The sequence below is a fragment of the Mobula birostris genome, chromosome 8 (assembly GCF_030028105.1).
Source record: "Mobula birostris isolate sMobBir1 chromosome 8, sMobBir1.hap1, whole genome shotgun sequence".
Classification (NCBI taxonomy): Eukaryota; Metazoa; Chordata; class Chondrichthyes; order Myliobatiformes; family Myliobatidae; genus Mobula; species Mobula birostris.
This window is the reverse complement of record NC_092377.1, coordinates 101,040,201-101,112,289: the sequence shown is the minus strand read 5'-3', so window position 1 is coordinate 101,112,289 and position 72,089 is coordinate 101,040,201. Positions and strand designations below refer to the sequence as shown.

Genomic DNA, 72,089 nt, shown 5'->3' with positions numbered 1-72,089 from the left:
TCTGACTCTCAATACAGGTGCCCCTCAGGACTGCATACTGAGTCCTCTCCTTTACTCCCTGTATACCCATGACTAGTGTCGCCACCCACAGCTCCAATTTTCTAATTAAATTTGCTGACGACACTACATTGATTGGCCTTATCTCAAACAATAACGGTGTGGTCTACAGGGAAGAAGTCACCTCTCTGACACAGTGGTGTCAAGAAAACAACCTTCCCTCAATATTGCGAAAACAAAGGAGCTGGTTGTGGATTACAGGAGGAATGGAGACTGGCTAACCCACACATCCCACCTCTCCCGGAACTTCCGGGAGTCTCCCGCATATTAATAGTGGCTCCCTGATGCCCGCAAATTATATACAATATCACGGAAATCAATTTTTTTGAGAGTGAGCGAGAGAAAAGCAAGAGAGAGCGTGAGAGCGACCATAAGAGAGAGCGTGCGCGAGGGAGCGAAGGCAAGTGAGCGAGAGAGCGAGCGAGACAGAAAGCAAGCGAGAATGCTTGAGAGCACGCCATGGCAGAGTGTTCCAAAAAAATATAAAACATATGTCACCCCAGACTACACTAAAGTGCACCCCTGCCTAATAGGGGTCAAAATAATGACAGTGTTGCTCACGGCACTGTTTGCAACAGTGACTTTTCTATTGCCCATGGTGGGTTAGGACTGTAAAAGACATTTTAAGGTAAGTTTAACAGGTGTCATTCGTTCATTAGCATAGCTAATGTTATTTAAACTAGCTGTCCAGCTGCTAAGGAGCTACTCTATTGCAGACATCCCACCTCTCCCGGAAGTCTCCTGCAAATTGATGGTGCTACCTCCCTGAAATGAGTTTTTGCAGGGTGGGGTGTTTGCTAACCCATACTGACATCAATGGATCTGGGGTTGAGAGGGTAAACAGCTTTAAGTTCCTCGGCATCCACATCACTCAGGATCTCATGTGGTCTGTACACACCAGCTGTGTGGTGAAAAAGGCACAACTCTTTCACCTCAGGTGATTGAGAAAGTTTGGTATAGATTCTCAAATCCAAAGAACTTTCTACAGGAGCACAATTGAGAGCATCCTGACTGGCTGCATCACTGCCTGGTAATGGGAACTGTACTTCCCTCAATCGCAGGACTCTGCAGAGAGTGGTGCGGACAGCCCAGTGCATCTGTAGTTGTGAACTTCCCATGATTCAGGACATTTACAAAGACCGTTGTGTAAAAAGGGCCTGTAAGATCATTGGGGACTTGAGTTACCCCAACCACAATCTATTCCAGCTGCTACCATCCAGGAAACGGTACCGCAGCATAAAAGCCAGGACCAACGGGCTCCGGGACAGCTTCTTCCACCAGGCCATCAGACTGATTAACTCACGCTGATTCGAGTGTATTTCTATGTTACATTGACTGTTCTATTTTTATAAACTACTTTGCTTGCACATTGCACATTTAGACGGAGACGTAACGCACAGATTTTTACTCCTCATGCATGTGAAGGATGTAAGAAATAAAGTCAATTCAATTTGATAAGAATCCTGCTATAAACTCTGTATTCTGCCTTCATGCTTGAACTTCCAAAGTGAAACTTTAGTTTTCCAAGTTGAACTTCACCTTCTCTTCCCGTCAATGACCCACTATAACACACTATCCACAATTCCACCATTGTTCATGTCATCTCAAAACATACTAACCTACTCTTCCATTTCTTCATCCAACTCATTTATAAAAATCACAAAAAGCGGGCGACCTAGAACAGATCTCTGCAGGACAACTCTAGTCACCGACTTCCAGGCAGGACACGCTCCATCTACAGGCACGCTCTGCCTTCTGTGGGCAAGACAATCCTGAATCTACGTAACCGAGTTTCCATGGATCCCATGTCTTCCATCTTTCTGAATGAGTCTACCATGGGAATCTTATCAAATGCCTTATTAAAATCCATATTATCACCACATCCACTGCTCTACCTTCATCAATATGACTGCAACATTAATTGTATGTCTCTCTACGAATGCCACTTGACCTGCTAAGCATTTCCAACATTTCCTCCTTAATTTTGGATGTGCAACTAAAATTATAACAAACCTCTAATGGAACTAAGCAGCTGTAACCATGCATCATCATCATTATGTGCTCTGTCGCATGACGTGGGTGATCAGTCTTTTCAATGACCACGACTGTTCTTGGCAAATCTTTTCTACAGAAGTGGTTTGCCATTGCCATCTTCTGGGCAGTCACCACTATGTTAGTCAAATTCCATTCTTTTTAGTTTAACCGTCACACTAAAACAACATCACTTTCATCTTCATACCGAATATCTTCTCCAGGTCTTTGCATCTGTATGTAAGACATGCAAAACGAAACCTTTCACTGTGAAATAAACAGTGCCGATAAAAAGTACTCCCCCTACTTGGAAGTTTTCATGTTTTATTGTTTTACAACATTGAATCACAGTGGATTTATTTTGGCTTTTTTGATACTGCAACACAAAAAGTCTCTTTCGTGTCAAAGTGAAAACTACAGATCTCTACAAAATGATTTAAATTAATTAAAAATATAAAACACAAAATAATCAATTGCATAAGTATTCACCTTTAATATGACACAACAAATCATCACTGGTGCAGCCAATTCGTTTTAGAAGTCACATAATTAGTTAAATGGAGATCACCTGTGTACAGTTGAGGTATTTCAATTGATTGTAGTGAAAATACACCTGTATCTAGAAGGTCCAGCTGGGGAGTCCAGTGGATGCATGCGTGAATGTGGTTGCAGAACTTGTTGAGGGAAAGAGAGTGGGGAAAGAGAGGGAATTGCTGGGAGGGGGTTGTGTGGTTCCGGTAATGGTGGACCAGGCGAGGGGGGGGTTGAGGGAAAGAGAGTGGAGAAGGAGTGGGATAGGTATTCAGGATCAGAGGTAGGCAGCTGGGGAGAAATGGATTATTGTGAAGGGAGAAATAAAGGGAATGAGGAGATAGTGAGGGGACGGATGAATGAAAACCGAGACAAAGGGAATAAAAGAATAAGAAATGACAGTGGAGAGAGCTCTGAAAGTGAGTAAGATGAACAAGTTCAGAGAGAAGGTTAGATTAGATTAGATTATGAAGACATGTAGTCCTCTTTTATTGTCATTTAGTAATGCATGCATTAAGAAATGATACAATATTTCCTCCAGTGTGATATCACAAAACACAGGACAGACCAAGACTGAAAAAAACTGACAAAACCACATAGTTATAACATACAGTTACAACAGTGCAACAATACCATAACTTGATGAAGAAGTCCATGAGCACAGTAAAAGTTCAAAGTCTCTCAAATGTCCCACATCTCATGCAGACGGGAGAAGGAAGAACTCTCCCTGCCATGCCGACCACAGTCCAACTCTGAGTCATCCGAAAACTTCGAGCTCTGATCAGCTCTCCGACACCGAGTACTGAGCGCCATCTCTGTCCGAACAATTTGACCTCAACCTCGGTCGCCAACAGCAGGCAAAGCCGGGGATTTTGAGGCCTACCCTCCGAAAGATTCCCGACCACGCAGTAACGACAGCAGCGATCAAGCGTTTCAGAAATTTCTCCAGATGTTCCTCTGTGCTTTCACGTCCATTCTCCATCAAATCAGAATTGTTCACGGCCTCTATTTAACCGATACAATATCATTTTTCACCGGAGGGCTGTTGTCATAATTAGGAGAAGGCTCAAGGAAACATGAAGAAAATTAACCCGTTTGTGCTAACAACAACTCTGGCAAATAAGATAGGGGAAATAGTATCTGCAGAAGCCCTTAGTGATGGCAACCTATTGGTAAGATGTGCGAATGAGGAACAACTTGAGAAAGCGCTCAAGCTAAAAGAGATAGTGAAATACAAGGTGGAATACACAGTGAGGGTGGGAGCATGAAACGGCGGTGGATGTAAAGGAGTGATCACGGGGGTACCAATGAGTATAGGTATGGAGGAGTTAAAGAGGAATATCAAAGGAGGAAAAGTAAGGAATGTTCAAAGACTGAAAACAACAAAGGAGGGAATGAAAAAGAAAAGCGAAACAGTATTGATTGAATTTGAAGAAAGAGTGCCGAGGAAGGTGTTCCTGGGTTTCATGCGTTACCCAGTAAGGGTGTATGTGCCAAAGCCACTGAGGTGCTATAATTGTCAAAGTTTTGGACACATAGCTAAAAACTGTAAAAGGCAGAGGAGAGGTGCTAGATGTGGGGGTGATCATGAATATGGAAAGTGCGGAACAGGAGTTCAACCAAAATGCTGCAATTGTGGAGGAGCTCATAATGTGGCATATAGTGGGTGTGAGGTTACGAGACAGGAGAATAAAATTCAAGAAATAAGAGTGAAAAGAAAGATCACTTATGCAGAAGCTGTAAGAAAGTCAAGAGAATAGAATAATGCTCCTAATGAACAGGGAGCAATAGGGATGCGAGAGATGCAACAAAGAACAAATGACAGGATTTATGTATACAAAAAGGCTCTAGTAACATTGATTGCAGGAGTGATTAATAGTACGGCTGGGGTAAGGTCAAAAAGTGACAAAATTCAGCTGGTGGTCAAAGCAGCAGTAAACCATTTAGGGTTAGCAGGACTGACATGGGAGGAAGTGAGGGAGAACCTCACTAATCAGTCAAGCCAGGAAGTGTCATGGGTTGGTTAATATTAATTATGGTGATTCTTTTGCAATGGAATGCAAGGAGCTTACAGGCCAATAGCCAGGAATTCAAGCACATTATTAAAGAAATGGTTGTAAAACCGGATGTAGTGTGTATTCAGGAAACTTGGTTGAAACCAACTTTAGACTTTGTGGTATATGGGTATACAATGAAAAGGAAAAATAGAAATCTAGGGGGAGGAGGGGGTTGTGCTATGTTAGTCAACCAAGGTATACCATATAGGGTACTGGAAAAAGGAGATGATCAGGAATACATCATGGTGGAATGTGGGAGAGAGGGGAGGGAGATTTATAATTAGCTACTACAATCCATGTAAAAGGTTAGATTTGGACAGCCTATTAAGGATACAAGGACAAAATAGACATAAAGTAGTGTGGTGTGCAGATTTCAATGCTCACAGCACAATATGGGGGGATCCGATTACAGATTCAAATGGAAAGGTAACTGAAGATTTGGTGGAAGAAAGGGATTTGGTGTGTATGAATGATGGTGGAGGAACAAGAATAAACATAATAACAGGAACTGAGTCAGTATTAAATATTACGTTAGTGTCTAATAACTTGGCTGGAGTTAGTAACTGGGGAGTTTGGACTGCTTCAGCAGTGATCACTACCCAGTTTTATGTTCAGTGGGTGAAAGAGTTGAAGTAAGACCAGGTGGTGGAATCCCACAGTGGGTGTTTGGAAAAGCAGACTGGGGTAAGTTCCAGAAGTTGAGTGAAGAAACATTGACAAAGGTTGACAGTTCTGGAAATATACATGAATATCAGGTGACTTCAGCAATTATTATGGCAGCAGAAGGATCTATACTCAGGAGTAAAAATAGGATGAATAGAAAACTGGTACCATGGTGGACAGAGGAATGTTGTCAGGCTGTAAAAAACAGAAATAGAGCATTCAGATTAGTTAAAAGAACCCATAATATGCAGTATTTGATTCAATATAAGAAGGCACAGGCAGTGGTGAGAACTATACGTCAAGCTAAAAGGGCAAGTTGGAGGAGTTTTTGCAACAAAATAGGAAGAACAACACCTGTGGGAGAGATATGGGGAATGATTAAGAGGATGGGAGGAGATAGAAGGGAATGGGAATATCCAGTAATGATATCTGAGGAGGAAACTGCAGTTTCCAGTAGGGATAAGGCTGACATTATGGCCAAGTCGTTTGTACAGATACACAGTTCAGAAAATTTGTCTGAAGAAGGGAGAAAGAGAAGGGAAAGAACAATGAGTCAACACCCAGGTGTGTTAAACAGGAGGGAAGAAACAGATGATATAATTGATGACCCATTTATGTTGGCAGAAATAGTGAGAGCAATAAAGAGATTGAGACCAACCTCTCCAGGGAAAGCGCAAACACGAGGAAATCTGCAGATGCTGGAAATTCGTGCAACACACACAAAATGCTGGTGGAACTAAGTAACCCTCTAACTATCTCTTCTTTCAGTTAGTCCTGACAATGGGTCTCGGCCTGAAACGTCAACTGTACCTCTTCCCATAGATGCTGCCTGGCCTGCTGCATTCCACCAGCATTTTGTGTATGTTCCCCAGGGAAAGATCTGATATGCTCTGTGATGCTAAAAAATCTAGAAGAAGGAGCGCTCTTGAAGTTGCTGCATTTTTATAACAGAGTGTGGGAGGAGGGCAGATTACCAAGTGCATGGAAAGAAGCAGTAGTAATTCCAATAAGGAAACCCGGCAAGGATCCATCAAAACTCACTAGCTACAGACCAATAGCACTAACATCAAATATATGTAAGATAATGGAAAGGATGATAACAGAAAGGTTATCGTATGAGCTTGAGAAGAGGGGAATGCTGGCAAGTTATCAGAGTGGTTTTAGGAAGGGAAGGAATTCCATGGACTCAGTGATGAGGTTAGAGACTGAAATAAAAAAGGCCCAGGCAAATAAACAGTCAGTAGTTGCAGTGTTTTTGAAAATAGAAAAAGGCTATGATATGATGTGGAAAGAAGGATTGTTAATTAAACTGCACAAGATGGGGGTTGGTGGGAGAGTTTTTAATTGGATTAAAGATTTTCTGTTTGATAGAAAAATTCAAGTTCAGATTGGATCAGAATTATCAAAACAGTACATAGTGGGAAATGGCACACCTCAAGGTAGTGTGATTAGCCCGTTACTTTTCTTCATTATGATCAATGATGTCTTCACAAAGGTACCAGTGGATATAGGTAGGTCACTGTTTGCGGATGATGGGGCCTTGTGGAAAAGAGGCAGGAACATGGAGCATATAATCAGGGAACTACAAGAAGCAATTGATGAACTGGTGGGGTGGGGTTATGATTGGGGATGTAGATTTTCAGTAGAAAAAACTCAAAATGTATTTTTCACCAGGAAAAGAACTGAGGTTGGGAAGAAGTTAAGGATGTAAGGGATTGAATTAGAAAGGGTTGGATCATTTAAGTTTCTGGGAGTTATATTTGACTCACAATTAACATGGACAGACCATATCAGGAAAGTTGAGGAGAAATGTAAAAAAGTAATAAACGTGATTCGATGTCTGACTGGTAGGGAATAGGGAGCAAGTTGTTCAGCTTTGAAGAGAATGTACGTGGCTTTAGTAAGATCTATGTTGGACTATGGAAATATAGAATATGGATCAGCAGCTAGGTCTCTTATAAGGAAACTGGATGTGATTCAGGCTCAGGTTTTGATAGTGTGCAGTGGGGCTTTTAAAAAATAACCAGTGTCAGCCCTACAGGTAGAAATGGGAGTAATGCCTTTGTAACTAAGAAGGATGTAATTGATGGCAAACTACTGGGCTAATTTGCAGGGGCACATTGATTCTCACCCTGCAAAAGGAGTGTTGCAGGAGTGCTGGGAAAATGGGAGGTTTCAGAAGGATAACTTTAGTCGTGTAGGGAATGATATTGCTAAAGAACGTAGAGTGTTTGATCTAAGGATAAGTCCTTCAGTAATTTATCCGGTTGTAGCTCCATGGAAGCTTGTATGGCCTGACATAGACTGGCATTTGTCAGAGGTAAAAAGGAAAGGAAAATATAAAACTGATTTGGTAAGTACATTTAACTGTCATGTGATGGAAAAATATAGTGATTATACTCAGATTTATACGGATGGTGCGAAGGAACCTGAAACAGGAGTGACAGGGTTTGGGGTGGTAATACCAGCAAAAGAAATTGGAATCAGCAGAAGAACATCTAATAAGTTAGGGATGTATACAGTGGAGAAGCTAGCAGTGTTGGTTGCGTTGTAATGGGTGCAGAAAGCCAGACAAGCCAAAGCATTGATATGTTCAGATTCATCCTCAGTTCTAGCAAGCTTAAGGTCTTTTCACTCAAACAGTCAGCAAGATGTACCTTATGAAGTCCTTCAGTCAGTCACAAGAATTGCAAATCAGGGAGGACAGGTAAAATTTCTATGGGTTCCAGCACATGTAGGGGTGAAGGGGAATGAGAGGGTGGATGAGTTGGCAAAGAGGGCGTTAAAGAAAGAAAGTATAGAAATGCACACACGAGGAAATCTGCAGATGCTGGGATTTCAAGCAACACACATAAAAGTTGCTGGTGAACGCAGCAGGCCAGGCAGCATCTCTAGGAAGAGGTACAGTCGAAGTTTCGGGCCGAGACCCTTTGTCAGGACTAACTGAAAGAAGAGCCAGTAAGAGATTTGAAAGTGGGAGGGGGAGATCCGAAATGATAGGAGAAGACAGGAGGGGGAGGGATGAAGCCAACAGCTGGACAGGTGATTGGCAAAAGGGATATGAGAGGATCATGGGACAGGAGGCCTAGGGAGAAAGAAAAGGGGGAGGGAGGGAAACCCAGAGATGCACATTAGTATCAGTAAAGCAGAGGTTAAATGTGTAATCTGGGAAAAAATCAATCGAATGTGGCAAGAAAGATGGGACAGGGAGGGGAAAGGGAGGCACTTATATCAAATACAAAAAAGTGTTTCAGGTACCAGGGTAGGTAGTGGATATAGAAGAGAGGAGACTGTGGGGACTAGGTTAAGGCTGGGACACTGTACGTTAAACAAAACATTGAAAATGATAGGGAAACACCAGACAGGATTGTGTGAGGAATTTCAGGAAGAGGAGTCAGTAGAACATGTAGTTCTGAGTTGCAGGAAGTATGGGTTACAGAGAGAGATGATGAGAATTAATCTAAGGGAATTGGGGGTGCAGGAATTCACATTAAAAGGGTTGCTGGGCATGGGTGAGAGAGAACAGGTCAGGGTATTTTTAGCTTTCTTAAGGGGTATACGGGTTTTTTATAGGATATGACAGATAAACAGGAATAGGGTACTAGGATGGTCAACAATGGGAGGATAAAGTGTAGGTGAGGGCAGTGGTCCCCAACCTCCGGGCCGCAGACCGATACATTGCTGCAAAGCATGCAGCGGTGGCCGAAATGCACCCAGCACATCTTTAAGAAAAAAGCCAAAATAAACGAGCTAATTGATTAGGTACCGGATGTGTGTGTGTGTGTGTGTGTGTGTGTGAGAGAGAGAGAGAGAGAGAGAGAGAGAGAGAGAGATATTGAGTGAAGGGATATAGAATGCAAGTCTATTGCACACTCCGGAGCAGAAGGTGGCGGTAATGCACCATTAAGCTGGGTGCCAACCGCTGTAAAACAAGACGGAGAAGAAGTAGAAGGTCCAACTGCTGGTGAGTCAGTATCCTGGCAAAAACTGCACCGTGAAGATAAAAGAACACTCCAAGCAACTCCACAAAAAGGTTATTGAAAAGCACAAGTCACGAGATGGATACAAGAAAATTTCCAAGTTACTGAATATCCCTTGGAGTACAGTTAAGTCAATTATCAGGAAATGGAAAGAAGATGACACAGCTGTAAATCTGCCTAGAGCAGGCCATCCTCAAAAACTGAGTGACTGTGCAAGAAGGGGACGAGTGAGGGAGGCTACCAGGAGATCTATGACAACTCTGGAGAAATTACACAAGCTTCTGTGACTGAGATGGAAGAGACTGCGCATACAACAACTGTTGCCTGGATGCTTCACCAGTTGCAGCTTTATGGGAGAGTGGCAAAGAGAAAGCCACTGTTGAAAGAAATCATGATATTCTGGCTAGAGTTTGCTGGAAGGCATGTGAGAGACTCTATAGTTATCTGGAAGAAGGTTCTATGGACTGATGAAACCAAAATTGAGCTTTTTGGCCATCAGACTAAATGCTATGTTTGACGTAAGCTAAACATCACACATCATCAAAAACACCATCCCTACTGTTGAGCATGGTGGTGACTGCATCATGCTGTAGGGATGCTTCACTGCAGCAGGCCCTGGAAAGCTTCTGAAGGTAGAAGGTAAAATGAATGCAGCAAAATGCACGGAAATCCTGGAGGAAAACCCGATGCAGCCCGCAAGAGAACTGCGATTTGGGAGAAGATTTGTTTTCCAGCAAGACAATGACCACAAGCATAAAGCCCAAGTTACACAGGGTGGCTTAAAAACAACAAAATTAATGTCCTGGACTGGCCAAGTCAGAGTCCAGACCCCAATCCAAATGAGAATTGGTGGCCAGGCTTGAAAAGGGCTGTTCCCTCACGATCAGAATCAGGTTCATTATCACTGGCTTGTGATGTGAAATTTGTTAACTTAGCAATTCAATGCAATACATAACATAGAAGGAAAAATAATAATGATCAATCACAAGATCACAAGACAAAGGAGCAGAAGTAGGCCATTCGGGCCATCGAGTCTGCTCCGCCACTCCACCATGAGCTAAACTATTCTCCCATCTAGTTCCAATTTCCGGCTTTTTCCCCATATCCCTTGATACCCTGACTAATTAGATACCTATCAATCTCCTCCTTAAACACCCTCAATGACTGGGCCTCCACAGCTGTATGTGGCAACGAATTCCATAGATCCACGACCCTCTGGCTAAAAAAATCTCTCCTCATCTCTGTATTAACTGGGTACCCTCTAATTCTAAGACTATGGCCTCTTGTCCTGGACTCACCCACCAAGGGAAACAGCCTTTCCACATTTACTCTGTCCAGCCCTTTCAACATTCGAAATGTTTCTATGAGATCCCCTCTCATTCTTCTATACTCTAATGAATAGAGTCCAACAGCCAACAAACGCTCCTCATATGTTAGCCCCTGCATTCCAGGAATCATCCTTGTAAACCTTCTCTGAACTCTCTCCAACATCAGTACACCCCTTCTAAGATACGGGGCCCAAAACTGCACACAGCATTCCAAATGAGGTCTCACCAGTGCCCCATAGAGCCTCATCAACACCTCCTTACTCTTATACACTATTCCTCTTGAAATGAATGCCAACATAGCATTCGCTTTCCTTACTGCCGATCCAACCTGGTGGTTAACCTTTAGGGTATCCTGCATGAGGACCCCCAAGTCCCTTTGCACTTCCAATTTTTGAATTTTCTCCCCATCTAAATAATAATCCACCCGATTATTTCTTCCTCTAAAATGTACAACTGTACATTTCTCAACATTGTATCTCATCTGCCATTTCTTTGCCTACTCTCCTAAACTGACCAAGTCTCTCTGCAACCTTTCCGTTTCTTCAACACTTCTTGCTCCTCCACCTATCTTGGTGTCATCCGCAAACTTAGCCACAAAACCATTTAATCCATAATCCAAATCATCGATATACACCGTAAAAAGAAGCGGCCCCAACACCGACCCCTGCGGAACACCACTGGTAACCGGCAACCAATCAGAATAGGATCCCTTTATTCCCGCCCTTTGCTTTCAGCCTATCAGCTAATGCTCCACCCATTCCAATATCTTTCCTGTAATTCCATGGGCTCTCATCTTATTAAGCAGCCTCATATGCGGCACCTTATCGAAGGCCTTTTGAAAATCCAAATACACAACATCCACAGCCTCTCCCTTGTCAATCTTATACGAGATTACCTCAAAAAATTCCAATAGGTTGGTGAGGCAGGATCTTCCCTTCATGAAACTATGCTGGCTTCGGCCTATCTTGTCATGCACCTCAAGGTAAATACATAAGTAAATCTTATTCCGTATACTTCATACAGTATATGTATATTGAATAGATTAGAAATCATGCAAAAAACAGAAATACTGTATATTAAAAAAGTGAGGTAGTGTCCAAGGATTTAATGTCCATTTAGGAATCGGATGGCAGAGGGGAAGAATTGCTAACTGTGTGCCTTCAGGCTTCTGTACCTCCTACCTGATGGTAACAGTGAGAAAAGGGCCTGTCCTGGGTGCTGGGTGTCCTTAATAATGGATAGTGCCTTTCTAAGACATAGCTCCTTGAAGATGTCCTGGGTACTTTATAGAAGGAGTTGACTAGATTTACAACCCTCTGCAGCTTCTTTTGGTCCTGTGCAGTAGCCCCCACCCCACCATACCAGACAGTGATGCAGCCTGTCAGAATGCTTTCTATGGTACATCTATAGAAGTTCTTGAGTGTATTTGTTGACTTACCAAATCTCTTCAAACTCCTACTAAAATATAGCTGCTGTCTTGCCTTCTTTATAACTGCATCGATATCCCCATGCAATTTGAGAGTTTAAGCACTTTTGTAAAGAATGGAGAAAAGTTGCAGTGCCCAGATGTGCAAAGCTGATAGAGACCTATCCACACAGACTGTAATTGCTGCCAAAGGTGACTCTGCTAAATATTGACTTGTAGGGGGTGAATAGTTATGCAATCAATTATTTTTTATTTATATTTGTAATGAATTTAGATCACTTTGTAGAGATCTGCTTTCACTTTTATACTAAAATCTTTTTCTGTTAATTAAATCCACTGTGATTCAATGTTGTAAAACAATCAAATATGAAAACTTCCAAGAGGAATGAATACTTTTCATAGGCACTGTATACACACACAGAATGTATAATTATATATGGAAGCGTAGTGGTTAGCACTACACTAATTACATCCTGGAGAGTCAGAGTTTATCTTCTGTACCGTCTGTATGTCCTTTCCGTGACCGTGTGGATTTTCTCCCACATTGTAAAAATGAACTGGTTATTTCGTCCAGTGATTAGTCTAGGATTCAGCAGGTGGGTTCTTGGGCGGCGTGGCTCGTTGGGCCCGTTCCGTGCTGGATCTTTAGATAAATAAATGACTTTCCATCCATCTATCAGACATCAAACTGCTTTTAATGTTCTCTATTACTTTAGTTTAGTTTCTCGAACGACATTATGAGCAAATTCTCCAAACTTTTCTTCCTGTGGAGCAACTCTTCCTGATAAATCAATTGAAGTGTATTTTTAATCTTCGCAAATTTTCACTGTTCCTATTTACTGCCATTTGTAATCGATGCAAAAATATATACATATTTTTAAACTGCTTGATGCAGATTTACTTTGTAGCAGAACTCCACCAGCTTCGGGATTCCCGCAATCCCGCGCTTTGTAAAAACTCACTTCCGGAATCGGGGGTAGGGAACGGCAGCGATCCCCGGATGTGACGCACGAATCTTGTTGCCGTCCCGAAAGCGCTCACGTGACCGCTTTTTTTTATATAAAAACGCCTCTGACACCCTGCGGTTTATTTATTTTCTGAAAACGGCTATAAAAATTATTCCCTTTTTAAGCTCTCGAAACACGACGACAACAACTGTAAGAGTGAAAGAGGGGGTGGGGTGTATGTGCGGCTGTTAGTGCGAGCGATCCCTTGCCTTCAGGGTGCGGGAGCATCGGGGCCCGGCGAGATCGACCCGCCCCGTGTCTTTGTTCGGGAGATTCCGGTGAGACTACTTCACTCTTCCCCTTCCCTTTCGCCTTCTCCCCGACCGGTTGAATGAGGCGGGGGAGCGAGTGGTAGCGGTCGGGCTGCGGCCGCGGGCGGCGGGCCTGCCGGTTGCCTGGGTAACCGGCTCCCCTCCCCCCGCGTGCGTGCTGGTCCCGGCGCGCCTGTCAATCAAGCCGCTGGGTCGAGCGCTTCCTCCTCTCTCTGTGCCGGGGGGTGGAGGGGGGAAGCGGTCTGAACGAGCTCGTCTGCGGCGACAGGAGGTGTACGAGGACGCCGGCGGGCACAGGAAGCATGGGCGCTTATCTCTCTCAACCTAACACGGTGAAGAGCTCCTGCGAGCGATCCACCGACAAATTCGGCTTCGGCGTCTCGGCCATGCAAGGCTGGAGGGTTTCCATGGAGGTGAGTGGCGACTGTGTGAATAAATGCACAAATGCACACGTTATCTACAAGGGGCCTTGCATTTGGGCTTTGCCTAGCCCTGACCATCTTGTATCCAATCGCTCCCTGTTTAATGGTGCCGGTTGACAGATGGGAACAATCAAAATCACTTGTTCATTCCACTCCCGTAACAATGAACGATAGTGTGAACAAAGCGATAAAATACCGTTTTTGAGATCGGTCTAATTTGAAAATGGGAAACTAAAAGAGAAAACTTTCAGTGTTAGTTCAACGAATTAGAGTAATCTCGGGAAGATCGCATTTTCCACCTCGTGGTTTGAAAAGAAAACAGCGCGCCAACATTGGAGGTCTATTCGGTTATCCAGGTGTACTAAGTGCAAATGCATGGCTCTTTGTAATTTTTACACTTGTAAATGTTGTTAAGCCTGATGTGTTTTTTCATGCTTGTAGTTTTTAAGCAAATGTCGGCTTTTGCAAACGAACACCTCACCCAGATTCGGTAACTATTGTTTTTCTTAAGGATTATGACTTCACTGCATGTTATTGGTACATTTAATTGTATTAGAATTCATTTTGTCTTTGGTATTACCAGCAGATTACCAGTGGCAGTTTAATTAAACTTCTGACAGCCTTGGCTTCAGAATCCCTGCAGAAGGGGTATGGTGATAGCAGGCATAGTACAAAATTTAGCTGATTTAAAACACAGAAGAAGTGAACATTTTGAATTAATGCATACAGGTTATGGAATGCACTTTTAGGGGTGGTGGTAGAGCCAGATGCATTAGGGACATTTAAAAGACTCTTAGATAGGCCCAAGTAATTGAGATTGTGTTTCTGAAGATAATGAGACCATGGAGATTGTCAGTCAAGACCCTCATGCCTGTTCTGTTGGTCGTTGAGCTTAATGCTGATGTGTATGTCAATTCTATTTAATCACCTTGGCTTCATTTCCCTTTAAGGCCCTGATAGCTTCTGTCACCTTTAGCATTGCCCTCAAAGCTCTAGGAAGTTTCTCATCTCTAAATAAATATAAATGTCCTCTTCCAAAATTATTCCCTCCTTTTCAACATTAAACACTTCTTCAGGAAAATGGGCACCTCCTTATCTGCTTCATTTTGATTCCTTGGGGAAATTTTCTGTCGTCGAGGCACCTGCACTTGCTGCTTCCTTGAATCAGGTGGTGATGAGGAGGCGTACAGAAGTTAGATGTGTCGTCTGGTTAAGTGCAATTGCAATAACAACCTTGCACTCAATGTCACTCAGAGAAAGGAGCTCGCTGTAGGCTTGCAGAAGGCAAAGTAAGGAGAATGCACACCAGTCCTCATTGAGGGGGGAGTCAGTGGTGGAAAGGACGCGCAGCTACAAGTTCCTGGGTGGTAACAGCACCGAAAGGATCTACCCTGAGCAGAACACATTTGTTGCAATAACAAAGAAGATATGCCTGCAGTCAAGAGTCTGTGGAGATTTGAAATATCACCAAATTCTCTTGCAAATTTCTATAGATGCATGGTGAAGGGTACTTGGACTGGTTGCACCACAGCCTAGTATGGAGCCTCCAGTGTACAGCATTGCAAGAACGTGAAGAGATTTATGAGAATGGTACCTGGAGTTACAGGGAAAGGTTGCTCTTTCATCCAGGGAGAGGTTTGGACAATATCAAAGTGATTAGTCAAAAGCTTTTTCCAAGTATGTAAAAATAAATAAGAGAGATGAGAGTGGATATAGGACCACTAGAAAATGAGGCCGGAGAAATAATTACAACGGACAAGGAGATGGCAGATGAACTAAATGAATATTTTGCATCAGTCTTCACTGAGGAGGACATGAGCAGTATGCCAGATGTTGAAGGGTGTGAAGGAAGAGAAGTGGGTGCAGTTGCTGTTATAAGAGGGAAGGTGACCTAAAGGTACATAACTCACCTGGACCAGATGAACTGCACCCTAAGGATCTGAAAGAGGTAGTGATAGAGATTGTGGTGGCATTAGAAATGATCTTTCAAAAATCATTGAAGACTCTGACTTGTGCAGAACACCCTGAAGGTTAACTTGTAGGTAGAGTCGGTGGTGAGGAAGGTAAATACAATGTTAGCATTCATTTCAAGAGCTCTAGAATACAAGAGCAAGGTTGTGATGCTGAGGCTTTATTAAGCACTGGTGAGGCTTCACCTTGAGTATTGTAAACAGTTTTGGTCTCTTCATCTAAGATGCTGGCATCGGAGAGGGTTCAGAGATGGTTTGCAAGGATGATCCCGGGAATGAAAGTTATACGAGGAACATTTGATAGCTCTGGGTCTGTACTCGCTGGAATTTAGAAGGGTTGGGGGGGGGGTGGAATCTCATAGAAACCTTTTGAATGTTGAAAGGCCTAGACAGAGTAGATGTAGAAAGGGTGTTTCCCATGGTGGGGGAGTCTAGGAGAAGAGGGCACAGCCTCATGAAAGAGGGGCGTCCATTTAAAATAGAGATGCAGAGAAATTTCTTCAGCCAGAGAGTGGTGAATTCGTGGAATTTATTACAACAGGCAGTGGTGGGGGCCAGGTCCTTGGGTATAATTAAGGCAGAGCTTGATAGGTTCTTGATTGGATACAGCATTAAAAGTTACAGGAAGAAGGCTGGGGAGTGGAGCTGAGGAGGGGAAAAAAGGCTCAGCCATGATTGAATAGTGGCACAGACTCAATGGGCCAAATGGCCTAACTCCTGTCTTGTGGTCTTGTGTTGGATCTTCCTTAGACCAGAGGAGAATGAAGGTGCTGTCATCAAAGCTTATATAATGAGGGATAGAAATAAGGTGAATAGTCAGTCTTTTCTGTAGCATTGGGGAATCCAAAACTAAAGGGCACAGATACAAGATATGGGGGGGGGGGGGGGGTGGGAGGAGAGAGAATTAAGAGACCTGAGGGGGTGACTGCTTTACATGGAGAATAGTGAGTACCTTGAATGAGCTGACGAGAGAATGGTTGAGACAGGTTCAATTGCAACACTTAAGGATAATTTGGATTGGTACATGGAGGAATGGGGCTTGGGTGGTTCTGGGCTAAAATGCAGGTAACTTGGACTAGTAGGTAGGAAGTGGTGGTCATCATGGACAATTTGGGATTAATGGTCTGTTTCTGTGCTCTATTACTCTGACTCTCAGGTGGCATACAAAGCCATCTCTGTTCTAGGCGCAACCCTCCCACCACATAGGACATCCTCAAAAGGAGGTGATTCAAGAAGGCCACCATCTGGGACTTGCCCTGCGCTCATTCCTCCCAATTGGGAGAAGGTACAAAAGCTGGAAGACCCCTACTCAACAATTTAGGAACAGCTTCTTCCCCTCTGAACTCGGATTTCTATATGGTTTATATGCACTACCTCATTTTTTAAAAAAATCTCTTACGAATTTGTTTTTCGCTGTTCTGCTGCAAACAACAGTTGCAGCCACAGTTGTGATCATAGCAGGTGATGTTACCTGAGCACTGAAAATTCTTTGTGTTATCTGGCTTGTAGTGCTGTTCATATCAGTTGTAAAAGTCTGGATATTTTTAATAGATGATTCATTCTCTAGCACAAAGTTTCACTCGCTGGCCCATTGTTTTGAACTGAGCAATACAAACTATTTGTTTCTATTTTCACTGTGTCCTTTTTTTAATGTCCAATAGACGTGATGGAGAAGTTCACTAAATCGTAGAATTGCTCAGCCCACTGAGGCCATTGAAGAATGATCTTGCTCTTTTTATAGCAATACTGTTTCTGTTATTGTAAGCCCATCACCTCTACTGGAGCATAGGCAGCTTGCTGAAGTCCTCTGTCCTGGGCCAATCTTTCAATATGTAGCCCATGGTAGACCCTTCCTTGGCCAGACATGGGGTTGCTAGCCCCTTGCCCAATCTTCCTCCTCTTGTAACTGAGCTTGGGAATGTCCATGGCATAGTTAGTATGTTTGTTTTTTTTTAAAGTTGGATAAATATTTGAAGGTCATAATGTATTCTGCATCCATGGTGTATTCTGGATTATTACTGCTTGTTAGGTAATGAAGTTTTCTTTCCTCATTCCCCTTTCTTTTGCCAATGCCTGTTTGTGTCCTCTACCCTTTGACCTTGTTGATGTTTCTCTCTTTGCCCATTTCAACTTAACAAATCAAACTTGCATATCTTCAGAAAATCTATCATATCTGGGAATAACCTTAGATTCTTGATCCTTGTAATTTCCAGAGTTGTTCCAGAACCTCTTTTCTGCATCCTGTCCAGAGCTTTCACACTTTTCTTAAAGCATTAGTGGCTCGAATCTGATGTATTACCCTGGCTGTGGGCTAACCAGCTTTTGTAGCGCTCCTGTGTTTACGAAATGTGGAATCCCAATGCTTCATTAACTACATTTTCAAAGTTCTGTTCTATTCTAGACATGTATAGATGCATGTATGTTGAAACTCTTTTGCCTTTATTCATTATTCATTGAATATAAACTGTTCTCGCTCTGTATTTCATTAGTGATGTGGCTATCTGTGTTGTGAAAGTCCTTATCTACCACCAACGTTGATCATACTTCCAAGCTTTGTGTATTCTATAAATTGTACTTGTTTTGTCCTTTAATATGCATGTTAAAAGTTAAATGTTCCAAGTTTGTGATTCCATTTTTGTAGTGCATCCCTTTTTTATAAATCAATGGTATAATTATTTTTGGATGGATACTCTGCTCACAAACAGCAATCCCGTCATGTATGTTCCTGTACAAAGTCAAAGTCCAAAGCAAATTGCTCTGCTATTTTTTAATCAGTTGGCAATGTTGTTTAAATAACAACAATGATTGATGCTGGGAACCTTGTATGTGATGTATATTAACGAAAGTAGGAGGTGCGATAAGTAAATTTGCAAATGGAACAAAATTTGGTGGTGTTGTGGATAGTGGGAAAGGTTGTCAAATGCTACAGCAGAATATGGATCAGGTGAAAAGTTGGATGGACTTTTGGCTGATGGAATTAATACTGATAACATATGCAGTAATTGGGAGGGTGTAAGAGCATAGTGACCTTTGAGTTGAAGTCCATAGTTCCCTGAAAGTGCCAACATAGTTAGATGGTGGTGAAGAAAGCAGATGGCATACTTGATAGGTCAGGCATAGGATTTAAAAGCTGGAAGTTGTTACAACTTAACAAAACACTGGCTAGACCACATCTCAAATCTTGTGTGCATTTCTAGTTGCTGCACTATAGAAACAAGGTGGTTGTGTTGGACAGAGTACATAGCAGATTCACCAAGATGTTGCCTCTATTGAATAGTCTGGGCTTGTTTTACTGATAGCAAAGGAGGCTAAGGGGTGCTTTGATAGGTGAGTATAAAATTATTAGAGGTATAAAGTGGATAGGCAGAATCTTTTTTCCATGCTAGCTATATCTAGCACATGAGGTTATAGGTTTAAGTTGAAAAGGAGTTGAAAGGGGGAACTGAGGAAGTCTCTCCCCCGCCCTGAGTTTGGAACTGGTGGTGAGAGGAGTCAGATAAAAATTGCTGTTTAGATAGGCACTTAATCAAGGCAGAGAAGGATATGGACCTTGTTTATTTAGATGGGAAGAGTATTTCTGAAGACCCACACATCAAATATTTGAAGCTGGAGCAACAGTTAATCTGCCAGAGGAACTCAGCAGGTCAAGCAGCATCAGATGGGATGGTGAGGATGAGGAATTGTTAACATTTTGGTTCAACACCCTGCATCAGAAAGCTGGGAGTCAGTTGATTTCTTGTCTGCCACAGACATGGCATTTCTGGCATCTATAATTCTTTGTAAATTGATGTTACTTTAAATGTTTTTTCTCCTAGGTATTTATGCTTTCGTTATTGTGATGACTCTGTAGTATTGATTTATGTTGGTGCTGTTGGAGGGATGGATGTAAGATTAACAAAAAGAGAACTTGAATTATTACTGATAGTAACCTAGCCCATAGTGTTTTCCACAGGTGAAATAAAGGTGAGTTGTATATTCTAAAAGACCACAGATAATGACTTAGTTTTGAAGCAAAATAATGTGATTCCATGATTGCTATTTTTCAAGTGTTAATATCATTGGATTGACATTCTTTTGATAATGAGGCATCAACACTGAAGTGTGAGCCTTTATAATTGTTTTGTTAGACTTTCATTCTATGTTAAATCTCAAACATTTGATGTCCAACTTAGTGTAGATCTGTCAAGTCACAATCACTTTGAAGTGTCAAAGTCAATAAACGATGATGATAAGATAGAGCAACATGAGGCCGCTCAATCATCCCAGTTTTGTTTTCAACCTTATTCTCTCCTTGTCCAATCAATAACCTATCAATCTCTTCCTTAAAAATATCTCTGGACTTTGTCCATCCTGGGATCCTGATTAAAACTGGGTGGTATGATTTGGTTTTCCAAAGCAAAATATTGCAGGTGCTGGAAGTACTCAGCTGTTGAAGCAGCATTAATGGAGAGAGGTAAACAGAAGATATTTTCAAATGATGACTTTTCATCTGTACCAGGTGCAGTTACAGAAGCTGGGGCATGCAGATGACAGAGAACAAATGACCATTTAGAGCAACACACATCAAAGTTGCTGGTGAACGCAGCAGGCCAGGCAGCATCTCTAGGAAGAGGTACAGTCGACATTTCAGGCCGAGACCCTTCGTCAGGACTAACTGAAGGAAGAGTTAGTAAAAGATTTGAGAGGGGGAGGGGGAGATCCAAAATGATAGGAGAAGACAGGAGGGGGAGGGATGGAGCCAAGAGCTGGACAGGTGATAGACAAAAGGGATATGAGAGGATCATGGGACAGGAGGCCCAGGGAGAAAGACGGTGGGGGGGGGGGACCAGAGGATGGGCAAGGGGTATAGTGAGAGGGACAGAGGGAGAAAAAGGAGAGTGAGAGAAAGAATGTGTGTATAAAAATAAGTAACAGATGGGGTACGAGGGGGAGGTGGGGCATTAGCGGAAGTTAGAGAAGTCGATGTTCATGCCATCAGGTTGGAGGCTACCCAGACAGAATATAAGGTGTTGTTCCTCCAACCTGAGTGTGGCTTCACCTTTACAGTAGAGGAGGCCGTGGACAGACATGTCAGAATGGGAATGGGATGTGGAATTAAAATGTGTGGCCACTGGGAGATCCTGCTTTCTCTGGCGGACAGAGCGTAGATGTTCAGCAAAGCGGTCTCCCAGTCTGCGCCGGGTCTCGCCAATATATAGAAGGCCACATCGGGAGCGCCAGTATATAGAAGGCCATATCGGGGCCAATATATAGAAGGCCACATCGAGATGCTGCCTGGCCTGCTGCGTTCACCAGCAACTTTGATGTGTGCTGCTTGAATTTCCAGCATCTGCAGAATTCCTGTTGTTTGACTATTTAGAGGCCTGGAAAGGAATGGTACTGAAAGCCAGTGCATAACAAAAGTTGTGTGTTTGGCAGGTTATAGTTGAAGGAGCCAAAGATTACATGCTGAAGTGAGGAAGAAAGAACTCAATCTTGGAAAGGGGAGAGGAGGTTATAATGGCTGATTGCTTAAAACTGATGAGTTTGGAAGATAGTCAAGAGTCTTGTTGGAAGATGAGAGAATTACTCCTTTTACCTGTATTGAGGTTTATTGGAGCAGTGTGGGTGAGAGGAGACCGAGTAAATAATTTTTAAAGACACTGTGTTACTCCTTAAGGATAATTGGCACACACCAAAGGCTGTCAGAATTGTATTTCGTTTGTTGTCTTGTGATAAATGCTGATGAATCGTACATCAGTGTGTCTGTCATTGGTTATAATTTTTTTTTCATTGTTTTAATCAAAATCTGGCAATGTGTTACTCAATTTTGTATTATTTGATTGAAATGTGATCTAATTTTTTTGTTTCAGGATGCCCATAACTGTATACCAGAGTTGGATAATGAAACTGCTATGTTTGCAGTCTATGATGGACATGGAGGTAAGCGGCTCTGAGCGAAGAATATTTTTGCTGCACTGTTGTATCTTTTGTGCATGTGATGTAGGACAGACATAGATAGGCCTTTTAAAGTGGGCTTCACATGACTTTCTCTTGTCCTTCTAGTCTTAAACACGGCTCCCTGAGTTGAGTTCCCATGTGAAGTTTGCAGCCTTGGATGTTAATATATAAAATGAGCTGATGTTTGTTGCACTTTGGCTCAACATTCCCTGTTCCACAAGCCCTGTAAGAAATAAAAAGGAAATCTCTATTTCCTCTTCAGCTCCCTCAGGCAGTTGCTGGATACACTCAGTGGCTATTTTATTGCATACACCTTATTAATCCAGATGTCTAATCAGCCTGTCATATGGCAACAACTCGATACATTAAAAGCCTGCAGACATGGTCAAGAGGTTCAGTTGTTATTCAGATCAAACATTATAATAGGGAAGATCTAAGTGACTTTAATTGTAGAATGATTGTTGGTGCCAGATGGTGTGGTTTGAATATCTCAGAAATTGCTGATCTGTGATTTTCAAACACAACAGTTTTTAGAGTTTATAGAGAATTCTGTTTTTTTTTTTAAAACAAAGCATCCAGCAAGTGGCAATTTTGTGGGCGAAAATACCTTGATAGTGAGAGAGGCTAGACTGATTCAAGCTGACAGAAAGGTGACAATAACTCTAACAAGTTCAAGTTTAACTATCATTCAACCATACATGAACACCCATGAAGACAGCCAAACAAAACTGCGTTCCTCCACGGCCAAGGTGCAAACCACGGTACCAACAGTCATACACAGCACAAGACTCGTATAGCAAATATAAGATGGCAGTAAAACATAGTGACACTAAAAAATATAATATAGCTCAAGTCCCTGAATCACGTGCCCTTTAAATTGATGGTGCATGAGTGTTATCAGCAAGAACAAGCAGTTCTCAGCAGTCTGGGGACCAATGCAAACATGCAACCCTGTGTCATTCCACTGACTGAACACTAGAGGGCGGCACTGATGGACGGGGCCAGCCCCTGACCCAGCATGGACGCCTCCACCTCTGGACTCTGTCTCAAGCTCACTTGCTGTCTGTCTTGCCTATAACCAAGGGATTTTACATTATCAATGTCCAACAGTGTCTTGTGGTCCCAAGTGAAACAACATAGACAGTCACTCGCTGTTAGATTGCACACAGCCTTCGTGCATCAACTCCAATGTCGCCACGTAGCAGACAGGAACACAATCTGCACCAAGTCCAACTCCTTCAGCTGTGCACAACAGTGGTGTGTAGAAGACTTCAAGTTGATGGCCTACAGCAGCAGAAGACCACACCGGGTTCCACCTCTGCACGTAATACACTGGCTACTGAGAGTAAATAGCTTTCTTTGAAATCGCTGATTCCTTCCTTCCATTTGCAGTTGTTTGCAGCCCTTCAGTCAGGAATGTTGCAGACACTTTCCACTAATACAACACAGGAGTATAGAATATCTAAGGTAGTTTGGAACAGTGACCAAGATATTTTATAGACTGTCTGATGATTTCTGTCAACTTAAATTTTATGATTGCAATTTTAACTTTGTAATTCGGTTTTAAAAAGAGAGCTTTAATTCCACAACAATATCTAGTTGTTTAACTAGATATTGTTGATCTGCATGTTTTCTCACTCCAAAATCAGGAATCTATGCTGAAAACTCTAAAAATTCAGTATATTTAATGGGGCTGTTAATAAAATGTTGGAATGTTGAGGCTTCTGATGTGCCTTGATTGGCAGCAGAAGTCTCAATGGATACAATTAAATATTCTCATTGCAGCCTGATACAGCTTAAAGATCACAACTGCTTCTGAGGTTAGTATAGTCAACAAAGATGTCTTAATGTGATTAAATGAACATTCACTGCTTAAAACTGATGGAATCAATGCCAATTGTGGACATACTCCTCGCCAGATTCCACGCAGGAGAAGTGGCTGCAGGTCAGGGATACAAGTGCGTTTAAGGAAACTGCCAATACTGACTATCTTGCTGGCATATGTGCAATCTCTGCTGAATAAAATTGATGATTTCAGAGCTAGGGTTGCTGATTCAGAGGACATTAGGACCGTATGCGTCCTCTGTGCCACGGAATCCTGGTTAACTCCCTTCTGTACCGGATGCAGTGATTCAGATCTGTAGAGTCTCTCAAAAGCAGAGGTGGAGGAATATGCCTCATGATCAACTCCTCTTGGTGCATAAGTATATCAGTGCTGTCCCAGATCTGCTCACTAGACCCGGAATATCCTCACAATTAAGTGCTGTCTGTTTTACCTACCACGGGAGATTTCTGTGATTACTCTGGTAGCAGTGTATATTCCACTTCAGGCCAATGTCAGTCAGGCTTCAGATAATCTGAGCAATGGGATCAACATGCACGAAACAGCGCACCTTAATGCCTTCACCATCGTTTTGGGAGATTTTAACCAGGTCAGTCTGGAAAATATCACTAAGGAATTACCATCAACAGATCACTTGCAACACTAGAGGAAATAACACACTGCACCATTACTACACCGCCATCAAGAATTGCTTACCGTGCTATCCCAAGCCCACTGGTAAGTCTGATCACCTGGCTGTATTTCTACTTCCTGAGTATAGGCAGAGACTGAAGACTGCAGCACCAGCAGTGAAGACCAAGAAGGTATGGACAAGCGAAGCACAGGAGCACCTAGAGGACTGCTTTGAATCGGTGGTCTGGACCATATTCAGGGATTCATCTTTGAATCTGGATGAGTATGCTGCAGTTGTTACTGATGTCTTTAAAACCTGTGTGGATGAATGTGTGTGTCCACAAACACTTACTGTACATTCCCAAACCAAAAACTGTAGATTAACCAAGAGGTACATTGTCTGCTGAAGGCTAGATCTGTGGCATTCAAGTCTGGTGACATGGGTCTGTACCGGAAAACCAGGTATGACACGCAGAGGGCTATTTCAAAGGTGAAGAGACAATTTCAAACGAGGATGGAGGTGACATCGGTTGTAAGACAACTCTGGCAGGTTTGCAAGACTTTACTTCCTACAAAGTGAACCCAATAGCATGGATGGCAGTGATGCTTCACTACCAGATGAACTCAATGCCTTCTATGCCTGCTTTGAAAGAGAGAATATAACTGCAGCTGTGAAGATCCCGGCAACCGGTGACCGTGTGATCTTTGTCTCGGAGGCTGATGTTAGGCCGTCTTTAAAGAGGGTGAACCCTCAGAAGGCAGAAGACCCTGACGGAGTACCTGGTAAGGCTCTGAAAATGTGCGCCAACCAACTGGCGGGAGTATTGAAGGACATTTTCAACCTCACTGCTACGGGTGGAAGTTCCCACTTGCTTCAAAAAGGTAACAGTTATACCAATGTCTGAGAAGAGTAGTGTGAGCTTTTTAATGACTCTCGCCCAGTAGTACTCACGTTTACAGTGATGAAATGTTTTGAGAGATTGACCATGGCTAGACTGAACTCCTGCCTCAGCGAGGACCTGGACCCACTGCAATTTACTTGTTGCCACAATAAGTCAATGGCAGATGCAATCTCAGTGGCTCTTCACATGGCCTTAGACCACCTGGACCAATGTCAGGATGCTGTTCATTGACACTGTAGCTCAGCATTTAACACCATCATTCCCACAATCTTGATTGATACGTTAGAGAACCTGGGCCTCTGTACCACCATCTGTAATTAGATCCTCGACTTCCTGAACAGAAGACCACAATCTGTGCGGATTGGTGATAATATCTCCTCCTCGCTGACGATCAACACTGGTACACCTCAGGGGTGTGTGCTTAGCCCACTGCTCTACTTCCTCTATACCAATAGTCATAGTCATACTTTATTGATCCCGGAGGAAATTGGTTTTCGTTACAGTTGCACCATAAATAATAAATAATAATAGAACCTTAAATAGTAATATGTAAGTTATGAAATAAGACCAGGACCAGTCTATTGGCTCAGGGTGTCTGACCCGCCAAGGGAGGAGTTGTAAAGTTTGATGGCCACAGGCAGGAATGACTTCCTATGACGCTCTGTGCTGCATCTCGGAGGAATGAGTCTCTGGCTGAATGTACTCCTGTGCCCACCCAGTACATTATGTAGTGGATGGGAGACATTGACCAAGATGGCATGCAACTTAGACAGCATCCTCTTTTCAGACACCACTGTGAGAGAGTCCAGTTCCATCCCTACAACATCACTGGCCTTATGAATGAGTTTGTTGATTCTGTTGGTGTCTGCTACCCTCAGCGTGCTGCCTCAGCACACAACAGCAAACATGATAGCACTGGCCACCACAGACTCGTAGAACATCCTCAGCATCGTCCGGCAGATGTTAAAGGACCTCAGTCTCCTCAGGAAATAGAGATGGCTCTGACCCTTCTTGTAGACAGCCTCAGTGGAGACAAGAGGGTGTACAGGAGTGAGATATGCCAACAAGGTGTCGCAGCAACAACCTTGTGCTCAACGTCAGTAAGATGAAAGAGCTGATTGTGGACTTCAGAAGGGTAAGATGAAGGAACACATACCAATCCTCATAGAGAAGCCAGAAGTGAAGAGAGTGAGCAGTTTCAAGTTCCTGGGGATCTAACCTGGTCCCAACATATCAATGCAGCTATAAAGAAGGCAAGACAGTGACAGTACCTTGGAGAGCACTCTGACAGGCTGCACCACTGTTTGGTATGGGAGGGTGGGGGGGGGGGGTGGTGGCTACCTCACAGGACCGAAAGAAGCTGCAAAAGGTCGTGAATTTTGCTGGCTTCATCTTGGGTAATGGCCTACAAAGTACCCAGGACATCTTCAAGGAGCGGTGCCTCAGAAAGGCAGCATCCATTATTAAGGACCCCCAGCACCCAGGGCATGCCCTTTTCTCACTGTTACCATCAGGTAGGAGGTACAGAAGCCTGAAGACACACACTCAGTGATTCAGGAACAGATTCTTTCCCTCTGACATCCGATTCTTAAACGGACATTGAACCCATGAACACGACCTCACCTTTTTAATATATATTATTTCTATTTTTGCATGATGGTTAATCTATTCAATATACATGTACTGTTATTTATTTTTACTTTTTTTCCCTCTATGTTACGTATTGCAGTGAACTGCTGCTGCTAAGTTAGCAAATTTCACGACACATGCCGGTGATAATAAACCTGATTCTGATTCTGAAATTTTGGTGTCAAGAGCATGCCAGTTTTTGACTCCTCATCTCCTTTGATGTCCCCCCTTTGCATTTGTTGTGCTTCCACATTTGTACTTTTGGGATTCAACAACCCTTGCCTCTTGTAACTTCTGATTCCTGAAGGAATTCTATATTATCGTCGACATATGTTGTGAAATTTGTTGTTTTACAGCACCAGTACAGTGCAATACATAAAAATGCTTTAGGAAATACTGGAGTGATGGAGTTGGCATCCATCATTTTGGACCCCCACCACTCACAGCATGCCTTTTTCTCATTACATTCAGAGGAAAGGTAGACTCTCACTAAGCATTTTAGGAACAGCTTCTTCCTCTCAGTCAACAGAATTCTAAATGGATACTACCTCATCTTTTTGCTTTTTTCCTGCGCAATTATTTGTATATTTATTTTAATTTACAATAAATTTCATGATCTATGTCAATGATGATATGGAATTAATTTGGGAAAATTGTGCCTTGGATCTTACAAGAGGCAAGGGTTGTTGAGGAGGTTGATTTCTCCACTTAACGGTTTCTGAATGGGCAATGAACCTATTATTACTTTTCCTCTTTTTGCTCTACTTAGTTAATTTTTATGTATATATTTCTTGTTATTTATGGACAGCAGCTCGGCATTCAAAACTATTGTTCCCTCATCTAATCAGTAAGCTTCAAAACTTTGGCTTCAATACCTCATAGTGCAATTGGGTCCTGTATTTCCTCACTTGTAGATCCCAGTCAATTTGGATTGGCAACAGTATTTCCTCCACAATCTCCATCAGCACAGGTGCACCATAATGCTGTGTGCTTAGCCCTCTGCTTTACTTGTTTTATATTTATTATTGTGTGGCTAAGCACAGCTCCAATGCCACTGTCATAGGCTGAATGAAAAGTGGTGATGAATCAGCATATATCAGGGAGACTGAAAATCTGGCTGGATGGTGCCATAACAACACCTCTTGCTCAATGTCAGCAAGACCAAGGAGCTGATTATTGGCTCAAGGAGAAGGAGGGATTGGGGAATGAAAGGTGGAAAAGGACAGCAAACTTTAAATTCTTTGGTGTTACTTCAGTAGACCTGTCCTGGATCCAGCACATAAGTGCAATTATGAAGAAAGCATAGCAGCGAGGCTACCCCCTTGGAAGTTTGCAAAGATTTGGCATGATATCTAAAACTTGAACAAACTTCTGTAGATGTGTAGTGGAGAGTGTACTGACTGGTTGCATCATGACCTGGTATGGAAACACTAATGCCCTTGAATGGCAAAATGTGTCAGAAGTAGTGGATATGGCCCAGTCCAACTTGGAATGCTGTTGCAGGAAAGCAGCATCCATCATCAAGTATCCCCAGCACGCAGGCTGTGCTCTCTTCTCGCTACTACCATCAGGAAGAGGTTACAGGAGCCTCAGGACCCACCATCAGGTTCAGGAACAGTTATAACCCCTCAACCATCAGGCCCTTGAAGCAGTGGGGAATAACTTCACTCACCCCGTCACTGAGCTGTTCCCACAGTCTTCATCTCATGTTGTCAGTATTTATTGATTCTCTCCCCCCCCCCCCCCCCCTTGGTGTTTGAACAGTTTGTTCCTGTTGCGCATTGGTTGTTTGTGCATCCTGTTGGGTGTGGTCTTTCATTGATTCTGCTACATTTCTTGAGTTACTGAGTTTGTCCACAAGAAAATGAATCTCAAGGTTGTATATGCTGACATATGTACTTTGATAGTTTACTTTAATCTTACTATTTTTTATGCATTGCACTGCCCTGCTACCACAAAACATCAAATTTCATGACATGTCAGTAATAATAAATCTGATTCTGAAGCACTAATTTAGAATGACTGCAGCTGCCACCTATGACTTATATCCTTGTTCTTTTTTGCCTGTTCTTCACACAATTTGTTCAGCTGGCCTTGACCTTGCGTGATCTGGTTTTCTGCCTCAATTGATCTATATTCCCAATCTGGGGTTTTGCTTCATGTGAAGTCAAGATGTGGTAATTATTTTCCACACAGTTTCCTCTGTTCTTTCAACTCTGACTTAATTTCTTCTCCACTAACCCATTCCCTCTGCATATGAAATCTTTTCTTACTTTAAAATACTTTAACTGTTTTCTTTCAGGTGAAGAGGTGGCATTATACTGTGCAAAGTATCTGCCAGATGTTATTAAGGAGCAGCAGGCTTACAGGAATGGAAAATTGCAGAAGGTATAATCTTCACATGCTGTCTTTGAAATTAAAATAACAATGCATTTGTCTGGTTCAAATGTAAGCTGAGTCATTTTGAGTAATTGCTTTTTGCAAATGATTGATTCGAGATACAATTGTCTTTGTCTGATTTAGTTTAGAAAGTAGTCTTTTCACACCATGTCAGAGGGCAAGTTTGCAGAAAGTATTGTGTTATTGGGAATGTCTCTCTTTGGCCACTGCTCAGGGTTGAGAATAATTTGCTTCCACCAGTTCTGAGATGACTAGTGAGGCCAATGTGGGACTTGCAGAGTATTGTCACGAGTAGGCAGGAGTTGCTTAACAGAGCAATGGTTTGTTATTTTGGGAGGTGGTATGTCACTTCCAGTATTAATGCTGGGTTTCTGTGTGCTCCTGAAAAATAAGCTCTGTTGTATATTTAACGAATATGATCGATCGTTTTGTGCAGACATGGCTGGGTGATTCCCAGAAGACGGTGGGGATATTGTATCTTTTCAAGAAGAACAAACTTAAGTATTTGCCTCTTTCCACCTAGTAATCTATTGATTTATTAGTTTGGGGAAAAGATTTTGCTGAGGAATATGGTGCCAAGAATGTCCTTTGGAGCCAAGTATAGTGAAGAGGTCAATACTGAGGATTTAATTTTTAATCTGTCTTGAAATACGGCATGTATTGCACCCAAAGGAGTCTGCCACCCAATTACACCCATGTGTGACTAATTAATCTACTAAAATCGTGCACCTTTGGGATATGGGGAGAAACTGGATCACCTGGGGCAAACCCAATGCAGTCAAGGGAAGAATGTACAAATTCCAGAAACACCATGGTGGGAGTTGGCCTCTGAGTCATTTTGTTTTCATACAATGAGTTTTAACACAAACTGCTGTGTGCAGTTTTGTTCTCTGTACCTCGGGAAGTAGTTACTTGCCTTGGGAAATGATGCTTTGTTTACTGGCATAATCAACATGTCCTCCTGTAGGGTGGTTGAAAGTCACTGGTGTTTAGTACATTGGAAGGTAATCTCATTCGACATATAGGAGTGATGTATGGACTGGAGGCTGAGGCGCAGGCTAGCCGGGACACGTGTTCTTTCCATTTGATTGATGGGGTTTGGGCAGGGCTTTCAGTAGTGCCTATGCAATCTCATAGAACAATCTAGTCAGTCCCATTCTGCTCCAATTTTTCCTTTCTTTTTTCCCTCAGTATTTTTACAAGTTGAAATTTATCATCATTCAACTGTACACATAGCCAGTCTATTGCCAACTGAGACAGTGTTCTTCAGACCAAGGTGCACAGCACAATACGTACAGTAACTCACACATAACACATCAAGTCATATTACCACAACTGAATTAACAAATAATAGGTGCCTATGCTATACAAGCTTAAAAAGTAAATGGTATAATACTACTAGTGCTTCATGCATGGTGAGATCTGTGTGGTGGCAGGGAGTACAGCAGCCTTACAGCTGGGGGGGAAGAAGTTGTTTTTCACCCTAACAGTTCTTGTCCTAGTGTTTTGGTACCTCCTACCTGATGGTAGGGGGGGGTCATAGAGATTATTGGATAAATGTGGGCGGGGTATTCAATTTCCTGTTCAAATCTGATGATTTTGCTGGCTGTAAGAATTCTAGAAGCAATTTCCAGATTATAACTGCTTAAATGCTCTTAAAAATATTCCTCTCATCTGGTATCTTTTTGCTACCACTGTAATCAGAATTCTCTGATTGAATTCTTTTAATTTTTTGTTAGCCTTGTGTAAATCTGTCATGATCTTGCACACTTCTGTTAAATCCTTGATGATTGCTTCAAGGTAATAGCCCCAGCTTCTCCTCTACTTTTGAGTTGAAGACTCTTATCCTTGGAGACATGCTGATAAATAGTGTTGAAATGAACCGCGATACGACGCAACTGTTCTATAGGATCCAGTTTTCGATGTAATAGGATGAAAGGAGAAGGCTTTAGGGATTATTCCAAAATTGGAAGTTGTCCTTTAATGTATTTGGCCAAAATTCAGAATTTGGAAAAATCAGTGTTATTTCTATTGATGCTCATGAGTTAATTTAAAACCTTTCTTCCCCCAAAAATAGCTTCCATCCTATCAGCATTCAAGTGTGGAGCTACAGCATTCGCAGGCAGGTATTAGCATGATGAAAGTTCTGGTGTTCAATATTACAGCAGGTGAACAAAAGGGCATTGTGTAACTAGGCAATGGAAGTGATTGAACTGCAGTTGTATACAGGGCTCCTTTGGTAGGGTATTAACTACAGACTTGGACAGCAGTGTTAGGGAGAGGGAGAATTCAGAAAAGTGTGCATGATTTTTGTTTATATTTAAAAAAAAAACTTGAATCATAATGTAAAATGTTTCATGAAAGCAACACACAAAATGCTGGAGGAACTCAGCAGGTCAGGCAGCATCATTGGAAGAGTATAGTCAATGTTTTGGACCAAGATCCTTCAGCAGGACCTGAGGGGGAAGAAAAGATGAGGTGTCAGAGTTAGAAGGTGGGGGAGGGAAGGGAGAAACACAAGGTGATAGGTGAAGCTGGGAAAGGGGACGGGTGAAGTAAAGAGCAGAGACGTTGATTGATGAAAAAGATACAGGGCTGGAGAAGGGGGAATCTAATAGGGGACAGAAGATCATGGGAGAAAGAAAAAGGGGAAGGTGCACCAGAGGAATGCAATGGGTGGGCAATGAGATAAAGTGAGAGAGGATAAGGGGGTGGGGAAGAGAGAAAGAGGTGGAGGGGCATTACCGGAAGTTCGAGAAATCGATGTTCATGCCATCAGGTTGGAGGCTACCCAGACGAATACAAGGTGTTGCTCCTCCACTTCAAGTGAGGCCTGATTGCGACAGTAGAGCATGCCATGGATGAACATGTTGGAATTCCCATCTTAATTCCACTTCCTATTCCCATTCTGACATGTCCATCCATGGTCACTTTAATCGGCAGAATGGAGACAAACAACGGCTCGCCCCTCAACCCACAGATTGTCTGCCATCTAACTCCTGGAATATTCTCGGAGACCACAGTGCACCCAAACCATCTCCACACTTACTGCCTTCACCTGGATGTTTCAATCTCCCTGATGGCTTTAATCAGTGAACAATGGAAGCATTAATTTGTGAAATGGAGTCCAACGTTAGCTCATGCACAGTACCTCTGCCTCTTTGCTTCCTGGAATCCTCGCAGAGACTGCTGAGCGCTGAAACACCCAAACTATTTCCAAGCAGCAACAGTTCTAGAATCACATCCAAGACGAAAAACAAATGTAAAAGACAAAAAGGAAGTGAAATATATGGTTTGTGATCTATCCAGAAGATGTTGACTGAAGAAGTGTTGTACGCAGATGCCATCTTGACTGGAAGTTTCTTAACAATCACCTGTACAGCTAAAAAGTATTTTTAATAATCTTCTGCCATTGGTAAGAATGTGAATGAAATAATCTGAAACACAGTACCTATTCTCCAAGTACAGGGGAAAATATTTTAGAACTTGAGGCTGGATGTGCAGATCATTTTGTTCTGTACTCTTCTATTCCTGCCAGCAGGTGATGCTAAAGAGCTAAATAAACTCACGACTAGTTCTAGTGCTACCATTCCAGCTGACAGTATTTTTACCCATTTATTTATTAATATGCAATGCTGAATAGGTCCTTCAAGCCATGCCACCCAGCAACCGCAGACTTAACGCCGGCCTAATCACAGGACAATTTACAATGACCAATTAACCTACTAACTGGTAAATCTTTGGACTGTGGAAGGGAAGCTGGAGTGCCCGGAGAAAGCCCACACTTTCCAGGGGAGGATGTACAAACTCCTACAGATGACATCAGAATTGAGCTCTGATACAGAGCTGTAATAGCTTTGCGCTAAGCATTGCACTACTGTGGTGGTGCTCATAGATCAAGACAACATAGAATTCGGCTCTTCACCCCATTTAGCCAGTGCCGAACCTTGAATCTGCCTAGTCTCATCAACCTTCACCTGGACCATAGCCCTCTATAACCCTCTGATCTATGTATCTATCCAAATTTCTTTTCAAGTTTTGCAATCGACCCTGCATCCCACTACTTCTGGTGGCTCGTTCCACACTCTCAACACCCTCTGAGTGAAGTTCCCCCTTGTGTTCACATGGCATCCCCTTAAATATTTCACCTTTCACTCTTAACCCATGACTCACCCAATCTCAGTGTAAAAAGCCTGCTTGAATTTTCCCTATCTATACCCCTCATAATTTTGTATGTTGCCATCAAATCTCCCCTCAATCTTCTACATTCTAAGGAATAAAGTCCTAACCTATTCAATGTTGCCCTTTAACTCTGGTCCTCATTCCGACAACATCCTTGTATACTTTCTCTTAGTTTTTCAACCTTATTTACATCTTTCCTGTACGTAATTGACCAAAGCATTACACAATACTCCAAATTCAGCTTCACCAACAATTTCAACATAACATCACTGCTCCTGTACTCAATATGTTGGTTTATGAAGGCCAGTGTGCCAAAACTTTTCTTTATGACCCTATCTGTAAACATAACGACAGCACAAAAAGATCTGTTACTTATCTTTTCACCCGTTTATTTCTTCGAGCTCAGCCGGTGAGTGAACTTGGACCCGACATCAGGGAGAGACCCTTTCTCATCTTCCCAGCGGTTCTACAAGTTCACTGCCCGATGTCAGAATTGTCAGAAGTTATAAGGCCACCGATACAAAAGAACAATCAGTTTGATAACTATTCCGGTCAAGTCAGTGGACTATTGATACAAAAGTACAATCAATTTGTTAGACACTCCAGCCACTTTAATTAAAGAAAAGAATGTCCTACCTGGTTTGCTGGAAGTCACAACTTAATGACAAAGATAAGAACATCCATCAAATTTATGCTTTAATTAAGAAAGGAATGTTCTGTCTAATTTCCATCAGGTTCTGCTTTTTGTCAAAATCAAAAGGTGTGAAAAGGCCAGAGACATCTATGTGGATCTGGGTGAACTTTAATCATCTTGCTCCAAAAAGCAGCTGTGAGACATTATTCAAACACACTGCAGTCACAGACATAGTACTTAATTCATTGTTTACAGGGATCTCAGAATCCCCCATTCCCTTAAACTTTATCATATCTACCTTTGACACCACTCAAGAAATTATAGATCCCTCTCCTCAGCGCCCTACCGCTCACCGTGTAAGATCTACCCTGGTTGGTCTTCCCAAAGTGCAACAACTCTCAATTGTCTGCATTAAATTCTATCTGCCATTTTTCAGGTTGTTTTCACCAGCAGGTCCAGATCTCACTGTAAGCTTTGATAGTCTTTCTCACTATCCACTACATCCCTAATCTTGGTGTTCTGGTTTACCATATTATCATTCAGATCGTTGATGAAGATGATAAACGACAACGGACCCAGCATCGATCCTTGTGGCACTCAACTAGGCACAGGCCTCCAGTCAGAGAGACAGCCATTTCCTACCACTCTCTGGCTCTCACAAAGCCAATGTCTAATCCAGTTTACTACCTCATCTTGAATGCCAAGCAACTGAACCTTCTTGACCAAACTCCCATGTGGCATCTTATGAAAGGCCGCTCAGAACATTAGTCTCATCGTGCTTAACCTTTCAATTCCTGACTTTGCATGTATGCTTAACAGCATCCTTGTCCACAACCTTTCCACTAACTGTTCTGGTTTCCATACCCCTGCCACTCTAGTTTTAAACCCCCCCCCCCCCCTTAGGTGTAGCGCTGGAACACTGAGCTGTTAGGATATTAGTCCCCCTCCAGTGGTTCAGGTGCAAACCATCTCTTCTGTACAGATCCCACCTTCTCTGGAAGAGAGGTCAGTGATCCAAAAATCTGAACCCTCCTCTCCTGCACAAACTCCTTAGCCACATGGAGTTAAGCTGTGTTATCTTTCTGTTTCTGCTTTCACTAGCACATGAGTAGCAATCCTAAAATCACATCCCTGGATGTCCTGTCTTTCAATTTAGCACCTAACTTCCTGAATTCTTTGCTGGACCTTGTTTCCCCTCTTACCCATCTTATTGGTGCTGGCATGGACCACAGCACTGGCTGTTCATTCTCCCACTTAAGATTGCACTCAATCTGAGGTGTCCCTGGCACCTGAGAGGCAGCGATCCATCTGGATGCACTTCTTGAAGGTATAGTTATCAGGGACACCTGTGGTCTCCTTACCTTGCCATATCCCATAAGAGATACATTCCAGTGTCTTTTCTGGCATCTCCATAGCACTGTGTGCAAGAAGAAAGAATAAATAATGAAAAAAATTTTACCTGTGGCCTGAACTCCCCACTCCAGCTCTGGACAGCTCACACAATGGCTACTCTGATTAAACTTGTATAAATAATCCTATATCTCCTCGGGACTGTGGTGTGCAAAATATGCCGACTGCCTCTGCTTGCTTCTATTAAACTCTTTCCCCGATACAATCTGGCGTCTATTCAGGACAGGCATGCGTGGTGTTGTTGACTTTATTTTCAGTGTTCTTTCTGATTGAAGCAAGTTTCTTTTGTGGATTATCAGAAAGCAAAACAATGCAGTAGCTGGAAATCTAAAATAAAAATTGCTTTGAAAGTTTTATCAACCGTATTAATTCACTCAGTGGAAGGGTCATATTTTCTTCAGGAGATTCTGAACATGTCTTTAAATCTGTTCCTTTAATCCATGACAGAACTTGATATAGCATGTCTGTTATATCATGGCATATAGAAACCTAGTAGTTAGAAGCAGAAGTAGGTTGTTTTTTTAATTTGGAGTTGCAACACAGTAACAGGCCCTTTTGGCACAATGAGCTCACACTACTCAAATGCATCCGTATGATCAGTTAACCTACTACTTTGTTGGATAAGCTGGGATTTTATTCCTTGGAGTGTAAACAATTGGGGGACCAGTGATCTTACAGAGGTGTATCGAATCATAAGAGGCATAGATAGGGTAAATGCATTCAGACTTTTCCCCCAAGAAATGAGAGCCTAAGATAGGAAGGGATTGATTTAAATTGCCTTTTTTTTTGCAGTAAGGTTGTATGTCTGAGGAGTGAACTGCCAGGGAAGCGTACAATAACAGTTTATAAAAGGCAGTTCAACAGAGTTGGGAAAGTTTGTTATGGGCTAAACGTTGGCAGGTTGAACTCGCTTGATTGGGGCATGTTGGTTGTATTGAATCGTTTGGGCCAAAGAGCCTGCTTCTATGCTGAATAGGTATGAATGAGCTATTCAGCCCTTGGTAATGATTATATCATTGTGCGCAAATGAATGCAGTAGCCTATTCCTGTTTTCTCACCACAGCCATTTATCCTTTTAGGCCTAATTGTGTATTACACTGAGCAAACAAAGTTCTTAGTCTGGTTTTGGTGACTTCTTCTGAAAAGCTACCAGAAATCTAATATAGTTTTAGGTGTAACTTCTAAATATTTTTCCATGTTTCATCAATATTATGCAACTTTAACATTATAAACTTTTTTTTTCCTTGCTTTTTCATCCAAGGCATTGGAGGATGCCTTTCTATGCATAGACAGCAAGCTGACAGAAGAAGTGGTTATCAAAGAGCTTGCCCAACTTGCAGGCCGGACTCGGGAGGATGATGGCGAGAAAGTTGCTGATGAAGATGATGGTAGGTTGGAACTAAACTGATTTCTGAATGGAGTTGATGTTCACCTAGAGAAATACAGTTTATATGCATGGTTTATGTCAGAAATATAGTGCTAGTCATTTGTATTTTGTCTGCCAAGAATTTGAGTGCGTGGGCAGTGTTTCTAAAAAAAATATTCCAGTTTTGTTTGTGTGCCAAGTGACTTGATGTGATACACCAGCACAAATGCTTTTTCTCCCTCACCTATCACAGAGCTATTTATAACAATTCTTTTAACAATGCTTTATCCAGCAATTCATGTTTATTTTTCCACTCTCTACCTTGTCCTTCCTCCCTAAACTAAAAGAAAAATTCTTCATTTTAAAGAAGAGTTATAAATAGGTTTAGGAGACAGTTATGTATTTCTTCTGGAGAGAGACAGAAAAAACTGAATATTTTTGTAATGAGAAAGGCCATCTTCTGATATTTAATAATTTCTGTCGATTTTCCCTTCCTGCCCCTAAATGAACTTGGTGCAAATAGTAAACGTGTTCTCAAACAGGAAGACTGTACAGGAACAACGCTCACAGTTTGATTCTCATTTGGCAACAGTGTTTGAATCGATTACTACCCAGAACAATGTGTGATTTATGATGTCTTGTGTATTTGAGTTTGGTTTATTATTGTCTCATATCAGGATACAGTGAAAGTCTTTTGTTTTGAGTGCCATCCTGGCAGATCATGCCATACAGAGTTATATCATGGTAATGTAAAGAAAACCAAATTTGTTTTGTTTTATTTAGCGATACAGTGTGGAGTAGGCCTTTCCAGCCCTTTGAGCCCCACCATCTCATAGCCCCGATTAACCCTAACCTAATCACGGGACAATTTACAATCACCAGTTAAACTACCTGTATGTTTTTGGACTGTAAGAGGAAACTAGCACTTGGAGTAAACCCACACATTCTACTGGGAGGGCATGCAGAGACAACGGAATAATACCAGAGTTGAACTCTGGCCCCAAGCTATAACTAACTGCTATGTTATCATGCCACCCAAATACAGGTATAGTGTTACAGTTATAGTGTGTTGCAGATAGACAAAGTACAAGGGCCACAATGAGGAGATGGAGTGCACCCACTGATACCTTACTTCATTAATATTTATTTTGTTCCTAATGCCAGTGTTATATCTCCCCCACCCATGAATCGATTTTGATTTGTTTTGTTTCTTTATGGCATTCTACTTTTCTGATATTCAGACGTTTGCCAGTGATATTAAACCTGATTCTGATTCTTTTTTTTTCTTTTTTTTTTAAATTTTATTTTTATTTGGATAAGGAATTCACAAATATCATGTACTTTTTTCACACATATAACCTTTTCCATTTTTTTATATGTATAAAACTATAATTATTTATACATTCTTCAGTACACATTGAGATGATATAAAAGGAAATTAGACACTTAAATAGATAATTATGTACTGTGGTAATTCTAATCTATTAGGCTAAGTAATGGTATTAGTTGTTAAGAAAAATAGTAATGATAGTTTCCATCTATCTCTTCTGGACCATTTCTACTGGTCCAAAATGTTGTATGTAAGCCTATGTAACAACCATTGTAGATGTTTATGTCCTAATTTGTTCATGCTTGCTCCGGCCCCCAGACATAATTATCCAATCCCTATGTACTTATTTACTTAATTTTATCATTTTTATCCCTTTCCCAAATCTTTCCCTTTACTTGTGTTAATTCTCTATTTTCCAAAAGAAAACAAAAAAAAAACAAACATTTAGACTAGGGGCGCTTACGTTAGCAATATTACTGTGTTGATGAGAAGAGCAGTATAAATCATTAGGAGAGTCATCTAAAGTCTGCTCGCATTGGGGTTATATATTCAATCCATTTATTCCAGATTTGATAAAATTTTTCTTTTTGAATTCTCAGGGAGTAAGTCAACTTTTCCATTTTAAATATTTCCAAGATAATTTCGTGCCAATCTTCTAATGTAGGTGGTATTGGATTTAGCCACTTTCTAGTGATTGATTTCTTACTTGCCGCTAAGAGGGCCTGCAGCAACTTTATATCTTCCTTCTGTTCAAGAAACAATACATACCCCAAATAGAGCGTCTCAAAGTTCAGAGGTATCTGGGACCTAAGTACCTTAACTAATGATCTATGAATACCTTCCCAATATAGACTTAATTTAGGGCAATCCCAGAAAATATGAAAATGATTTGCCTCCTTGGAGCCGCAGCTTCTCCAACACGTCACGTTTGTATCTTTATATTTTTCCTGATATGGGGTCTTGAAGTATCTTATAATGTTTTTCCAACAATGTTCTCTCCAAGTCAAAGAATTAGTCGAGGACCATTGAAAGCTGCAGATTTTCCCCCAAGCCTCCTCTGAAAGTACCAACCCCGCTTCTTTCTCCCACTTCTCTTTAATATACAGTGTATTTACATTTTTAGCATGGGAGAGTGCATTATATAATCGAGAAACTGATTTACTAGGTATTGAACTGCAAGCCGAATTCAGAATCTTGAAAAATTCTAATTCTACTGTTGATAGGTCTGTATATCTACAACTCTGGTTAACATAGTTTCGTACTTGAAGGTACCTAAAAAATTCATTGTGTTCTAGGCCATGTTTGTCCTGTAGGATTTGGAAACTTTGTAATACTCTTTTATCTATAAATGAGAGGTAGGTTGTAAGACCTTTCTTTATCCATAGCTCAAATCTTTTATCTCCTCTGTTGGGAAGGAATTCGGTATCATATGCACACCATCTGAAGAGTTTTAACATGTTATCAATTCCACATGAATTAACCACCTTCTGCCATACTTTTAATGTAAGATTTATCCAACTGTTTTTAAATTTTTCCAACTGGGCCATCAATCCTTTGTCAGCTATTGAGGCCTGTAGAGGAAAACTGTCAACTAATCCAAATTCTATTTCCTTCCATCTAGCCTTATATTCCCTATTGCACCAATATAACAGAGGGGTTATCTGTGAGGCATAAAAATAATTTCTCAGGCAAGGAAGAACCATACCTCCTTCCTTCCTTCCTTCCCTAACTGTAAGGTGTTATATCGAATTCTAGGTTTCTTTCCTTGCCAAGTGAAGCGGGAAATCCATTTGTCCCATTCCCTGAATTGATTATCATCCACCTCCACAGGTAAAGTACGGAAAAGATACAATAACCGAGGAAGAATATTCATTTTTATAGTATTTATCCTTGAATTTAAACTTAAAAAGGGGATAAGATTCCATCTATGCATATCTGCTTTTATCTCTGAGATTAATGGCCCATAATTTACCTGTGACAGCGTTGAAAGATCCTTCGGCAGGGTTATTCCTAAATATTTTAATGATTTAGCTTCCCACTTAAGATCGTATGTATCCTGCAATTTTTTGGATGGTGTATAATTTAGGGACATAACTTGTGTTTTCTTTACATTTATTTAATAACCTGATATTTTCCCAAAGTCATCCAACAGTGTAAACAATCCTATAAGTGATTTTTCTGGTTCACTCAGATAGACCAAAACATCATCTGCGAATAACGCCACTTTCTGTTCAATCCCTGCCACCTTGATACCTTTTACGATTTCACTCTGTCTTATTAGTTGGGCAAGCGGTTCAATATATAGCGCAAAAAAGAGAGGAGAAATTGGGCATCCCTGTCTAGTGCCTCTCTCTAAGATGAAGGAGTCAGAGAGGTCCCCATTTATTTTAATTCGGGCTGTAGGGCTTGATTCTCATTCTTAAGATCTGTGTTGATATAAAAAGCCAACAACTAGCTTGAAGATAAAAATGAGAAGAGGCAATCCATGCAGGAGGAAGAAATAATAAGCTTGACAATAGGAATGTAACAGTTAGTAATGAGACAAAGATATTAGTGGATGAGTACTCATAAAGAACAGTGTCAGTGGGGACCAGCTGGCAAAATATGATAATTCTGCTGTAAAGTATAAGGTGAATTTTTCATTGAACATAGGACCTGTAATGTTCTTCATCCCGTCATGTGTTGACCTTTTAACCTGCTCCAAGATTAATCTAGCCCTTCTTTCCTACATTGTCCTCCATTTTTCTATCAGCCTTGAGCCAATCTAAGAATTAGTTAAATGACCCTAATATGCCTCTACCACTACCCTTGGCTGTGTGTTGGACGCACCCACACTTTTTTTGTGTAAAATAAAACTACTTTTGATGTCCCCCCTGTACTTTCCTCCAAGTGCCTTAAAATGATGCCTGCTTTCCATGAAATGGTATTATTGTTTGCCGTGTCGATAGGTGTAGTTATGTGCTCCAGTATTATAAGTGCATTCACCCTACCTTCAATAATCAGCTAACACATTGTCTATTTGTTTGTAACTAAGAAGTACTTTTATCCTTCAGTTGATCATGAGGAGACTGCACTTTTGCATGAAGAGGCAACAATGACAATTGAAGAATTGCTCACCCGATATGGACAAAACCAGAACAGTACCAAACCTGTGAAAAGCAAAACTTCACCTGCTATCAAGAAACCGCTGTCCAAGGTTGGGGATAAAAACAAAACTGAGAGGGAAATGAATGGCGAGCTCGAGAGCAGTGAAACCAACACAGATGAAACAGAGAGCAACAATGGGAAATCAGAAGCAGCAGCGGGAATCTCTTCCAGTTCTGATTGTGGGGGCGAGGAAGCTGAGTTGGGGAATGGGAGCAGCACTGGGTCCAGTTCAGATAAACAACTTGCCAAGGCTGACAAGTGTTCTGAAGAGGCTGTTGTGTCATCGTCCACAGCTGATGCGGGGCCATCCTGCTCCTCCTCTGATAAATCTCAGCGAGTGGCCAAGTCAATGTTCTTTGAAGACAGTGAGGATGAATCTGAAGAAGCAGAAGAGGAAGAAGATAGTGAAGAGGTATCCTTTACATCTTTATTTTGTGCTAATTTAAGAGAGGGAATTGGAGCTTGGAGGTAGAGATAGAAGTTGTATATTAGTGGCATACTTAGAAGTATTAAAACTTGTGCTCTCGAATAAAAGTTAGCCTCACCCAGTATCTGGCTTTGGGTATTAAAATGAGTTGTATCTCCTCTTTGGATTTGAAACTGGGTACAGGAGCATCTAATAAGGAGATGTGTTCATCTATAGAGCCGATCAGTAAAGAGTGTAAGAAAGGAGGAAAAAGTGAGTTGTTTTTGCACCTTGAGAATGCAATAAAACAGCTAGATCTGATGTAGGCCTCATGCTAAAACACAACCTATCTCAAACTTCCTACATACTAATCCAAGTCATTTATATATTCCAACCAGCAGCTTCGCACTGTCTAGCACAATCGTATCTTTCCCATAGAACTGCAGAGAGTGCTCTCTACTCAAGAGTTTAAAAAAGTTGTGACATAATGTCCTGCCTTTCATATTCTATATCTCAACCTGTGATGGGAACTATACCATATACCTTGACCATCCTGTTGACCTATGTTGCCACTTTGAGGGAACTATGGTCTGGAACACCCTTGGTCCCCTGTTCATGACCATTCATTGGCATTGCCATTTACTGTGTATGTCCTCCCATCACCTATTCTTCTCCACCCCCCAAAGTTACATGTAATAAGATAGTGAAAAACAGTATTTTTCATGCCGTTTATAAATATCATACATTGAGATAGTGGAAAGAGAAGGGAAATAACGGAATCCAGACTTAGTGTTATATTACCACTAAGAAATTGCAGTGCAGCTAAACTACAAGGGCCATAATGGTGAGAGATCAGGACTTTATCTTTATTGTACAAAAGGTGGTATTCTTTCAATAATGTAGGGATTCGGAGCTTTGAGCACAGCTTTGTCAGTGTCCTCTGTCCACTTGATCAACACCATCTAGTGTCTGTTTGTATTGGTTATGTGAATAGTGGGGCCTACTCAATAAAACTGACTGTGATTAAGGCCTCTATTGATAAAGAGACTGAGGAGCTGGTTCACTTATCCTTCTAGTGAACTTGGAAGATGTTATTGAGGCAGCATTGATAGTTTCTTGAGATAGCTGCTGTTTGAATTTGTCCCAGGTATGAAGTCTTGACCTATTTCCTGGAAGTCTGGGCTGGGGCATTAAATGCAATGATGCAATTTCATGTCATCAGCACTCAATAATCTGTTTTCTCTTCTAATTTGAAACAATCCTTAACTTCCTTTGTTAGTCAAGTTTGATCAGACTTCTTGGGCCTTATTCTTTAATGGAGGATGTGAAATATTTTCTTCATTTGTCTGTATACTGCAGATTGGCAATTGCAGTATGGGTATCTTTGTTCTGGAGTTACTGTAGGTTGAACAACTTCCTATCCGTTCTGAAGATTGACTCCACTCCAGCTTGGAGTGTTGCAACCAAAAAGATTGCCTCAACATTGTTTCTCAATGGCCGAGTTTTGTTTCACTGATGAAGGCTTTGTTATAAGACTTTTGATCAATACCATGGCTTGTTTACACAACACTCACAAGAAAAACCTAAATTAAACATGAATTATACAAGAAAGAACTTAATTAGAACAAAATAAAGTGCAGAGTGGTTATAATATTGTAATATTGAGTTAGAGATTAGGGTTGCTTCAGGAACTGAATGGTTGCAGGAAAGCAGCTGTTCCTGAAGCTGGTGGTGTGGGACTTGAGGTGTTTGAGTCTAGTCCTGAAATTGTTTTTGGGTTCAGATCAGGCCTTGTTCAGTGGTGGCAGTGGGATGGCCTGAAGCAGCTGTTGTGTGGTGGGATAGGCTCAGTAGCCAACTTCCGTCCTCTAGTACTTCTCTGAAACGTGCCAGAGGATGTATGTGAACACTTGCAAAACAAAGGCTTCTGTCATTCCTGCCTGCAGTATACCACACTGCCGTCTGACAAAGGTTCCCAGGGACACCCTGGAAAATCTAGACCACTTGCCACATCTAGAAGAGATTGGAAGATGGTGAATTTAATTGTGAATGTGCCAACTCGGCATTTTGGCTGATAGAAGGAAAGTATGTTTGAAGATCAAGACTTCAGATTTGGTCTGAACTTGTCATTCAGCAGCAGTAGTGATTTGTGCCTTCCTATGTGCCTCTGAGGCATAAGGCATCTCAGCGTACTGGAGAAATACAGCCAATGCAAAATCCAACAAATTCCTTTGGAGGATAAAAGAACCTTGTCCTTTCCCAGACTAACATCCCCAATTTTGAGGCCTAAATATATTCAGTTGGCTATGTTGGGTTGGTAACATCGTTTGCACATCAGCACCCAAAATGGAAATGGACCATTTGACCTAACTCATCAGCACTAACCAAGTCATTTACCTGGGCTCATCCCCTTTCTCTCTAAACCTTTCCTATTCATGTACCTAACTAAAGATCTTTTAAACATCATTATTGTACCTTCTGACATTGGAAAGGATTACTGAGCAGACAAGAAAAGTTTCAAGATTATGCTTCAGGCCTTCTGGAAGAAATGCAACATCTCTGCTGAATCCTGGGAACCATTAGCCCATGACTGCTCAGTGGAGAAGAATCCTGTCTTAGCGGCTTTGGGCTTGCACTAAGTGTCTGCATGAACAATGGACCAAGTGGACTCACTTGGAAGTTCCCACATACACATTTGGCCACCTGGCTTATCCATGGAAGAGTCTGCAGTTCCCGTGTTGATCTAATCAGCCACTTCAGAAGCCAAAGTAGAAAACTGTTGTCCTCAATTGCAAGGGACAAAAGAGAAAGAAAATTTCCTTAAATAATTCTCCCTACTTGTCTGCCACCTTACTACTACACTTATTTTCCCTGTTTTCTCGTCAGCTGTTACAATTCCTTTACAGTTGCATTCTTTCAAGCTCTTATCACTTCCCACACGAAATGCAAGATTATTAATCCAGTTTTGTTGCATGCTAGCAAACTTAAAATAGCTTGATTTTCGGTTGACTCCACGATGTATTGGAAAAGCCACCAAATGCATCCTTGAGGTTGCCTTTGCCAATTTTGATTAGTTAATCTTTCAGATGATTAAAGCTATTCAATTGTTGCACTACATATTTTGCAGGTCACCATCATTTCTTAATTTATAGCACTCACTGATTGGGGTTTGATTCCCGCTGCTGTCTGTAAGGAATGTGTACGTTCTCCCCATGAATTTATTGGTTTCCTCTTGGTGCTCTGCGTTTCCTCACACACCCAAAAATGTATGGTTAGGGTTAATAAGTTGTAGGCATACTGCCAGAGGGATGGTGACACTTAGGGCTACCCTTAAATCAAACCCTGCTGATTTGATTTGACATAAATGCTATGTGTTTCAATATACATGTGACAAATAAACTTACCTTAATTTATTCATAATCCCATAGTATAACTACTGTTAGAGGTTATAAGGATTATTTCAACTAGTTTCTTTCCTTGCTATTAGTTGTGCTTCAGACATTAATGCATCTTAGTTTTTTTTTTCAGCCAAGGTCATTTCTCACTACTTCTCTGATCTCAGCCTTTAATAGGGCCATCACGCTAATTTTTCTCAATGATTTGCCTTGAGGGAAAGTGTGCAATTTATAATGCAAAAGATGACTTGGAGCTTTATAGCTGTGTTGAGATTGTTATACCTTGTTAAATACTCTCAACAATGTTACTACTATTGTAAATCACTACAAAAGCTATCAACTCATAGATCCCTCACTTACCAAGCCTCTACATTGGAGAAACCACTCAGTTTTAGTTTTAGTAACACACAAAATGCTGGATGACCTCTGAGCTCCTCCAGTATTTTGTGTGTTTTGCTCAGATTTACAGTGTCTGCAAATTTTTTGTTTGAAATTTAATTTTCTTTTGTCTATACAGTGCAGAGTAGACCCTTTTGGCCCTTAGAGCTGCACTGCATGAGCAGTCCTGGTTTAACCCTAACTTAATCACGGAACAATTTACAATGACCAGTTAACCTACCCAGTACATCTTTGGACTGTGGGAGGAAAGAAGAGGACCCTGAAAAAACTCACATAGTTCACGGGGAGGACATACAGAAACTCCTTACAGAACAGCGCTGGTGTTGAACTCTGAACTCCAAAAAGCCTCGAGCTGTAATAGTGTCGTGCAAACCACTACACTACTGTGATACCTTTGGGTGATTCCTTTGCGGTGTGCCTGTGTTCAGTCTGCAGGCATGACCCTGACCTTCCAGTTGCCTGCCATTCCATTCTTGCCCTGCCTTGCTTGTCGTCTCTGTTACATTGATGCCCAATACCACTTGAGGGGCAACCCATCTTCCTTCAGTCTAGGCATGTTACAGCCTTCTGAACTAATATGGAATTCTCCAAATTTTGCTCATCTGCTCTTTCTGTATTCTGCTAAGATTGTGGGCATGCTATATTGCCATTGAAATTTTGTGGAGACACTTGTGGGCTGCCACCAGCTCACCCTCCGGTGGTTTGGTTGTTAACGCAAATATCGCATTTCACTCTTTTGATGTACATGTAATAAATAAATTTGAATCTGAATCTTTTATCCAGTTCTGTTGAAGTGTCTCTCGCCTGCAATGTTAACTGTTTCTCCTTTCGCAGATGCTCCCTAACATGGTGTTTGCTGCATTTTCTGTTATTTAGGGCCAGTGGACTGGTTCAGCTGCATTTAACTGGGGGTTATTTAATGCTGACCTGAATGGTAGTGTTATGTTTGATAACTGCGCATTAACTTTTATCCTAAGCACAACATGGCGAAATTGAAGTAGTCCTCAGCAAACTATTTTGGGAACTTGCAGAATTCTCTAGCTGTGGCATCACAATATGTCGAACATATTGAATTGAATTTTCCCTGATTAAGAATCCATTACAGTAACTGAGTTGTTTATTTTCTACTATTAAGGCACCAGAACATCAAGTTGCTCTGTGACTTGTGCTATGTTGAAATCTTTCATTGACAGGACTGCAGTGAGGAGGAGGAGGAGGAGGAGGAGGAGGAATACAGCAGTGAAGGAGGCGAAGAGGAAGAGGAGGATGAAGAGGATCAAGAAGATAGTGATGCGGAAGAGGAAGATGATGTTGTGTTGCCTGGAATGGATGGTAAAGAGGAGGTAGGCATGGTCTTGAGTTTTCGGTGTTATGCTAAGGATGTCACTTTTACTGAAATGAGTTTCCAAAATATACTAATGAATACAAATGTATAAATTAGAAGCAGAGGTGTTCTATTCAGCCTCTTGAGTATATGGTACATCAAAATTCAAAGTAAATATTATCAGAGTACATATGTCACCATCTTCTACCCTGAGATTCATTTTCTTGCAGACATGCACAGTAAATACAAAGAGAAACAATAGAATCACTGAAAAACTACAACAACAAAGACTGACAGCCATTGTGCACAAGACACTGCAAATACAAACAGAAAAAAAGAAAATAATAAGCAATAATTATCAGGAATATGAGATGAAGGGTCTTTGAAAGTGAGTCTATAGGTTGTGGTAACAATTCAGTGTTGGGGTGAGTTAAGTTACCCCCTCTGGTTTTAAAGGTCTGATTGATGGTTGAGGGGTAATAGGTGTCATTCAGTAAACTGACGGCTGGTCTGATTGTAATCCCTCATGTGCCCTTTCAACCACTTAGCAAAAATCTAACTCTGCCTGTTGAAGGAGCATTTGAAAAACAAATAAATAAACAATCAATGAATATTGAGAACATGAAATGGAGAGTACCTTAAAGTCAGTCCGTACAAGTGATTGCTGCTATAATTATAAAATTAATGTGGCTTTTTAGGGACTTTTGGCACCTCAGGAAAATTACTGCCTTAAAAAGTGGAAAATGGAACTTCGGACACATCCCTGATTTATTTATTTTTTGTCTTTCTTCCAAAGTTTCAGTGGAACTAAAATTGAACATTTTCTGTTACAAGCTATTAGAAGTCTATTATGAGATGAATGTTGCTTTATGTCACATTTAAAAATATTGAAATATCTCTCGAGTACATTCTTCAGAAAATCGATGTTTAACAATAGGGGTATTGCATAAGATCATGGCAGAACATGGCAGTCATCTTTATTTTAAAAACATCTGTCCAGCACCACAGCTGAAACCTGGAGTCCATTAATAGCGTTTGTTGTCTTGCAGCCTGGCTCAGACAGTGGGACAACGGCTGTTGTGGCCCTGATCCGTGGGAAGCAGCTGATCGTAGCCAATGCTGGTGATTCCCGCTGTGTTGTTTCAGAGTGTGGCAAGGCTATTGATATGTCCTATGACCACAAACCAGAAGATGAAGTGGAGCTGGCCAGGATTAAAAATGCTGGTGGAAAAGTTACTTTGGATGGAAGAGTAAATGGAGGGTTAAATCTCTCTCGGGCCATAGGTAAATCATGCTTATTTCACTTTTGTTCACTGCTACTCTCCCCCATTATACATCAAATCATGAAAATTGTTGAACTTGAATGTCTTCATGATCTCTTTTAGATTGTAAGCTAGTTTGCAACTTCTTTTATGTTTCTTGTCCCATAATTTGCCTTAGTATCAAAAAATAGTCTCACCACAGCTTGTAGCTTACTGAGAAATTTCTGATAGGTTTGCCTTAAAAAAAAAAAAAAAAAAAAAAAAAAAAAAAAAACACCTCACTTGAACTTGGAGGAACTGCAGGTGAGGTTGGGGAGGTAAATGCATGTTGTTTTACATGGAAGAGCCGTGAGTGCTGAGTGCAGATTTGTTGACAAGAAGGTTTAGCAAGTTGTGTTGAAAACAGACTTTGAAGGGATTGACATAGAACATCTCTATCTTCCCCCTTCCTTTCCAGTCCTGAAGAAGGGTCTTTGCTCAAAACGTCAACTGTTTATTAATTTCCATAGATGTTGCCTGGCCTGTTGAGTTCCTCCAGCATTTTGTGTGCTGCTAGAGATAGAGCAAGTTAGCTCATGGATTATAGTCTAGAAGAAATGAGGTAACTATTATTTAAATGGAATGAGATGTAGCACAAATAGAGAGGGTCATAGTGTGTGATATACAATAGGTTGGGATGCCAGTAAGGCACAAATTTTAAGTTTAAAGTAAATTTTATTATCAAAATGCCCATGTGTCACCATATACAACCCTGAGATTCATTTTCTTGTGGGCGTACTCAACAAATCTATCGAATAATTGCTATGTCAGAATCAATGAAAGACCATCCAATTAGGGTGTTCAGGATGCAGAAGGCAGCAAACTCTGCAAATGCAAAAAGAAAAAAACAGTATATTGAAAGTGAGTCCATTGGTTATGGGAACATTTCATTGACGGGAACCTGATGGTTGAGGTTCTCTTGAAATTCATCTTCTTACAGTGAGCCACAAAACAAAGAAACACAATAGAATCCACCAAATCCCCACACAACAAGGACTATCAAACAACCACTGTGCAGGGAGGAAAAAGAACAAATGCAAACAGTAAATAACACAGAATATGGACCACAATTTCCAGAAGTCCCCATAGTCACAGAGCTAGTACAGTATTCAGGTGAGTGCAGCCTTGTGCGGTATATGTGAGGTTTGCACGTTCTCCCTATGATTGTGATTTTCTTTTCCAAGTGTTCCAATTTCTTTCCACATGTGCTAGTAGATTAACCAGCCACTAATATAGCTAGAATCGGGATGCAGTTGATGTGAACGTGAGGTAAATAAAACAGGATTATTGTAACTGTTGTTTGATGATGGACTTGGTATGCCATTGGCTCAGGCAGCATCAATGGAGAGGAATAAACTGTCGATGTTTCAGGCTGTACCTCAGGAGATCCTACATCAGGAGTCTGAGACGTCCACTGTGCGTGAAAATCCCAGGAGATCCGCACCGACATCCACAGTCAAAGTCATTTAGATCACACTTCTTCCCTATTCTGATGTTTGGTCTGAGGAACTGAACCTCTGTTTGGCTGATTAAATATTAGCACTAATGAGCATGTGTGCCTGATCAAGTGGCCACTGAGTGTACCACGTATCGAAGGATGTGCAGAGCGTTAGTTGAATGTTACAAGTAAGGGAAATTGTCAAAGAATTATTGATAGATTGAAAGATGCTTTGAATGTTAATAGTAAAACAGTTCAATCTAAAATGAACTGTCTAACTTGAAAACTGCAAGCAAAAGAAAATCTGCAGATGCTGGAAATCCAAGCAATACACACACAATGCAGGCCAGACAGCGCCTATGGAAAAGAGAAACAGCCAATCTTTCAGGCTGATGACCTTCATCAGGACTGGAGGAAAAAAAAGATGGAGTTCGAGTTAGAAGGTGGGGGGAGGGGATGAAGAAACAAGGTGATAGGTGAAACTGGGGGAGGGGTGAAGTAAAGCTGGGAAGCTGATTGCTGAAAGTGTTACAGGGCTGGAGAAGGGGAAATCTGATAGAAGAGTACGGAAGGCTATGGAAGACAGAAAAGGAGGAGCACCAGAGGACAGACAAGGAAATAAGGTGGTGGAGGGAAAAGGGAAAGGGGTATGGTGAGAGTGGGGTGGCATTACCAGAAGTTCGGGAAATTGATGTTCATGCCGTCAGGTTTGAGGCTACCCAGACGGAATATAAGGTGTTGCTCCTCCAATCTGAGTGTGGCCTCATTGCGACAGTAGAAGAAGCCATGGATTGACATGTCGGAATGGGAAGTGGAATTAAAATGGGTGGCCACTGGGAGTTCCTGTTTTTTTTTCTGGTGGATGGAGTATAGATACTCAGTGAAGCGGTCTCCCTGATGACAGTGAAGTGTTGCCTCACCTGGAAGGGCTGTTTAGACCCCTGATTGGTAGTGAGGGAGGAGGTGTAGGGTCAGGTGTAGCACTTGTTCTGCTTGCAAGGATAAGAGTGAGGAAGGAGATCAGTAGGAAGGGATGAACAGACAAGGGAATTGTATAGAGAGCAATTCCTGCAGAAAGTGGGCGGGGGGAGGTGAGAGAGGGAAAAATGTGCCTGGTGATGGGATCCTGTTGGAGATGGCGGAAGTTATGGAGAAGCTACGTGTAGCTTTGTACCAAATTTCCTTTTAATTCTAGAACTTCGAGTTGAAACTTGCTTTTGCTTGAATGCTTGCCCTTTTAATCTGTTTGTGAGGCTTGGTTTTTAAGAAAGTGTAGAGGAAGCTTGTCTGAACTTGTTTACCAAAAAATAGTAACATCTGTGTTCAGGCATGACAGCTTCTGGGATGTGGGCTCAATTCAGTCCAGGCCTAAGGGCAAACAACATACTTCTCATGAAAAACTAGTTTGGGCAGGTGTAACCTTGATGAATCCCAGCAAACATGAGGAAATCTGCAGATGCAAGAATTTCAAGCAACACACATAAAAATTGCTGGTGAACGCAGCAGGCCAGGCAGCATCTATTGGAAGAGGTACAGTCGATGTTTCAGGCCGAGACCCTTCGTCAGGACTAACTGAAAGAAGAGATCGTAAGAGATTTGGAAGTGGGAAGGATAGAAAGAGATTTGAAAGCCTCCTCCCACTTTCAAATCTCTTATGATCTCTTCTTTCAGTTAGTCCTGACAAAGGGTCTCGGCCCAAAACGTCAACTGTACCTCTTCCTATAGATGCTATGTTCACCAGCAATTTTTATGAATCCCAGCAAGACTTGGTTCCAGTTTATCACAATTTAATCCATGAGATGGCTACAGATTTTGTTAAACTTATAAGCATTGGTCAGAAGCAGTGTGATCAATTCAAGAAAAACTCAGTTTGAATTCTCTTCTGTGGGGATTGATGTAATGTATTAAATGTATAACTCCTGCTTATAAAGACTTGTTTTATTTGTCACGTGTACCTCGAAACAGGCTGAAGTGCATTGTTATGCGTCGAAGGCCAATACAATCTCAGTTATGCTGGGGGCAGCTCGCAAGTGTCAAATGAAGTGGCACCAGGTTTATCAGCTCTTAGGCAAACATTCTTTGAGGAGTATTCCTTGGTATCTTTTTCCTGACACTTCCTGCCAGTGTTTGGAAGGGAGGTGCAAGGTTAAGGATTAATTCCAAAGTTATATGACTAATCTATCTGATGCTGTCGTTTCAAGCTTGTGCATGTATTTTCTGCCTGAAATATTGCTTTCTGATTAGCATACAGATTACTTTCCAGAGCAGTACAGAGGTTATGGTAAAGGTCCAGAATTTGTTAAAACAGATTATATTTGGATCAGAACTCCAAAATCAAGGCAGTTTTTATAAAAAAAAAACTGGTATCCAATGTGCAATCATCACATCAAAATGGTGCGTTTGGTTACTTACAACTATTGTTACAGGTGATCACTTTTACAAGAGGAATAAGAATCTCCCTCCAGAAGAGCAGATGATTTCAGCACTGCCTGATCTCAAGTCACTGACGTTAAATGATGACCATGACTTCATGGTGATTGCCTGTGATGGAATATGGCAAGTATTAATTTGTATTTTTTAATATTTCAATCACATCCTGTCTTTGTACCTTTTAATCCTCCCATTTCAAATGGGGGATTCCTGTAATTTAAATAAAATTGAGTTTCTACCCAAGTCTAGCAGTTCTAGTTTCTTAAAAGGCTGTATGACTGGAATGTCATTGACCTTATTTTGGAATCCACATCTTCCTGATTATGAACAAAGTGGGATTTTATTTAAAGAGTTATTAACCATTGGAGACTGGGTCTTGCAATGTTTATCATTTCAACTTTCTTCAATTGCTTTTGGCCATCTTTGTCCATCAGAGTTTTCTTGTTGCATCTCCATCCACTGCCAAAAATATACCCATACCATTATCAACACTTTTAATATGAATAAAAATGTCATTTGTGTGGAATACGTCCTTCAAGATTGTTCTTCAGTCCTTTTCGTGCCTTGGTCAGCCCACATTTACTGTATCCTATGCTTGATCCCCTCACTTAACATATTAAAAACTAAAGTTTTATCTTGTTAGCCCCAACTTGACTACTCTTCTAGATTTTTATTCCATACGAATTCCCTCAGCCTCCTGTTGCAGCAGACAGACTTTTGGGTGTAGATGATGGTCAGAAACAATGAATAAATTGAAATTTCAATTTTATTCAGCACCTCCCTTCAACCAAATTTCTTAGATTTATAATTTTGTCCTAGAAAATTAATAGTCCTTGGACAGCAAATGATATTCACAATGTTGAAGAATCTGTGAGTGACATGGTTATTAGATTCGATTATGAGGACACTCAGTCCTCGTTTATTATCATTTAGAAATACATGCATTAAAAAATGATACAAATGTTCCTTCAGAATGATATCACAGAAAACACAGGACAAACCAAGACTAAAACTGACAAAACCACATAATTATAACATAGTTACAACAGTGCAAAGCAATACCGTAATTTGATAAAGAGCAGACCATGGGCACGGTAAAAAAAAAGTCTCAAGTCCTGATAACCCCATCATATCACGCAGACGGTAGAAGGGAGAATCTCTCCCTGCGCCTCCAAGCGCCACAAACTTGCTGATGCATTGGGAGTACCTGACCGCAGCGGACTTCGAGCCTCCGACACTGAGCACCATCGCTGCCGAGCACTTCAGCCCTGCCCCGGCTGCCGAGCAACAAGCAAAGCTGAGGACTCGAGGCCTTCCCCTTCGGAGATTCTGGATCACACAGTAGCAGCGGAGGGGAAACAGGCATTTCAGGAGTTTCACCAGATGTTCCTCCGTGCTCTCACGTCTGTCTCCATCAAGTCAGGGTTGTGCACAGCACCCTACTTGACAAATAACAGGTATCATTCACCGGAGTGGCTGCTGCGAGCTGCGTCAAGCCGCCATCTTCTCCCTCTATCATGTTTCTAGATTTGTATTCTTTCCACCCACTATATCTAGCATGTTTCTAGATTTGTATTCTTTCCACCCACTATATGTTGCTTGGGTCATGCATTTTCTGTAAGAGCTTTCAGTCCTTGTGTGAGGTTGATTAGTTCCTGGTTCTTCTGGGAAATCCAGATATCAAGCTTCTCTTCTCAAGTGAAAAATGTGGGTTCTTGAGAACTCCAGTGATTATTTTCCCTAACAATATTCTTGTTATTACTGTCACTTTGGAACCAAAATAATGGAAGTAACTGCAGATTAACAGGATATGGTTATTGTAGACACTCTTGTGTTCTTTCACTTGGAAGATGTCTGATAGCTCCAGTAACTTGAAGGGAGGTATTGCCATGAGCCATTGTGCTCACCTGTCTGATACAAGGTCTAAATGTAAGATTTAGTTCAATTTAATCAGTCTGCAGAGCAGTTTAACTGTTTCAAGGCAATTCATTATGATACTTCAAGCATTTCCTCAGGAGGAGGACTACATTGCTTCCACAGAGTACTCCAAAATCCTCCAGAATAAACAAACATTGGGGTCATTGTTTCCTCTCAGGTGTGCGTGTGCACACAAAAGAAATTAAACTGCGCACAAAAGGTTCGTTGGCATGTTAAGTATATTTCATAATCGTACACAATCACACTTCCTCTTCCGGTTTTTGATGCGGATGGTGTTGAAAATGTGGAATTTGCAATGATTTGTCTGCAGATTTTAGAACTGGCTTACTTATACTGTTTTTAATTGAAGAAATTATTCAGTGTGCACATGTTGTTATCGCTGGGCAAAAGTCACACAGCACAAGATTTTTGTGCACACTGGTCATGACAAATTAGAGGGAACAATGTTTAGGGTGCCATCATAGTGTAGTGGTTAGTGTGACAATATTACAGTTGAAGGTTGAAGTTCAATTTCGATGTCACTTGTAAGACATCTGTATGTTCCTCTTTGTGGAATGCGTAGATTTTCTCTAGGTGCTCTGCTTTCATCCCATGGTCCAAAGTTGTACTGGTGAGTATCGTAATTGGTTATGTAATTTGTCCCATCATGAGGCTAAGGATAAATCAGGTGTTGCTGTTTCACGCTGTATCTTAGTCGATCAATAAATGAATACTGTCAGCATTTTCTCCCAAGCCAACATCTCCAGCAGTGAGATCTAAGCTACATTCAGTCATCTTCATTGGGCAGGATATGTGGTTTGCATGCCTGACACCAGATTCTATTCTGAGTTCTTTATGGCAATAGATTCCAGATGGGCAGAAGAAAATATTCAAGGATGTTACCAAAATCTCCTTGGGAGGGATTAAAAAATAAGTAACATCAAGGCTGACTGCTGGGATTTCCATGTCTGCAATCACTGAAAGAATATTGGGATTGCCACAAGTCCAATGCAGTATGGCAGAAAAAGCACACCACCTCCTCCTAAACAACTATCCTGCTGACCCCATTGACTGACACCTTGCAAAGTCTATGGGTCCCACTGTGGACTTGTCTCAGAACTTACGAAAGAGGAATAAAAGTGAGTTCTAAAAACGTAGGTCTAGACAAGGGGATAAGTGCCAGCCATTTAAGATTTCTGTTAGATCTACCTCTTTAAGAACTGGATGCATTGCCTTCAAATATGTTCATGAGTGAGATCGGTAGGTGTCTTGATTGGGCAGCAAGGTGGAGGAAATGCCTGAACTGCAGAGCAGGGAGGCAGGGCTGAGAGATCCATTTTTGCTTCTGATGTTCTGTTTGGCTTACTTCAACCATGAAAGGAAGTTGAAGTATTGCCACTATTTTCTGTTTCATTACTAAGCATGGCAAATTGGGATCAGGCACCTGTTGACTGTGAAAGAGTTGATATTTTTAGTTTGTGACCTTTCATTGGAGTGATAAACACTGCATATCATTATATGAAAGATGATATTGCTGTGTGAAAGTTGTGCATAGCACAACAGTCTGAAGAAAATCTCCACACATTGTTAAATCTGAATAATTAAATTATTATCTTCTCTTTTCCTCTAGGTTTTAGACCTTGTTGAATCACATGTAGATCTGCTTGCTGATCTCGGTATAATCGATATGAACAAGAAAGAGTTAAAGAGACCTTTTGTTCTTTTCTGCTACATCAGTTTTAACAAACTTGATGATTGGAATACTTAAACTTGAATTTTCCAAAAAAAAAATTCAGTTCCTTGCCTGATTCCAACAGCGTTAATCTCCAGTTCCTAATTTTAATCTTTTCAGCACTGACTTGGTCTGAGAGATTCTGGGAGTTGATAGACGTGCTAAAAGAGCTGAATAGTTTTATTCCTAACCTGGAAGTGGATTGTGCAATTCCAGTAATTTGCTTTGCCTTTCAGGAATGTAATGAGCAGTCAAGAGGTTGTGGATTTCATCAGTGAACGCATCAACAAGCGAGATGAGAATGGAGACTTGAGGATGCTATCTTCCATATCTGAAGAGGTAGGGGCCGCATCTCCCACACTTTATTCGGGAAGGATTTATGAAATGTACACAAAACACCGGAGGATTGCAGCAGATCAGGCAGTATCTATGGAAATGAATAAACAGTCAGTGTTTAAGCCGAGACCCTTCTTCAGGACTGAAAAGGAAAGGGGAAGACGTCAGAATAAAAAAGGTCGGGGGAGGGAAGAGGGAAAGGTTTCAGGTGAGGCCAGGAGGGTGGGAAAGGTAAAGGGATGCAGAGGAAGGAATCTAACAGGAGAAGAAGAGTGGATCGTGGGAGAAAGGGAAGAAGGAGCCCCAGGTGGAGGTGATAGACAGGTGAGAGGAGGGAGGAGGTCAGAGTGGGGAATAGAAGAAGAGGGGGGAGAGAGGAGTTTTTTTTTAAACCAGAAGGCAAAATGGAAATCCATGCCATTAGGTTGGAAGCTATACAAATGAAATATAAGGTGTTTCTTCTCCACCCTGAGGGTAGTCTCTGTGATAAGAGAGGAAGTCATGGACTGACATGTTGGAACAGGAATGGGAATTGGAATAAAAATGTTTGGTCACTGGGAAATTCTTCCTTTGGAATGGAAGTACTCAATGAAGTGGTTCCTGCATTATATGACAGATCTCAGTGTTGAGGAAACCACATTCAGAGCACTGGATACAACTGATGAGCCTAGCAAACTTGCAGGTGTAGTGTTTCTGCACCTGGAACAACTGTTTGGGGCCCTGAATGGAGGGGAGGGAGGAGGTGAATGGGCAGGCGTAGAACTTTGGCCACTTGCAGGGATAAATGGGGGAAGATTAATGGGGAGGGATGAATGGACGAGGGAATCATGGAGGGAGTGATTCCCATGAGGCGTCGGGGAGGGAGTAAAGATGTGTTTAGTGGCAGGATCCTTTTGGAGATGATAGAACTTGTGGAGAATGATGAGCTGGATGTGGAGGCTCATGGGGTGGTAGGTGAGGAAAAGAGGAATTCTCACTGTTAGGGCAGCGAGAAGATGGGGAAGTGCGGATGTCTAAGAAATGAAGGAGGTGCGGGTGAGGGCAGCATCAATGGTGGAGGAAGGGAAGCCTTGTTCTTTGAGGGAGGACATCTCTGATGTCCTGGAAAAGAAAGCCTCATCCTCAGAACAGATCTGGCGGTGGCGAAGGAATGGAGAAAAGGAAATCGCATTTTTACAGGAGACTAGGTGGGAAGAGATATAGTCAAGATAACCGTGGGAATCGACAGGTTTATAAAAGATGTCAATCATCACTTTGTCTCCAGAGATGGAGGCAAAGAGATCGAGAAAGGAGAGGGTCCAGTGAACTTAAGGGCAGGGTGGAAGTTGGAGGCAAAGTTCATGAAATTTGCAAGCTCAGCATAGGTGCATAAAACAGCATCAATGCAGTTGTCAATGTAGTGAAGAGTTGGAGAGAATTACCAGACAAGACTTGGAACATGGATTGTTCTACATAGCCAACGAAAAGGCAAGTATAGCTGGGGCCATGCAGGTGCCAGTGGCTATCCCTTGAGTCTGGAGAATGTGTTGAGGATGAGGGTTATTTCTGCCAGATGGAGGAGGATGGTGGTGGAAGGGAACTGGTTCTTTTATTTAGAAAGAAGCAGAGAGCTTTAAGGCCTTGTTGAGGAATGGAAGTGTATAGGGACTGGACATCCATGGTGAAAATGAGATGGTCAGGGCCAGGGAATTGAAAGTTACTGAGGAGATCAAAAGCATGAGAAGTGTAGGTGGGAAGAAACCGAATCAAGGGAGATAAAATAGAGTTGAGGTATGAGGACATGAGTTCAGTGGGACAGGAGCAGGCAGAGCCAGTGGGTCTACCCGGACAATCAGGTTTGTGGATCTTGGGTGGGAGATGGAAGTGAGCAGTGTGGGGTAATTATTGCCAGTGGATCGGAGTTTATGGTAATTTGCCATTTTGTGCTGGAGGATTTAAGTGGAGGGTAAGTGCCATGTTAAAAGATGCTTATCTCCAGCCCAATGTTGCTCAACAATGATTGTCATTAAGAGTACCTTTCCAAGCCTGGTATTAATTCAGTTTTTTTTGTGGCAAATGAGGTTACTAATTCAGTAATTGAGTTTGCCACAAATCACCTTCTCCTGCAGCACAGTGGTTAAATGGAAAGACAACTCAAAGTAATGTGATCCACTTTTTTTGGGGGTGGTGGACTGAATGCATATTTGGCCATGGGATTACAGATATAGGGATCGGTCTGGCTCATGTACTCTGTGACACAAGAGATTTTGCTCATGTTGGAAATCTTGAGCAATTGGAGAAACTCAGTAAGGCAGGCAGGCAGGGGAATGTTTTGGCCCAAGACCCCTCATCATGAGTGGAAAGGAAAGCAGCCGAAGCCAGAATGAGAAGGTGGGTAGAGGGGAAGGAGTTCAAGCTGGCAGGTGATAAGTGAGTTCAGGTGAGGGGAGAGGATGTGAAGAAAGACTTTGGGAGGTGATGGGTGAGTCCAGGTGAGGGGGAAGGGATGTGAAGAAAGAAGCTGGGAGGTGAAAGGTGGAAGAGGTAAGGGGTTGAAGTGGGAATCCAATAGGAGAGGAGAGTGGACCATAGGGAGAAAGGGAAGGAGGAGAGGACCCAGAAGGAAGTGATAGGCAGGTGAGGAGAAGAGAAGGGGCGACAGGGTAACCAGAATGAAAAAATACTGAAATGCGGATCCTTCATTGCTATGGTCCCACAGCAGCAGATGGGGAAAGCAATTGTGTTTTTTCTGGAAATTTAACTTTCTTGTTGGTTTCACGGGTGTATTGGTAAACTGTGAACTTAGCAAACTGATATCCAGAGAGACAAGTTCCAATCCCACCACAAATGGGAATTAAAATTCAAGTAATTAAATAAATCTGGATGGAATGATTAGGATTGTGAATCTTTACCAAATAGCTACCATATTCCTATAAAAATTGAACTGCTTCATTCAGTTTTTTTTTTACAGAATTAATTCCCTTGTTACCCTCTGTATAATCCAATCCCACAATGTGAGTGACTATTAACTCCCCTTTGCAATGACCCAGCAAGTCATATAGTTTAACGATCAGTAAAGGAGGGACAGCATCTATGTCCATAAATTGATTTTCTGCAGAGGTTAATGCATTCATCTCCATGTATAGATTCCTCCCTGTTCTTGCAGTTAAAGAATATTCTGATTTTGAAAAGCTCTGGACATGCAACAAAAAAGGTAGTCTGTTTTGCGCGATATATTTAAAGAAATTAAAATTAAACATGGTATTTAGCTCTTTTGCAGACTCATTTATTTACATCTTGAAAAGGACAAGTTTTGTATCACCTGATGTTGAAATAAACTGAGAAAATGGCCAAATTGTTCTACTGGAAATACGGTTCTGCTTGCCTAATGTTGCCTATACTTGGGCATGAACATAACCAACAGTGGCCTTAATGTTAAAAATTCTCCATTCTGTAAACTAATCAATATATTAAGTAATAGAGCACAGGACCATAAGATATAGGTGCAGAATTAAGCCATTTGATCCATTGAGTCTGCTTCATCATTTCATTATGGCTGATCCATTTTCCCCCTCAGCCCCCATCCCTTCATGTCTTGAATAATCAAGAATCATATCAACCTCTGCCATTAAATATGTGTAAAGCAGCCGCCTGTAACAATGAATTCCACACGTTCACCACTCTCTGGCTAAAGAAATTCCTCCTCACTTCTGTTCTAAAAGGACATCCCTCTATTCTGTGGTTGTGTCCTTTAGTCGTAGGTTCTTCCATCATAGGAAACATCCTCTCCATAGCCACTCTATCAAGGCCTTTCAACATTTAATAGGTTTCTTTTCTTTCTTTTTATTAACTTTTCCAAGATTATAAACAAAATAACAATGTTGATACAAACAGAATGGAATAATCTTATTGTTAATAAACATATACAGAAAAAATTTCAGATAACACTGGTATAATAGACTTCCAAACTCACTATGTAATTAATCATAGAAAAAATACAAAGAAAAACCCCCCAAAAAAAACTAAATACTAAACTCAAAAAAAGCAAATGGAACAAAACAAGGCTAGACCAATATTTTAAATCAAACAGGTTCAACAATGTCATCAACTTCACTCCTCTATTTATATATTTTAAATTAATGCGAAGGATTCGGAACGGTCAAATTACATTATATGAAAGTGTTGAATAAGTAGTTTCCAAGTCTCTTCAAGTTTAACTGAAGGATCAAAAATAGCACTTCTAATTTTTTTCTAAATTTAAACATAATATAGTTTGGGAAAACCATTGGAATGTAGTAGGAGGACTGGTCTCCTTCCAGTTCAGTAAAATAGATCTTCTGGCCATTAAAGTAACAAATGCGATCATCCGACAGGCTGATGAAGGTAAAGATCTATGTTCTACCATTGGCAATCCAAAAATTGCTGTAATAACCATTTAACATATAACCATATAACAATTACAGCACGGAAACAGGCCATCTCAGCCCTTCTAGTCCGTGGCGAACTCCTACTCTCACCTAGTCCCACTGACCTGCACTCAGTCCATAACTCTCCATTCCCTTCCTGTCCATATATCTATCCAATTTAACTTTAAACGACAACATCGAACCTGCCTCAACCACTTCCGCTGGAAGCTCGTTCCACACAGCCACTGCTCTCTAAGTAAAGAAGTTCCCCCTCATGTTACCCCTAAACTTTTGCCCTTTAACTCTCAACTCATGTCCTCTTGTTTGAATCTCCCCCACTCTCAATGGAAAAAGCCGATCCATGTCAACTCTATCAATCCCCCTCATAATTTTAAATACTTCTATCAAGTCCCCTCTCAACCTTCTACGCTCCAAAGAATAAAGAGCGTAATTGGATGGGGTTGTAAATCAAAACGCAGAACTGTTGAGATAATATCAAAAATATCTTTCCAATATTTTTCCAAAAGAGGACAGGACCAAAACATAGGAGTTAAGGAAGCCACCTCAGAGTGACATCTGTCACAAATAGGGTTTATACGGCAATAAAAATGGGCTAATTTATCTTTAGACATGTGGGCTCTATGCACTACTTTATTAATGTATGCTTAGCACATATAGAGGAAGTACTGACTAATTGAAAAATTTTATCCCATTTCTCTATAGGTAGACAAAGTTGAAGTTCCCTTTCCCATTCATTTTTAATTTTCATTTTTAATCAGAGATAGCTGGCTGTAATTTCATAATTGTTTCATAGATGCTATTAATCCCTTCTGAAGAGGATTTAAACCTAAAATTCTATCGATAATATCAGTAGGGTATGAGGTCGGAAAGGTAGGCAACATAGTATTTTTAAAAATTTCTTATTTGTAAATATCTAAAAAAAAATATGGGATTTGGGCAAATCAAATTTCTTAGATAACTGTTCAAAAGACATGAAACAGTTATCCAGAAATAAGTCACGAAAACATGTTGCACCTTTCATTTTCCACATCAAAAAGGCTTGGTCCATAACCGAGGGTTGAACCAAAAAATTAGATACAATAGGGCTTGATAATATAAATTTGTTCAAACCAAAAAAATTTACGAAATTGAAACCATATTTGCAATGTATGTTTATAGCTATTGGATTAACCATTTGTTTATTCAATTTAGATGGCACAAAAGGAAATGAAGTTCCTAAAATGGAAGCAAAAGAGAACCCTTGTACAGAGTAGCCTTCAAGGTTTACCCAATGTGGGCTTGGAATTATATTCCAATCTTGTGTCCAAAATATTAAATATCGAACACTAATTGCCCAATAATAAAACCTTAGGTTAGGCAGTGCTAAACCACCATCTTTCTTGGACTTCTGTAAATATTTTTTACTTAATCTGGGAGTTTTGTTCTGCCATATATGAGGAAAGTTTGGAATCAATTGTATCAAAAAAGGATTTGGGAATAAAATAGGTTTCAATTAAGTCACTCATCATTCTTCTGAATTCCAGTGAATGCAGGCCCAGAGTCATCAAGTGCTCTTCATATGACAAGCCGTTCAATCTAGGAATCATTTTTGTGAACATCTTTTGAAGGTGGTTAGTTTAACTCTTATGTGGCGTGTGGTTAAGTGGTTAAGGCGTTGGACTAGCGATCTGAAGATCGTGAGTTCGAGCCTCAGCTGAGGTAGCGTGTTGAGCAAGGCACTTAATTACACACTGCTTCAGTCCACCCAGCTAAAAATGGGTACCGGTAAAATGCTGGGGGTTAACCTCGCGATAGACTGGCGTCCTTTCCGGGGGTGGGGAGTCTCGTACTCTCAGTTGCTTCATGCCACGGAAACCAGCATAAGCACCAGCCTGATGAGCTTGGGACAGACTTTTAACTTTTAAGTTTAACTCTTTAAAATACTTTAAGACATCATGACATCATGTGCACTTCAGTAATATTATGGATACCAATTAACATGCAGTGTACAGTATAGCCCAGAATATTAACCAGTACAACTATTTCTGTACAGTTGAGGGTTATTTAATGCTGGTACCTCAAACAAATTTAGAACAAAGCCCTTTGTAAAAGCTCATAAATTAACTTAGCGTGTGCTTTTGTAATTATAGCTCTAGGTTGGGTCTACACTCTAATCGTATATTAAGGAAATAGAATTCCTTTGTGTTAATGAATGGTGTGAGTTGACAAGGCTTTTTATCACAGCATTTATTATCTTTTTTTTTTGTGCATTTGATAACCCTGCTTGTTAACCTCTCCTTCCTGTCCTCTTCTACTCCAACTGTGCTTGCCACTAATAAATACTCAGCTATATTTGCCTGACTTTGCATATTTTCTATATACTGTGGCTTGGGAATTTGTACCATAGAAATCGATTAGATTTATTATCACTGACTTGTATGATGGCAAACTTGTTTTGTGAAAGCACTGCAGTGCCAAGACATAAATTACTTGGATCTTCAGCCCCTTGTACCCTCCTCCCTGATGGTATTAAGAGAAGGGGACAACTCTGAAAGGTGAGCTCTTTCTGCCTTCCTGAGTCATGGCCTTTTGAAGATGTCCTTGATGGTGGGGAGGGTTGTGCCCCTGATGGAGTTGGCTGAGTCTACAATCCTCTGCTGTCTCTTGTTTATTTAAATAATTCATCTTCCAGGTTTGGATGAAGTTTGGTGATGAACTACTAGAAAATATCCTTAGGACAAAACAAGAGCAGTGAAAAATACAGTCAGTGGGACTGATGTTAATCGTGCTATTTATGCTAACACTATGGAAAGCAAAATTTGACTAGCATTGTTATACAGTGATCTAAATGGGTAATTGGAATTCTATACTTCATGTCATTTTCTATCATTGACCTACATTATTTGATAACTCAAAGCAATTTTCACTGTCTTGGTATGCAGTTCATGTGTGGATATGGGCCAGGAACGAGAATCTAAATTAGCAAAGTTCACAGTGGAAGCCATAGGAGCCTTCTAAAGTTTGTTTTTCCATTGTCTGCAGCAAATCCTTGCATTAAGCTTCGGTGTTTCTTCAAGTCCTCTAGTACTCTTTCACTTTCTGTATTTGTAGCTGCTGGATCACTGTTTGGCACCCGACACGTCTGGAGATGGAACTGGATGTGACAACATGACTTGTATTATCATCACTTTTAAACCGCGGCCTGTGAAAAGCCAGGTTGACTGCGGCAAGCGGAAACGCTGTGACTTGACAGACGATGAGAAAGAAAATGGGAAAAAGGCAAAAAGTGAATAACTTGAAGGGATTGGGAATCAACCGAGACCCAGCATCATTGTGTAATTAAAGAACTTGATATCTTTTTTAAAAAAAATATAGCAAGCAATTGCTGAAAATTGTATAAAATAAATCTGCAGTATTGTACAATGTAGCCTTAGTTTGCCACCCTAGATTACTGTGTGTCTGAAGCACATGCCCTTAAGCAGCAGTCAGTCCAGGGGTCCTACATTGTTACTCACACCCTGTCAGAGACAAAAACAAGTGAATGTTTGAGTTTTTCATTGTGGGTTTGGGGAGGTGTGAAAGTTTGAGAATAAATGGGATCCACTCCTTTTTCATGGAATTTTTGATACAAGAAATGCATCAATTCACTCCACAAAAATACTAAATGCTTCAGAAGTCATACTGAATGATTTTTCAATGCAAATGTCTGAAATGAAGACTCATTTTTTTAAAAATAAGAAAGGGGGTGAGATGGTTAAATTTTGAGTTTATTTCTAAGTCAACAGTTCTTTGAAATGCTGTCTGTCAATGCTTGAAAGTGGGGAAACAATGCATAGTTGATGTTTTGTGCTGCCAATTCGTCTTTTGTGTTGGAGATGAGAATGGGGAGGATGATGTGGAGAAAAATATCTTTAGAATTTTTCAATATTTCAATTTTTAAAAGATCAGGAGAACATTAGTATTTTGACAGTGTATGAAATTGTAATCGTAAAGGCAGTGTTAGATCTGAAAATGGTTTCAGCTTACTTTCACTTCCTTTGTTAAACTGCTTCTACTCATTTAATGTCAAAAGCATCATCGACTTCTGAAAGGTATGAAGTCATTGGTATGATCTGAAGCAACACAGATACTATACCTGAAAGGAACTTTCAACCAGTTTTATATATTAAAAGAAAACAGAATTTTTAATTTTTTTAAAGGCTGTTTTTTTCAGTTGCATTTGCTCTATTATACGATCAGTACTGTTATCTGAGAACCTTGATAATCAGCATTGCTGTTTAGTTTCCAGATAATTTGGTCCACAGTTAATCAATTTAAATACTGATTGCATTGTTAATGCAGGATTGATTCTCCTTGTTGCTTTGAGATCCATTTTCAATCAAATATTCACCTTGTTTTTAAAATCACAAAGGTAAGGGCTAATTTTTTTTCTCAATTAAGAATCCTGGATGTGCATCCTTGCTTCACCTTGATATTGATGTTTGGTTAGGACGAGAAGCAAAAGGACATGTTCAGCAAGTCGGGCAGCGCAATGGAGAAGGAAAAACAGCCAGCATTTTGGGCTGGCTCCTAAAGGATCTTTAACCTGGAACTTTTATGTTTATCATTCTACAGATGATTCCCATGTGTGTGTGTTGTTTTTTTTTAACAACTACAGCATTCTGTTTCCAGCTCGTACTTCCACCATCTACATTTTTTTTGGTTTGCTTCTGTGATGGCAGAGGGGTAGATTGATGTGGCTATTCATCATGACCATTCCTGACAATTTTTTTTCTTTTCTGGACCATTAGGTGTCATGTACCATTGAATAAGCCATCCATCATATCAAATTGATTTAGTTAACACACCCCTTTTTTAAATAGAAAAGCTGGTATTAGCATACACTGTGGATTCCAGTTAATGGGATGCATCAGGACCCGGTACGTTTCTGCCCAATTAAGTGGCTACCCCAATTATCTGAAGTTTCTTGAAAATAGTTCAAAAGATACATATTTTAAAAAAAGCCGAACTACCATTTAATTGGGTAACAAATGTGTTTAAATGAAACACAGAACAAATTGTAACACTATCAATATTATTACAGTATGATAAAACTGTATTAGTTCATAATGGTTACTGACGGAAGAATTCATCAGGTGTATGCTGGCGTGTTCCTTTAACTATAAATGAACAAAATCATGCAGACACCTAGTGCAGTTAATGGACTGCCTTCATAGCTTTCCTGCATGAAGTAATGTCATAATCTAACAACATAAATTTCATGACATTCTGTGCAGTCACCAGCTCAGGTTCAGTGGTGTTGTCCTTAACATTTTCCTCTTCTTCATATTCCCTGCCTTTGTACTTTGATGCACTGCTTTCAACAATTGCATCCCCCAAATCTTCATTTTCATTGTAACATTCAAGATGAATGTTGATGCCTTCAAATTCTCCAGAGTTCCCAACTTGTTGAAGTAGTGAAATTGATTCAATTTCATTCCAAGCTGTTTCCAGCATATCTAAGCCTGAATGCTTTTTGAAACTGTAGTGAGCAAAACAGTTCTGAATTGCTGTTTACTTCTTTTGAACTATCACTGACGAACTGTACTGCCTGTAAAAGGTTAACCCTTGCACTCACTACTTTGCCTGTTGAAGATGTCAGATTTTTTTTCAATTGCTTAAAGAATGTCTTAACTTTCTGTGATAAAACATATTTAAATTTTTTTGATTTCCATATTCATTGGCTGCACCAAGGATATTGTACTGGAAGACAAAAATTCCAGTGGAAGCATTGACGATTCTCATTCTACATTAGGGTGTATTGCACAATTATCAACAATTTTGCTTGATTTCCGCTGTACATTTTATTTCAACTCGCCAGCTATTTTTTAAAATTTCAAAGTCACCCATGCATTCCTATTAGCATAGTATTCAATTGTAAATTATCCATTTTTAGCCCCTAAAGTATCGAGGTTTAACATCAATTTCTTTTTTCAGTTCCTGACATACTTGAACAACACAACAGTTAAGTGATCCATTGCTTCCTTTGAACCTGGTAATGTGTGTTTGTAGCAAAGGGATCAGTCTAGTATGGCAAAATAAAAATAAGCCTTTTTTTAAAATTGGCATTGTAGATATCATCTGTACAAAATTTTTAAATCAAGTTGGGGAATTTTGCAGATTTTCATGTTTCTGCACTTGTAGCATCAGCATTACCGTTTTTGCCATCTGCTATCTTGAATCTAATGTGCCTACCTTTCCACTAAACAACAAACCATCTGTTGCTTTAAAATCTTCATGACCCAGCTTCTTAGCTAGCTCCTCTGACTTGTTTTTGTTTCAACACACAACCACTGGTTGAGGGCCTCTTCAACATCTGGATCCTTAACTTCATGCTTTTATTTTTGGATATTCTGTGTTGTCCCTTGTATGCTTCTCACAGTTTATCTTGCTGATGTATCAAGCTTGCAATTATAGATTTTGGCAGTCAGTTATCTTTACCATCTGATGATGAGTGGTGTTAGGCAGATGGCTTTTAATTTGGTCCAGTAAGGTAATTTTTTTTCAGCTAGAGTCAAATCTTTTTGTGGCATCTTGGCAAGGGTCTCTGTTTTTTTAAAAAAAATTAACTTTTAAAAAAAAAAACCAAGTTATCAAAAATCAATGTATTTTGGATCGGCATCTGTTGACCCAAATGGATAGATAGCACAAATATACACAATTGTTTGCATTAAGCCAATGTAGTGTCTAATGGCCACCCACGTGTATGTGACTAACCGTCTCCTGCCCCAATTAAGCAACAGTGCCGCAAATAAATTAAGGGAATCCCAGCAATTTTCCTGACTCGTTTCTGTTCTTTGAGTTGTCCCATATAAACACAGGCTTGATTATCTGATGGCCCAGATCAACCAGAATCCACTATTAATGGTAATATTGCAGCAGTCTCTTTCAAGTGCCAGTTTTCATGCAAATATATTCTGTTTCGTCCAAGTAAAGCACTCTGACTGATGATCATTGATTTTTTTTTTTTTTTTTAGTGCTTTTAGGAAATGTATCTGCATAGATTCTGTTTATTGAGCTGAATAGCTTGCATTAAACCCTTGGAAACCCTCCTGTCTCCAAATCAGTAGGTTGAGGGTTGAGGCCCCGCTCCAGCCACATGGTTGACACTTGGGTCAGGGCATATTTCAGTGTTGCTTGCATCTGTCTGCCTTCCTAATGTGTTACTTGAAACATTGGAGGGTTTTCTGGGGGAAGCTTTAATCTCAGCAGTGTCTAGCCCCAATCATCTCCTTTTGGTTCTGTTGGACCTTTATTGTGAACGATTGGCTGTTGCAGTTCTCTATATTTCAATAACCAAAGCCTGACTGACTGGCAATATAAGGTGCTATATAAATGACAATTCTTTCCTATTAACAAACATCTGATGTGAAGCCTTAGCCCAATTATTTCTGTCTAACTGTTGTCAGAGTTGTGAACTTTTATTATCATTATAAATGGTTGGATATTTTTGAGGTCTGGGATTTTTCTCTCTTTAGAAAACTGATATTTACATTGATTAACCCTGCTCAGCATGAACTCTTGATTTTATAATTTTAACCACGGCACCTTGTGGATTTGAGCAGTGTAAGAAACATAATCCTCATTTTTTTTGTCGTCTTTACACCTTTTATCTTCAAATTTGCTTCAAAATGTTAACTTTGGAACTGAAATCTGATAACGTCAAATACAAACTTTGGAAGGTTTTTTTTGTAAATAAAAACACTTGTCATCTTGGCAGGACAGTAACACTTAAATTTCTAGCCTGCTTTGGAGTAAAGGGCACACATACTTGCAGCTACCTCAAGATGAATTGGATGATTTCTCTCTTCACTAACTGATAGTTTTATTCATATTGCAGTGTTTACTGCTGCTTTAGATTAATCCAACAGGAAATCTGCTAAACTTTCATAGTTATGGCTAGGAGGGCAGTGGCCCAAATGTGGTCAGATGGGACTGGACTAGCTCACTGGATAACACAGCTGGCTCATGGCACCTCTTGATGCCATATGAATTGTTGATTCCTTCCCTTTTCCAACTAATTTTAAATTCAAAATGATAGAAATTGTGGCTGTTCCTTGACATCGTGGTTACTAGATGGAGTGAAATAATCTATGCAAGAGAATAAGGTAGAATCAGAGAGGTCATAAAATATGACAACAGAGGAACAGGGGCATCTGGACACTAGGCCTCTGTGCCCCACCTATAATGTACTTATCTAAGTTTCTCATAAATATTGAAGTAGAGCCCTCATCCACCACTTCTGCTGGTAGCTCGTTTCCACACTCTCATTACCCTCTGGAGCAGTTCACCTTGAACATTTCACTTTTCATCTGTAACCCATGACCTCTAATTCTAGTCTCGCCCAACCTCTGTAGAAAAAGCCTGCTTGCATTTGCCCTATCTATACCACTTGTATATCTCTATCAAATCACCCCTCATTCTTCCATGCTCCAAGGAATAAAGTCCTGACCTATTCATTCTTTCCTTTACACTCAGCAACTCCACTCCCTGCAGTATCCTTGTAAATTTTCTCTTCTGCTCTTTCAATCTTAGAGGTGGGTGACCAAAACTGCACACAATACTCCAGCTTGGGTGTCACCAATGCCTTATACAACTCTTAACATCCTGTACTTAATAATTTGAATTATGGAGGCCAAGGTGCCAAAAGCTTTCATTTTGACTCTTGGTTACCTGTGATTCCACTTTCAAGGAATTATGGACCTGTATTCCAAGATCCCTTTGTTCTACTACACACCTCAGAGCCCTACTGCTCACTGTAAGCCCTAACCTGGTTTGTCCTCCCAAAGTGTAATGCCTCATACTTGTCTGCATTAGATTCCATTTTTCAACCCCTTTTTCTAGCTGGTCTGGATCCCACTGCAATCCATGATGATCTTTGTCACTGTCCACTACACCCCAAACCTTGGTGTCATCTTCAAATTTGTTGATCTAGTTGACCACATTAACTTTGAGATAGTTGATATCGATGACAATGGTGGATCATCACTGATCCCTGCAGCACACCACCAGTCACAGGCTTCTAGTCAGAGAGGCAACCATCTGCTACCTCTGGTGTATCCCACAAAGCCAATGTCTAATCCAACTTGTACCTCATCTTGAATGCCAAGTACCTGAACTTTCTTGACCAGTCTCCCAGGTGGGACCTTGTCAAATGCCTTGCTGAAGTCCATGTAGACAATATCCACTGCCTTGCCTTCATCAACTTTCCTAGTAACTCCCTCAAAAAACAGATGGCCTCAATACAACCTACCACATAAAAAACTATGCCGACTATCCCTAAACAGTCCCTGTCTATCCAAGTACTTACAATTCAAGCCTTTAGAATACCATCCAATAACCTTCCCACTACTGATGTCGGGTTCACCGGCCTGTAATTTCCTGGCTTATTCTTGGAGCCTTTCTTAAACAAAGTCACAACATTAGCTATCCTCCAGCATCTCACCTATGGCTAAGGACATTTGAAATATCTCTGCCAGGTCCCCCTGCAATTTCTGCACTAGCCTCCAGGGTGTGAGGGAGCAGCTTCTTAGACTCTGGGGAATTACCCACATTAATTTGCCTTGATGGCAAACACCAGTTCTGTATACAGTCCATAACCTCCCTGCTGCTTTGTCTCACTTCTATACACTGTGTATCTCAGATAAATAGAGATGCAAAAATTCACTTTAAGATCTCTTCCTTTCTTCTCTCTCCCCCTCCTCCACCTTTGGAAAATCAGTGGTCATCTCTGATGTATCTGACAAAGGACCAATTTTGTCCCTTGCATTCCTTTTGATTTTAATTTTGCTTTGTCTGTAGAAGCCTTGGAATCTGCTAGAGCAACCCATGCCTTTTTTTTAAAGCCATCCTGATTTCCTTGTGTTAATTTGCACATCTTATACTGCTCAAGTACCTCATTTTCTCATCCTTGCCTCTATCTGCTATGTGCAGAGATACAGAGGAGCAGATTGGGAGGCAGATTTTGGAAAGGTGCAAAAATAACAGGGTTGTTATCATGGGTGGTTTTAACTTTCCTAATATTGATTGGCACCTGATTAGTTTCAATGGTTTAGACAGGGCAGAGTTTTTTAAGTGTGTCCAGGATGGATTCCTGTCACAGTATGTGGACAGGCGGACCAGGGGGAATGCCATACTAGATCTAGTACTAGGTAATGAACTGGGTCAGGTCACAGATCTCTCAGTGGGTGAGCATCTGAGGGACAGTGCCCACCACTCCCTGGCCTTTATAATTAACATGGAAAAGGATAGAATCAAAGAGGACAGGAAAATTTTTAATTGGGGAAAGGCAAATTATGAGGCTATAAGGCTAGAACTTGCGGGTGTGAATTGGGATAATGTTTTTGCAGGGAAATGTACTATGGACATGTGGTCGATGTTTAGAGATCTCTTGCGGGATGTAAGGGATAAATTTGTCCTGGTGAGGAAGATAAAGAATGGTAGGGTGAAGGAACCATGGGTGACAAGTGAGGTGGAAAATCTAGTCAGGAGGAAGAAGGCAGCATACATGAGGTTTAGGAAGCAAGGATCAGCTGGGTCTATTGAGGAATATAGGGAAGCAAGAAAAGAGCTTAAGAAGGGGCTGAGAAGAGCAAGAAGGGGGCATGAGAAGGCCTTGGCGAGTAGGGTAAAGGAAAACCCCAAGGCATTCTTCAATTGTGAAGAAAAAAACGATGACAGGAGTGAAGGTAGGACCGATCAGAGATAAAGGTGGGAAGATGTGCCTGGAGGCTGTGGAAGTGAGCGAGGTCCTCAATGAATACTTCTCTTCGGTATTCACCAATGAGAGGGAACTTGATAGTGAGGACAATATGAGTGAGGTTGATGTTCTGGAGCATACTGATATTAAGGGAGAGGAGGTGTTAGAGTTGCTAAAATACATTAGGACAGATAAGTCCCCAGAGCCTGACGGAATATTCCCCAGGCTGCTCCACGAGGTGAGAGAAGAGATTGCTGAGCCTCTGGCTAGGATCTTTATGTCCTTGTTGTCCACGGGAATGGTACTGGAGGATTGGAGGGAGGCGAATGTTGTTCCTTTGTTCAAAAAAGGTAGTAGGGATAGTCTGGGTTATTATAGACCAGTGAGCCTTACGTCTGTGGTGGGAAAGCTGTTGGAAAAGATTCTTAGAGATAGGATCTATAGGTATTTAGACAATCATAGTCTGATCAGGGACAGTCAGCATAGCTTTGTGAAGGGCAGATCGTGTCTAACAAGCCTGATAGAGTTCTTTGAGGAGGTGACCAGGCATATAGATAAGGGTAGTGCAGTGGATGTGATCTACATGGATTTTAGTAAGGCATTTGACAAGGTTCCACACGGTAGGCTTATTCAGCAAGTTAGAAGGCATGGGATCCAGGGAAGTTTGGCCAGGTGGATTCAGAATTGGCTTGCCTGGCAGAAGGCAGAGGGTGGTGGAGGGAGTACATTCAGATTGGAGGATTGTGACTAGTGATGTCCCACAAGGATCTGTTCTGGGACCTCTACTTTTCGTGATTTTTATTAACGACCTGGATGTGGGGGTAGAAGGGTGGGTTGGCAAGGTTGGTGGTGTTGTAGATAGTGTAGAGGATTGTCAAAGATTGCAGAGAGACATTGATAGGATGCAGAAGTGGGCTGAGAAGTGGCAGATGGAGTTCAACCCGGAGAAGTGTGAGGTGGTACACTTTGGAAGGACAAACTCCAAGGCAGAGTACAAAGTAAGTGGCAGGATACTTGGTAGTGTGGAGGAGCAGAGGGATCTCGGGGTACATGTCCACAGATCCCTGAAAGGTGCCTCACAGGTGGATAGGGTAGTTAAGAAAGCTTATGGGGTGTTAGCTTTCGTAAGTCAAGGGATGGAGTTTAAGA

At 41.1% G+C, this 72,089-nt stretch overlaps 1 protein-coding gene across 1 annotated transcript; it reads left to right on the top strand.

Moving 5' to 3' along the window:
* The first annotated feature begins 13,122 nt into the window (after positions 1-13,122).
* ppm1g (protein phosphatase, Mg2+/Mn2+ dependent, 1G) lies at positions 13,123-64,390 on the top strand. The gene is made up of 10 exons (XM_072265808.1): positions 13,123-13,765; positions 21,597-21,666; positions 28,973-29,058; positions 36,558-36,684; positions 41,046-41,551; positions 46,533-46,682; positions 47,713-47,947; positions 51,829-51,958; positions 55,718-55,820; positions 63,314-64,390. The coding sequence occupies exons 1-10, from the start codon at positions 13,655-13,657 to the stop codon at positions 63,494-63,496; spliced, it is 1,701 nt and encodes a 566-aa protein (XP_072121909.1). The 5' UTR covers positions 13,123-13,654; the 3' UTR covers positions 63,497-64,390.
* Positions 64,391-72,089: the final 7,699 nt, after the last annotated feature.

Bases quoted from the DNA above. Each gene is read 5' to 3' on its own strand.
- ppm1g (XM_072265808.1), top strand. From the start codon at position 13,655: ATGGGCGCTTATCTCTCTCAACCTAACACGGTGAAGAGCTCCTGCGAG. The intron at 13,766-21,596 runs GTGAGTGGCGAC...TTTTTGTTTCAG, and splicing joins GCTGGAGGGTTTCCATGGAG to GATGCCCATAACTGTATACC. The intron at 46,683-47,712 runs GTAGGCATGGTC...GTTGTCTTGCAG, and splicing joins GAATGGATGGTAAAGAGGAG to CCTGGCTCAGACAGTGGGAC.